The 72,089-nt window shown below is 44.8% G+C and overlaps 1 protein-coding gene across 1 annotated transcript; it reads left to right on the plus strand.

Annotated features, from left to right (window-relative positions):
- Positions 1-34,731: 34,731 nt before the first annotated feature.
- Positions 34,732-45,996, plus strand: LOC147853023 (uncharacterized). Its single transcript, XM_087333507.1, has 11 exons — positions 34,732-34,927; positions 43,050-43,137; positions 43,229-43,375; positions 43,450-43,581; positions 43,848-43,983; positions 44,161-44,199; positions 44,331-44,405; positions 44,497-44,556; positions 44,678-44,742; positions 45,417-45,507; positions 45,785-45,996. The coding sequence occupies exons 1-11, from the start codon at positions 34,765-34,767 to the stop codon at positions 45,839-45,841; spliced, it is 1,053 nt and encodes a 350-aa protein (XP_087189633.1). The 5' UTR covers positions 34,732-34,764; the 3' UTR covers positions 45,842-45,996.
- Positions 45,997-72,089: the final 26,093 nt, after the last annotated feature.

Genomic DNA, 72,089 nt, shown 5'->3' on the forward strand with positions numbered 1-72,089 from the left:
CATACCGGGCCTGCACCATCCGGCTCTCCGTAGCCGGGTACTCCTCATCCGGTTCATACCGGGCCTGCACCATCCGGCTCTCCGTAGCCGGGGTCCTCCTCATACGGTTTCGGCCTCGGCCGAGTTTGTTCATCGTCACTGATCTTCCCCCTTCCCATCCGGAGGGACCTGTCTCCCAACAAACTCCCCCTTCACTTCGGCATGGGGTGTCTTACCAGTCTGATCCTCTTCTGGCATGCGTCCAGCTTGTCGGGTGTCAGCACTTTGGTCATCATATCTGACCCGTTCTCGGCCGTGTGGATCTTCGTCAATGCGAACTCCTAGTCATCTACTCTTTCCCGGATCCAGTGATACCTCCGCTGGATATGCTTCGTCCGGGAATGGTAGGCCGCATTCTCAGCAAGGTGGATGGCACTTTGACTGTTGCAGTGGAGTCAGTATTCCTCTTGCCGGATACCGAGCTCTCCGATGAAGTCCTTCATCCATAATATTTCCTTGCCGGCTTCCACAGCCGCCATGTACTCCGCCTCTGTGGTTGACAATGCAACCGTCTTCTGCAACCTCGACTGTCATCACATACCCGGATGTAGACCGGCTGGTATCCACATCAGTCGACATGTCCGAATCGGTGAAACCGTCCAGTTGAGGTTTTCCGGAGCCGAATCGGAGACACATATTTGAAGTGCCCTTCAAATACCGGAGTATCCATTTGACCACGTTCCAGTGCTCCTTGCCGGGATTGCTCATAAACCGGCTCACCATTCCGACTGCGTATCCTATGTCCGGTCGGGTACACACCATTGCGTACATCAAGCTCCCGACTGCAGAGGCATATGGAATCTTCATCATATCTGCCTTCTCTGCTTTCGTCTTCGGGCTTTGCTTACCGGATAGCCTGCAGTTTGCCGGAAGTGTCGATCCGACCGGTTTCGCTTCTGACATGTTGAACCGGTGAAGCACCTTTGTCACATACTTCTCCTGTGACAACCATAATTGCTTCACTGACCGGTCCCGAATGATGTGCATCCCCAGCATCTGTCTTGCCGGACCCAAGTCTTTCATTGAGAAGGTCCGGTTGAGAGCCTTCTTCAGCATCCGTATTTTGACTTGGTCCCGTCCGACGATCAACATGTCATCCATGTACAGGAGGAGTATCAAGAAGTCGCCTCCTTCGAACTTCTTCACAAACACACAGTGATCGGCCTGCGTCTTGTGGTACCCTTGATCGGTCATGAAGGAGTCGAACTTCCGGTACCATTGCCGGGGAGCCTGCTTCAGTCCGTACAGGCTCTTCTTCAACCGGCATACTAGGTGCTCCTTCCCTTTCTCCACAAATCCTTCCGGTTGCTGCATGTAGATCTCCTCTTCGAGGTCGCCGTGAAGGAATGCCGTCTTCACGTCCAGCTGCTCTACCTCAAGGTCCATGCTTGCTGCTATACTCAGCACCGTCCGGATGGAGGTCATCTTTACTACCGGGGCAAATATCTCGTCGAAGTCCACGGCCTTCTTCTGCTGGAACCCCTTCACCACGATCCTGGCTTTGTATCTCGGGGGATTGCCGACATCTCCCGGTTTCAACTTGTACACCCACTTGTTTCGGAGTGCCCGCTTTCCTTTCGACAACTCCACCAATTCGTATGTATGGTTCTCATGCAGGGAATCCATCTCGTCCTGCATGGCACTCAACCATTTTCGGCTGTGGGTGTCTTCCTTCGCTTCTTCGAAGCTTTCCGGCTCCCCCTCATCGGTCAGCAGAACATGCTCTGCATCCGGAAATCTCTGGGGGGGCCTTCTCTCTCTGAGAGGATATCTCCGTCTCTGGGCTTCGGTGACCGGCTCTTCCATTTGCTCTTCATCCGAATCCGATTCGGGGTCTTGGCCGGTTCCGGTCTCAGCTTCCTCTACTTCTTCTTCTGCCGGTTCGGTATCCTCACCGTAACCGGCTGGTTCCTCGAGTGCTAACCGGTCTCTTGCCGGTTGGGTCTGCTCATCGTAGAGTCTATCCTTACCGGTCGACTCGGAGTTCATTATCTTCTTCTCCGACTCCCAGTCGGCGAGCGTCTTGTCCTCCATGAAGATAATATCTCGACTCCGGAATACCTTCTTGTCGACCGGGTCCCACACTCGGTAGCCGAACTCATCGTCACCGTAACCGAGGAATATGCATGGCCGGGTCTTTGGATCTAACTTTCCTCTCCGGTCCTTTGCTACATGCACGTACGCAAGACACCCGAACACCCTCAGATGCCGGTAGGACACTTCCTTACCGGTCCATACTCTCTGTGGCGTGTCTCCATCCAAGGGTACTGAGGGTGATCTATTTATCACGTATGTCGCAGTCGACAGTGCCTCAGCCCAGAACTTCTTGGGTAGTTTTGCATGCGCTAGCATACTCCGGACCCTCTCCATTATGGTCCGGTTCATCCGCTCGGCCAGTCTGTTTAGTTCCGACGTCTTCGGCACGGTAAATTCGAGCCGGATTCCCTTCGAGCGGCAGTACTCCTCGAACTGCCCCCGGTATTCTCCTCCGTTATCTGCTCGAACCGCCTTCAGCTTCCGGCCGGTTTCTCTTTCCACTCTCGCGTGGAGCTCTTTGAAGACGGATAACACCTGATCCTTCATCTTCAACGGTGTGGCCCACAGCTTCCGGCTGTGGTCATCTATGAACGTCACGAAGTACTGCGCTCCGGCATGTGACTTCGTGTCTACCTGACACACATCCGTATGCACCAACTCCAATGGTGCAATACGTCTCATCGATGGCCTTGGTCGGAAGGAGGTCCGGTTCTGCTTACCGGCCAGACAATCAGTGCACTTCTCTAAGTGCACGTTCTTCACTGGAATGAGGTTGTCGTTTGCAAGCCTCTTCATCCCCTTCTCACTCATGTGACACAGCCTCTTGTGCCACAGCTCATCGACAGTGTCGGATGCCACGTTCACTTCTTCCGGGCATAATCGGGCATTCATCAGGTACAACGTGTTTACCTTCCGGGCCCGAGCCACAATCAGGCTCCCTTTGCTGAACTTCATGACACCGTTCCGGATGCTACCCGTGTAACCTTCATCATCTAGCCGATCGGCTGATATCAGGTTCAGACGAACTTTCGGAACGTGTCAGACATCCTTCAGCAGCAACTTGCATCCGGTTGGTGTTGTCAGCCACACGTCTCCCATGCCGACCATTCGGCATGTACCTTCATTCCCCATCCGGACACAGCCGTGATCACCGGCTGAGTAGGATGAGAAGCATTTCCGGTCCGGGGTAAGGTGGAACGACGCTCCGGAGTCTACCACCCAGGTCATCTCGTCGCCGGCAAGGTTTACCTCACACTCCTCGGTGATGAGCATCAACTCTTCTTCACTTGCCGCGATTGCCGTCGTTGCCTTCCGGTTCGTCCCCTTCCGGTCTTTACCGTTCCGGTCCGGGGTCTGCTTCGAATCGGTACCGTCGGTTTCCTTGTCTTTACGGAAATGCCGACAGTTCTTTTGGAAGTGTCCCGGCTTGCCGCAATAGAAGCAAGTAGGCCTCTCCCTTGACTTTGACCGTGTCCCCGACTTCTCCCGGTTCTGGGGACTACGGTTTCTATGTCTTCCGCGTTCTGATTCGGTAAGAAGCGCTTTGGAGTCGGAGCTCGTATCTTTGTCTTTCCGACGCGCCTCCTCATCTAGCAAGCTCGACTTTACTCTTGCTAGAGATAACCGTTTTCCTTCTGGCCCGGCGTTGCCCAAAGTGACAACCAACGTCTCCCAGCTATCCGGGAGGGAGCCGAGCAGGAGTAACGCTAGTACCTCATCGGCAAGAGGTACTTCCAATGACGTTGCCTGGTGTATCAGCCCCTGGAAGGCATTCATATGCTCCGCCATGCTGGAGCCATCTTGGTACCGGAGTCTTACTAGCTTCCGGAATACCGACACCTGATTGACAACATTTTTGTTCTGGAACATTATGCAGATCTTCTCCCAGAGCTCATGAGCCTTGCTCTCTTCATTGAAGTTGTTGTATAGGCTCATGTCGATGAAGCACCGTATGTACGCCGTTGTCTTCATGTGCATCACCTCCCATATCGCGGCGTCGATTTTGTCTGGTCTCTTGTCCCCGAACTGAACCGGCAGCCAGAGGTCTTTAACAACGAGCATGTTCCTCATCTTCGACTTCCACACAGAATAGTTGGAGCCGGTGAGCTTGAACATGCTGCCAAACGATTCGTCCATTTTCTGTGTCGATTATGCTCTGATACCACTTGTCGGACCTTGGACGTTCCTTATGCGCAAGACTCGGCCACAACCGAGATTCTCTTCATACACAGAAAAACAGGTAATGAAACGCGACACAAAGAAGAGAAATGGTACACAGGAGGTTTACGTGGAAAACCCCAAACTAGGGGAAAAAACCACGGCAGCCCACAGGCTGCAAACTGTCACTATGTATGAATGTACAAAACAGTGAGTTCATGGAAGCAACGACCTCGGACTCACGATCTTCGCCACAGGCGACGGTTACAACAGAGGCAACGACCTCTTTCTCTCTCTCTCTCTGTACAACGTTACGTACTGTCTCTTCTTCTTGCACCAACAAGAAAAATAACAACAACCTCTATTAGTTTGCCCTAAGTCATATTTATACTAATATGACTTTTCGGCTATTTACAAATATAGCCACAATGGGCTCTCAGAAACATATTTACGAATATGTCTCTTCCTCCGGTTCATACCGGGTCTGCACCATCCGGCTCTCCGTAACCGGGTACTCCTCATCCGGTTCATACCGGGCCTGCACCATCCGGCTCTCCGTAGCCGGGTACTCCTCATCCGGTTCATGCCGGGTCTGCACCATCCGGCTCTCCGTAACCGGGTACTCCTCATCCGGTTCATACCGGGCCTGCACCATCCGGCTCTCCGTAGCCGGGGTCCTCCTCATACGGTTTCGGCCTCGGCCGAGTTTGTTCATCGTCACTGATCTTCCTCCTTCCCATTCGGAGGGACCTGTCTCCCAACATTGTTCATCCGCAAGGGCTGTGAAATCTTCTGCCAGCTCATCCCTTATGGCGGTGAAGTCCTCCAAGGTTAGCGTATAACAGTCGTTGCCCTCCTTTCACCGGTTTTTCACGTCGACCCTAAGCAATTGGAGTTCCGTCGTATTCTGCGCCCATTTCGCCTACCAACGCACCGAGCTGTCATCAATCAAGCTTTTGGTCTTAGTGAGCCATGACCGGAGGATGCACTAGATCCGTTCGGCTCCCATCTATGATTTATTTTCTGTGGCTTGTCGCTCTTCCTTCAATTGCTTGATGATCCGAACCGTGTCCGCCTCCTGCTCCCTATAATGCGACAATTGATTTTGATAGGTTGTTTGCAACCTCTGTAATACCATTGTCGCCCTTTCCTTGTCTTGATGGTTCTGTTTGTGGAGCTCCATCCGGTCATTCGCCGCTTCCTCCAATAGCCTGGAACTTTCCGCTCGTTCTTCGGCGAGTGCCGTTGTGGCCCTATCAACTTCTTGCTAGAGCTCGGCCATCCGTTCCTGTTGTTGCTTATGCTCCGTCTCCAGCTGCTTGTAGTCCCGATGCAGATGATCGAAATCATCGGTCTTCTGCTTCAGCCTTTGGTTGATCTGACGGCGCGCGCGGTCCTCCCGGTCCTTCTGTTGCTGGAGCTCTTCCTTCAGCCTCTCGATTTCCGTTTCCGCCATCCGTCGCTGCTTGTCTTTTTCCTGCAACAATTTCTCTTTTTCCTCCTTCAGCCGGTCGTAAGCATGATGTCGTTTACGCAGGTTTTCCTCTGCCCGGCGAAGGTTATCAGCAGTCTTTCTTAATTAATTCTTCTCCGGCTGTTACCCCGTACGAGTTGTACGGAGAGTCAAGTGTGATGAGCGAGGGTCGAATATTATCATGATGATGTTGTATATGTGTAGGGAACATAAATGTAATTGTGAGTTGATATGTATGTGAACACATGCACACGTGTGTGCATGTGGAGGGATACGATGAGGTGTGAGTGAGTGTCCAGTATGAATGCTCTATGGAGCTTACACCCCTTTGTAACTACCCCCTCTTGTACTATTTAACCCCTTATGGGGAATGAATGAAGAATGAACCATTTTCTCTCCTAATCTCTCTCTTGTCATCCCACTTTCTCTCTCTCTCTCCCCCTCAACGTTGAATCCCCTTGGGAGGGGGGTGGAGCCATTCTAGGCACCACCCCCCACCCCGCAATGCTTCTCTATACGATCTCTCATCATCATGCTCTTCATCATCCTCATCATGACCACCATGTCTATCTTTATTTATCATGATTATCATCCTTAACCCTAACCTTAAAACCTATAACACATTTTGGCGACCACTACGGCGACCCCCCTTTGGAAACGGAGTCAAAGAATGATACGCGGTGATGAAGGCCATAGCGAAGGCCATAGCGACATATTTGTGTGAGTACAGGAAATGACAATGCGATGAAAGAATTCATGAATGGAACGGTGTTTATGTAAGGTTGCGATTGGTGTCCATGTACGTGTTTCCGAATGCGGTTAGTGACAATGTGCGTGTTCGAAGCGTGGTGCAAGATGCACGGCTGGACAAACAGCGACGCAAAGAGAACCGGTGCAAGCACGACCGGTAAGAGAAGCCCACCAGGAGACTGCGGTGGAAAAGACGCAGTGTGTGGAGCGGAGGCCGGCAGGATGTGCTGAGAGTGCACGAGAGATGGTTCCAGACGAAGCAACGCAGAAAGAGTCGAAACCGGAATCGGAGCAAGAACCAGACTTGGTTCACATCGAATGGCCATAGAAGACGGAGAAGGAGATGCAAAAGCAGACCAGACATCGAGGACCAGAGACACCAGAAAGCCACGAGCAAACCCTAGGTCGAATACCGGACGAGACTAACAATGGCGACCATGGGGCAACATTGCCGGACAGAAGGCACACATGCACCGGACAGGGACGATAGGGAAGCCGGTATCACCGGATAGAAGCAGAAGAGCGGTCGACAGCACCAAGATAGATAGAGATGGAGGTGAAGCCGGAAAAGCTCCGACCGGAGAGCGACCGAAGAGCAGTTGGAGTGGCTGAATGGCGTCGGACCGAGCTACGACCGAAACAATGACAAAGAACAAACAGTCGCGGTGGGATATGCGTCCGAATAGAGGCGGCCAATCACAAAGCGATGGTGACAAACAGAGACTGACCGGAATGGGCCGGACAAATGAACAGAATGTCCGGGACCGAAGGGTCGTTGACATCAATACCAAAAGCGCTACGGAGATAGAGAAATAGACAGACGACCAGACACCGACAGAGACGGAAGAGCGACCTAAGAGCGGTCGTAGTGGCCGAACGGCGTCGGAATGGAGGTTGCTGGACAAAGAACCGCCAAACAACGGCCGGAATGGGACGACGATCGGACAACGGATGGCCGGACAACAACCAGTGGATGAATAGAGAGACAGAGACCTCGGAAGAGCCGACAACCACCACAGGCGCAGACCTAACAGGAGGCCGACGGGATGCGTCAAAACAAAGGAAGAAATACGAAGAAAATAAGAAGAAACAGAAATAGAGAAGCAAGAAAGCGATAGGCATAGAAGAAGATGGAGAAATAGAAAGAGGAAGAAGAAAACAGGAAACGACAGGGAGTAGAAGGATGGGAAGCAACGGACAATGGACATAGCAGTGGTGAATGAAGAAGAGAAAGAAGAAGATGATGCAGTCTGAGAAACAGAAAGAAGAGACAGAAAGAAGAGAGAGAAAGGCATACACGGAAGAATAAGGAAGAACGGGAAGAAAGAATGAGGAAGAAGAAAGCAGGCGAGAAAGAAAGAAAGAAGTAGTAACAGAAATGGAAAAGAAGAGGGAAAGAAGAGAAGGAAAGAAGAAAGATGAGGGTATATAAGAAAATTTTAAAAATCAAAGGGCACCTATGAAATTTTGAAATCTCATCCACCTAAAGAAATGGACGTGATCGACCATGACAACTCACAAAATCAACAAAGAATAACATACATGCACACAACATTTTTAAGGACCCGAAAGAGGATACCAAAGTTCGTAAGACGACAGAATGAGAATGTTCGTGTCGCGGAAAAGTCGCTGACCGATGGAGATGATCGAGTCAAGCGCTCCGATCGAGGGAGTCGATCGTTGAAAGGACCGATGGAAGTTCCGGTCGAAGAGATATCATCATCAAGGCATGTGGGATCGACGTGCAACGCACTTTCCCACGGGCGTGCCATATGTGTTACCCCGTACGAGTTGTACGGAGAGTCAAGTGTGATGAGCGAGGGTCGAATATTATCATGATGATGTTGTATATGTGTAGGGAACATAAATGTAATTGTGAGTTGATATGTATGTGAACACATGCACACGTGTGTGCATGTGGAGGGATACGATGAGGTGTGAGTGAGTGTCCAGTATGAATGCTCTATGGAGCTTACACCCCTTTGTAACTACCCCCTCTTGTACTATTTAACCCCTTATGGGGAATGAATGAAGAATGAACCATTTTCTCTCCTAATCTCTCTCTTGTCATCCCACTTTCTCTCTCTCTCTCCCCCTCAACGTTGAATCCCCTTGGGAGGGGGGTGGAGCCATTCTAGGCACCACCCCCCACCCCGCAATGCTTCTCTATACGATCTCTCATCATCATGCTCTTCATCATCCTCATCATGACCACCATGTCTATCTTTATTTATCATGATTATCATCCTTAACCCTAACCTTAAAACCTATAACACCGGCCGCCTTCTTCAAGTCGTATTCGCGGTTCCGTAATGCTTCTTGTGCGGCGAGCTCATCTCGTAATTCCTCAAGCTCTTGGGCTTGCGCCGCATATTTCTCTGGGATAGTTTGTGTCTCCGGGGTCTTATTCTTCTGTACATCAACCGGAATCACCGATGCTTGGATCTGCGTTGCGGTTAAGGCCATTTTGGCCATATCTCATGTGATCCGATCCAAGTCTTGTTCGAGGCACCGGATCCTTGATCGGCCGTCTCCAGTTCATCGGTTGTGACGAGCAACCGTTCCGTTTGCGCTCTTTCCTCCGCCTCTATGCATCCGACTACTCCGGCAATTTGGTCTCCTATCCACCGGAGCCATTGGCTGCCGGTGCACTGTTGTTGTGCTTGTACGGAGAGTTGGCTGATGGGTTCACTCCGGCAATTTGTGTCTCCGGGGTCTTATTCTTCTGTACATCAACCAGAGTCACCGGTGCTTGGATCTGCGTTGCGGTTAAGGCCATTTTGGCCATATCTCCTATGATCCGATCCAAGTCTTGTTCGAGGCACCGGATCCTTGATCGAGCCGTCTCCAGTTCATCGGTTGTGACGAGCAACCGTTCCGTTTGCGCTCTTTCCTCCGCCTCTATACATCCGACTACTCCGACAATTTGGTCTCCTATCCACCAGAGCCATTGGCTGCCGGTGCACTGTTGTTGCGCTTGCACGGAGAGTTGGCTGATGGGTTCACTCGCCGGTGGCTGGTCCCGCCTTTCTGCCTGTTGTGCCGGGACTTCTGTGACTGGTTCCATCCAAACCGGTTCCGGTGCCTCCCTTGGCGTGGGTTGCTCAGCGTGAGTTGCGGGCGTTCCATCCTTCTGTGGGTCCGAACGCTTCCCGGCTGATTCAACGGTGCTCTTCACCGGCCGCCGCTGGAGGTGCTCCGTGGGTTCTTCCTCCATTTCTTCCGCCTGTGTCCCGACATTCATTCTTGCCGCCAGGGTGTCCGTTTCCTGTTGCACCGGTCGCTGGAGTGGGCTCTTCAGGGGCCGTGTCAGTGTCTCCTCACTTGCATCCATCGGCCGCTTCCGGCTGGCGCGCTCCTTTGCCGCCTTCTCTGCGTCGGCAGTCTTACCCTTAGTGGCCTTGGAGGCCAACAATTGTTGCCGTTTCGAAGCAGGTTTCGGGGTGCCGTCCGTTGCTCTTCCCCGCTTCTTGGTTTGCATGGGCTCGACCGGTGGTGCCAACAGGGTGAGCCATTGTGTCACCGCATGCCATATTTTCCGGACTTCCTTGCCCTCCTTTCCTCTTACTATAACAATCGCCGTACACAACCCGTTGGCGATCAGCACCGGCCAATCTACCTTGACCCCTTTGTACGTTGCGATGATCAAGCCTACTCGGTTCTGAGGCATGACGGGGGGTCGAGGGTACACGTGGCCGAACTCATGGAGCACCCGGGCAATTTCGCAGAATAGCATATCTTCGCCGCCCTGTGTCCTGTAGCCCTTGCTGGCTAGAGAGTACTCACCGAAGTATTTGATGAGTTGCTTGGAGGTAGGATTGTCGATCGTGTAGATGCCTCCCTCCGGAAAGCCTATTAACGCACGGATCGCCTCCTCCGTGATCACCTTTGTGTTGATTTCTTTTATAATCTTTTCGGCCTCCTTATGTGGCGCCGCCTCCATGATCGTTAAGAAACCCTCCAGACCGTGCTGCCGTAACCATTTCTTGGCGGCTTCAGACAACGTTTGGCAGTCCATCTCTGCGTCGACGTCGGAGAGTGTTGGCGAGGTTTGATGGTGGGGAGAGTGTGAGAGAGAAAGTTCTGAGGGAGGGGGTTCTCTGTGTGCGAGCTCTCTATGATTGATCTTCACGCGTCGCTTTGTGTCTGTTCTCCTTGGTTCGCGATAGGAGAAGGTCTCGATGCGTGGGGGTTTTTCTCTTTGCATCTTGGCGCCTTTTTCGAGCCTCCGCATGTGTAGGTCGTGTACTATAATAGCATTGTGTGCCATGTGGCGGTGGTTTAATGTCCTATTCATAGCTCCTCGTACCTTTTCAACGTGCCTCTTTACTCCTCGTGTGCATGGCCGTTTCCACCACTCCTTTCCATGATTTATTTGATTCGCTCCTTTATTCTCTTTTTTTTCTTTTTCTTTTTTTAACTTACTTGTGTGGTTAGTTTTTCTCCGGTCGTGTCGGACCTTTGCCCGAAGCGTGCAACTGGCCGGCCTCTTGACGGTTTGCCGTCTTTAACCAAGGGCGTCCCAACAATAATGGGCACGCTCCTTGAGCCTGCAACTGGAGAACTACGGCTGAGATTTGGAATGTGTGGCCCCCGATGGTTACTTCCAAGTTCCGTATTAATCCTGTCGGTCGCACCGAGCTTGTGTCCGCCATTCGGAGCCAGAACGGACATGGCTCCCACTCTTGGATTCCAAGAGCATCGCACGTCCGGAGGCATATTACATTAACGCCAGAGCCTTCGTCTATTATTGTGTCGGGGAGTTCTTTCCCTTTCACAATGGCCGTAATTGCCGGATTGTTGGTGTCCACCACCGCCGGTCCCTCCTCCGGATTTGAGAAGAATGCCAGAGCCGGTGGTGTTCCGCCTGTCGTCATGCCGGACTTGAGTCCTTCTGTGAATCTTGGTGCTAGCTGCAAGAGTTGTCCTAACGGCAGCGTGATCTAGCATTCCTGCAATACCTGCCGGCGAGCTATTCGGTGTTCTCCTTCTGTTGCGCGAGTTCTGCTACGTTTCGCTCATTGGCCTTTTTCACCCATTCCGTTGCCTATTTCTGGATGGCATCTTGTGTCTCCCATTCCGTAGTCTTCCCCTTCGACCTTGTGGTGACCTGCTGGAGGTCTGCGACTTCGGCGACTACCATGTTTACTGCCGGTCGCTTATCATAGCTTTTTGCCGAACATTGATTACTATAATGTCCTTCTTGCCGGCAGTAATAGCAATATGCTTTCCGGATGTTGCTAGATTCAACATTGTTTCCTGTACCCGGTGGAGGACTTGTGGTAACCGCGGGGCTCTGGTCTGGTTGGTTGCTTGAGGCGCCTTTTTCCGGTTCACGTGGGTGGCTCCCGTTTTTGAAATGCCATTTTTTATTAAAGTTCTTTTTGTTGCGCTACCCTTGCTGGGGTTGGTTGTCATACTTCCCGTAATCTTCCCGTTGTTGGTGATACCCGAGGGAGTGATCCCGGTTGTGATGCTCGTACCGTCCATTGTAATCTCGGTACTTGTCGTATGTCTTGTACTGGTCATAGTTGTCTCGCCGATTGTTGTACCGGACATCTTGTGCCGGTCGATATCGCTCCTCTCGTTGCCAGCGTTCGTCTTCTTCGTCTCGGCTGCTACATGGCTCGATTTGCTGGACTGGTGGAGTTTGCCGATTCAATAAGTTATATTCGCACCGGTCCATCGTGTGGCTCGTAGATTGGCAGAGTAAGCAGTGCGTCCGCATGGTGCACTCCAGTGACGAGTGTCCGGAATTCAAGCAGGTCGTGCATTGGATTGCTTGCCGGAAACAGAGATCCTCATCGGTTGGTAATGCTCGTTGGAGGGCTCCCATTGTTAGCCAAGAGCTCATTTTCTCCATTTCTCTAACCCGGTCGATGACCTGGTCGATGGTGCTTGTGCGAAAGTCGATGACCGTGCATACCGTTCGTAGAGGTTCCTGGAGCGCGGCTAAAAATATAGCCCGCGTTTCCTCCTCCGGAGGTGTGCGGGTAAGCTGACTGTGCATCCGTTGAAACCGGATGACAAACTGTGGGATGCTCTCCACGGGGTCCTGCCGAATTGTATAAAATAAGCCCACCATTTCTCGTTGATCCACCTCCTTCTGGAAGAAGTGCAAGAATTTGTCTTTCAGGTCTGCAAAGGTGGTGATGGTGTTGCGATCTTGCGTTCGGTGCCATCTGGCGGCCGGTCCTTCTAATGTCACGCCGAATTCGGCTATCTTAGATTGTTCCTCTTTTGCCGCGGTTAACCGTTGTGACACATGGTTCGCTTCCCATGTTTGTTCAAACGCGTGAACATGAGCCTCCGCATCCGGGTCTTCCCGATACTTGGAGTACTGGAACAGCATGTCGTCGTCTGGTGTCGGTACGCGGGTTGGCGGTGACTGTGGTCTTTCCTGCTGTTCCCTCGGCGTCTGAGGTCTTTGCCGGTCTTCCTTTGGTGTTGCCGGCTCGACTTCCGGTGTTGGAGGTTTTTGCCGGTGCACTTCCGTCTCCGAAGGTTGCTCCACGACGAGTGCCGGAGGTTCCAGGTCTGCCAACTCTAGTTCTGGTGTCGGTAAGGTATTCGACTCCTCGTCCTCCGGTCCTCCGGTCCTCCTGGGGTGTCGTTACTGCTGCGATAGTTCGTATGCACGCTATAACCCCCTTCCGAATCCAATTCCAACGCTGAAAATGCTTCGGATTCGCCATCTCTTCCGGCCAAGGCCTGGAGAAGGGTTTCCGCTTCCCGGAGGCTGCTTAAGCTGCTTCCTTCGTCCGGGTAGGCGTTTTGTTGCAGACGGAGCGACTCCTTCGCCACTTTCCGGATCACTTTGGAAAATGATCGATCCGTTCGGATTTCTTCCGCTGCTTGCTGGAAAGCCTCTCGCCGCCGTCTCCGTTCAGCAAGTCTTCGTGCTCTCTCCATAACCGGGTCGTCTGTTGGCCTAGTCATCCATTCCTGTCGCTGTTCGCTGCGATTATGCAGGAATCGTGGTCGCCAAAAACTGTGTTATTGCTAGGGCCGGACAACAGCCTAACACAGGGTGTCCACTTAAGACACGTCACCAAAGGGTGGTACGGCATAATGACTTACGGCACAACGCTTAATTAGACCTTAATCGATTACTTAGCCATCCGTAATTAACACGCGTAAGATATAACAATGAATACAAAACGGTAACCAACACTGGAAGATTAAGACAATAAGCTTTATTAATTATCCGCTCCTGATTACATTGTAACCGGGCCTTTATATAGGTCTCCAGTGCGAAATACAAAACGGTGCCAACCAGCACCTTTACGGGATCGTTCCAGATCCGGATCGGCATACCGATTCCGGTCCGTCTGTCCACATCTTCTTATATAATAATATATATATTAAGACTACTAATTACAATAGTTCCTGAATAACTATTCCTTTCACACTCTAGTTTGGACTTCCTTAAGCCTTCTTGCCGGCCGGTAACAGACACTCTGATCCGACAACGTAGACGAATACACCTCTAGAGCCTTCGAGCAGTACCTGTCCGACAAAGGGATCCGACATCAAAAGATCGTTCCGTACACACCTATGCAGAACGGATCAACCAAACGATCCAGGAGAGGGTGTTGACAATGCTCTAGCAAGCCAGACTAAAGTTGGAGTTATGGGCCGAGGCATTGCAGATGGCAGTATACCTGATAAATTTGTCGTCATCAAGAGCAATAAGGCTCAAGGTGCCATAGGCATCATGGTTAGGAAAACAACTGACCTACGATAGGCTCCATATTTTTGGATGCGAAGCCTACGCATTCATCCCCAGGGAGAAAAGGACCAAATGGGCACCCCATACAACGAAATACATATTTCTCGGTTATGGAACCGATGGGGACTTCGGCTACCGGCTATGGGACCATGAGAACCGGAAACTAATCCGGAGCAGTGACATAGTCTTCAACGAAGACTCTATCTCCTCTCAGTAGAATCAATAGAAAATAGTTGGTAAAAAGGTATCCTTCGAAGACGATAGAGTTGTCGTAGAAGGACTCACCCACCGGGCCGACTCAGAGATTCAACAAACAGTTGAACTCGAACAAGACAACAATACACTTGTTGACTCTGAATCGACAACATGTCCAAGAGTCGAACTCGAAGACAAAGTCAAATGGACTAGAGTCGGAAATGACAGAGTCACAAGAGACAAAGTCCAACCAACCGAAACACCGGATATGACTCAAGGGATAAACAGAACCGAGTCAACCGATTACCCAAGGGAGAATGACACGACACCGTTGAACTCCCAACATGGGGGCGGGTCATCTAACCAGACTCCAGATACTACTAGTTGAACAAATGCCGATCGACCAATAAAGCCGATCGAAGGATCCAAACCACTCATTTCGGCACCCAGGAGATCTGGACGAGCTCGAAGGTTGACAGAGTTCTATCAACCAAGCCTCGACTATGTCAATTACACCGATGCAGGCGAACCAAGCACATATGAAGAAGCTATGGCCACACCGGACGCAAAAACATGGCTACAAGCCATGAAATTCAAAATGGACTTCATTCACAAGAATCAGACATGGGAGCTGGTCGAACTGCCAGTTGGAAGAAAGTTGCTACCTTGCAAATGGGTTTTTCGATACAAATATGTATCTGACTCAAAGAAACCCAAGTACAAAGCTCGGCTCGTCGCAAAAGGGTTCAAACAAGAACATGGGGTCGACTACAATGAGATATTCTCACTAGTAGTCAAGATGACCACCCTCAGACTCCTACTAGGAGTTGTGGCGACAGAAGACCTAGAGCTAGAGCAACTAGATGTAAAGATGACATTTCTACACGGAGATATGGAAGAAGACATTTTCATGTCTCAACTGGCAGGCTTCACGACGATGGGGGAGGAAAGTCACCTCGTATGTAGACTGAAGAAAAGCCTTTTTGGATTGAAACAAGAATCGAGGATGTGGTACCAAAATTTTGACTCCTACATCAGGCAGCTTGGATACCAATGATCAGACTTCGACCCGTGTATGTACATTCGGCAACTGGCCGACGAGTCTAGTATTTATCTGATCCTATATGTCGACAACATGTTGATTGCAGGAAGCAATCAAGCAGAGATTGGAAAGCTGAAGCGGAGCCTTCATAACAAGTTCGCGATGAAGGAACTCGAAGAAGCCCGTCACATATTGGGCATGAGGATCGAGCGAAATCGGATGACCAAGACTCTCCGACTCTCCTAATCCGACTATATCCAGAAGGTATTGAAGCGCTTCAACATGGAGAATGTGAAGCCATCACCAACATCGCTTCCAATGTTGATCCGACTATCAGATAGAGACTCTCCTTCAATGGATAAGGAGAGAGAGTTTAATGGAAAGATGCCCTACGCATCGGCCGTAGGAAGTATCATGTACGAAATGGTGGCGACCCGACCCGACCTAGCCTATGTCGTAGGGGTGGTCAGCCGGTACATGTCGAATCCAAGACGGAAGCATTGGGAGGCTGTCATGCACATCTTCAGGTACCTAAGATGGACCAAAGACACACAACTGACTTTCGGTTTGACAACCTCAGCCGAAGTTGAAGGCTACATTGACTCTGACTATGCTAAAAATACAGACAATCGGAAGTCAACATCTAGTTATATCTTCACCTATGGTGGTGGTGCTATATCATGGAGGTCGAAACTTCAAGATTGCACGACCTTGTCAACCACAGAGGCCGAGTACATAGCAACATCGGAGGCAACGAAGGAAGCGATCTAGTTGCACCGACTGTTTATTGATTTTTTAGCTATAGGCTGATTCGACTAACCAACGCCGACCATCTATTGCGACCCACAGAGCATAATACACATCATCAACAATATGGTCTATCACGAAAAGATAAAGCATATTGAGGTGCGGTATCATCACATCCGGGAGCTCATAACTGAGAAGAGGCTCGAAGTCCGAAAGATCAACATCAAGGTGAACATCACCGATAGCCTAACAAAGCCACTCCCAGATCAATGCTTCAGAGCACTAAGAACCTGAATGGCACTACGACAAGCGATCGAGCAGAAGAAAGTTGAATGAGGAGCAAAAGCTAGGAGTCGACCAAATCAATCATGATAATGAGCAAGGCTAGGCTCAACACAGACCTCATCTCTGACGACTCAGCTATATGCCGACCGACTTGTAACATAAATTTAGATTAGTTTTGTAATCTAGGTTTAAGGGGAAGATAACCCCAAACATTTGTAGATGCAAGAAAGCGTAGTTCTTTTACGAGGGAGTTTGTTGGCATAAAAGGCCGACTCCTCCCATTTTGTACCCTAGTGTGAACTCATCCAAAGAGTTAGGGCTTAGTATATAAGCAATAACCTAATGTTGTAAAGATGTTTTTCTTCTGATCATTCTTGTATAGTGTCTCTGAGAAAGAGAACGTAATAACAAAGCTTCCATTAAAGCTTAAACTGTGTACATCTTCTGTTTATTCTCTTGCCTTCCTTCTGTGTTGTTTGTTGAACATTACGACAGATCCTCACACATACGTTTCCACACATATTCTATCTTTCAACTAGACTATAGAATACTAAACTATTATTACAAATACATGCTCGTATCAAAATGAGTCATGACATTATCCTCCCCTTTACGGCCCTCTTTTCGAAAGTGTGGTGTAGGGGTGAACTGAAATTGGAGCACTGACGAGTGTGAGCAACCATGTGTTGCCCTCATCGGAGATTGGAACACCAATGCACGTGAGTGACCATATGCGGTCCTCACCGGAGACACGAACACCAACGGGCGTGAGCAACCATGTGCGGTCCTCACCGGAGACACGAACACCAACGGGCGTGAGCGTCCATGTGCGGTCCTCACCGGAGACACGAACAACAACGGACATGAGAGACCATGCGGTCCTCACCAGGAATTGGGACACGAACGGGGGTGAGCGACCGTGTGGTCCTCACTAGGAATTGGAACACGAACGAGAATGAGCGACCATGCGGTCTTCACCGAGAACTAGAACACGAACAAGTGTGAGTGACCATGTGTGGTCCTCATTGGGAACTGGAAGAACAACGAGTGCAAGACTGCAAGTGAAGCGGTCGACTCGACTTCTTCTATCATGAGAGGGTAAATAGTCGAGGTTGACCGAAAACACGGTACAAATAGTAGCGCTAGTGAGAAATCGACGCGATCCCCACCAGGAAAGTAGGCGGTTGTGATCCCCACCGAAACTAGAGGGTGAGCGATCGAAATCGATTCTTGTCAAAAGAAAGCAGAGTGAAACGTAGACCAAAATGAAAAATGGAGTGCAAGCGAGCAACGATTCGATCCCCACCAGGAAAGTGAGCGGTTGTAACCCCCACCGGAACTGGAAAGGTGAGCGATCAAAAGTTATCCTTGCCAAAGGAAAGTGGAGTGAAACTTGAACCAAAATGAAAATGGAGTGCAAATGAGCAATGGTTCGATCCCCACCAGGAAAGTGAGCGGTTGTAACCCCCACCGAAACTATGAAGGTGTTGAAAATGATGATGTCGAAAACAAGGCAATCAAGACGATGATGATGAGCAAGCTTCTTTAAAACCAAGGATGTTGATGATAGTAACTTTGGAAGCAACGACGATGATGATGGTAACTCTACAAGAAAGGGTGGATGACGAAGACGGGTGATGCTTCCAGTTGGAGGGGATTCGAATTGTCATGGTCACACCAACTGCGGATTGGGACGGAGAAGGGATGATGGGGCTACGAGCGTGGAACTTACGAAGGTAGGAATGACACAAGAGCATGAAGATAGAGATGAAGAAGGAGCAAAGATGGAATGAAACGAGAATACTGGATTGATGTGTCAATCACTGGTGTTGAATCCCTTGAAAGGGACCAATGAGGTTTCAAGTATTTATACAAGTTCCAAGATTGAATATCTCTGGAATATACTTGAGAAATATCTCTAGAATATACCATACACTATTTCTAGAATATTCTGATTCTGAAATATGCTATACGCTAGACTACAGAATACTAAACTATTATTTCAAATACATGCTCGTATCAAATGGAGTCGTTCCTCCCCTTAATGGCCACCTTTTCAAAAGCGTGGTGTAGGGGTGAACAAGAATTGGAGCACCGACGAGCGTGAGCAACCATGTGTTGCCCTCACCGGAGATACGAACACCAATGGGTGTGACCGACCATGTGCGGTCCTCACCGGAGACACGAACACCAAAGGACATGAGCGACCATACGGCCCTCACCGAGAACTAGAACACGAACGAGGGTGAGAGACAATGCGGCCCTCACCAAGAATTGGAACACGAACGAGAGTGAGTGATCATGCGGTCCTCACCGGGAATTAGAACACGAACAAGTGTGAGTGATCATGTGTGTTCCTCACTAGGAACTAGAAGAACGACGAGCGAAGGAGTGCAAGTGAAGCGGTCGACTTGACTTCTTCTATCATGAGAGGGTAAATAGTCGAGGTTGACCCAAAACACAGCACAAATAGTAGCGCTAGTGAGAAATCGATGCGATCCCCACCAGGAAAGTGAGCGGTTGTGATCCTCACCGAAACTAGAAGGTGAGCATATCGAAATCGATCCTCTTCAAAAGAAATCGGAGTGAAATGTAGATCAAAAGGAAAAATGGAGTGCAAGCGAGGAACGATTCAATCCCCACCAGGAAAGTGAGCGGTTGTAACCCCCCAGGGGAACTGGAAAGGTGAGCAATAAGAAATGATCCTCGCCAAAGGAAAGTGGAGTGAAACTTAAACTGAAATGAAAATGGAGTGCAAATGATCAATGGTTCGATCCCCACCAGGAAAGTGAGCGGTTGTAACACCCACCGGAATTGTGAAGTTGAGCGATCAAAATCAATCTGTTTGATGAAGACAACAAGAGGTGCTGAAAATGATGATGTCGAAAACATGGCAATAAAGACGATGATGATGAGGAAGTGTCTTTGAAACCAAGGATGTTGATGACAATAACTTTGGAAGCAACGACGATGATGATGGTAACTCTAGAAGCAAGGGTGATGACGAAGACGGGTGATGCTTCCAGTTGGAGGGGATTTGAACTATCACGGACACATGAACCGTGGATTGGGACAAAGCACGGATGATGGGTCTACGATCATGGAACTTACGAAGGTAGGAATGACACAAGAGCATGAAGACAATGATGAAGAAGGGGAAAAGATGGAATGAAACGAGAATACTAGATTGATGTGTCAATGACTGATGTTGAATCCCTTGAAAGGGAGGTTACAGGTATTTATACAAGTTCCGAGATTGAATATTTCTAGAATATACTTGAGAAATATCTCTAGAATATACCCGTCTAGGATATACCATACAATAGTTTTAGAATATACTAACTACTAGAATATTCTAATTCTGAAATGTGTTATACGCTAGACTATAGAATACTAAACTATTATTACAAATACATGCTCATATCAAAATGGTTGAGCATGACATTTTGTTGATGTGAGGTTGCAAGTTCAATCGTCACCAACTATGTATTTGATATCATTGTGGCGTGACAGCTTCCGGCGTCGCCTTGACTCCCCTTGCTTGGGGAGAGTCCAGAACTGTTGTCGGCCTTTCGATTATGCCTCGGGTTCTGCTCCTGTCGGCCACCTCCATTGAATGTCGACTTGCCTTGTCCACCACGACCACGGGACCGATCCACCTCTGAGTACAACATCTTGCTATCGGCGTGCATACTCCTCGATGCACCCGTGTGGTTCTCCTCTACAAGGAGCATCGACTGTAAGTCAAAAAATGACGGAGGCTTCTCTCATGTGCAAATATCCATCTGAATCGACCTGTATTTTTTAGCTAACTCACCGAGGTAGATTTGAACCATCTCATCTTCATCCACAGTAACACCGATGGACCCAAGTGCATCATAGATCTCCTTGATCTTTGTGGTGTAGTCAGTTACCGACATACCTCCTTGCTAGACGTTGTTGAGCTCCAGTCTAAGCAGTAACTTACAGGTTGTGGTGCTGGCGGCAAATACCCTCTTCAGGTTCCCCCAAGCATCCTTCGGCGACTTCACGTCTCTTATGTACCCAGGCATCTGGTCATGGACACACGAGGCAAGATAGTACAAGACTTGGCTTGCTGCTTGCTCCCAATTTGGGAAATCTTTGTGTGTCAGCTCTAGTGGTACTTCGTTTGCTCCTTCGACGTAGGTCCAGTATCTGTGCCCAAGCAGGTACTGGTGCATCTTGTAGGACCAAGATGCGTAGTTGCTCCTATCCAGCTTTTCTGTCGGAAGTGAGTGTCAAGATTCAAACTCTTGACACGACCATGTTATAATATAGTATCATGGGTTAACCAATATATCTAGTACACAGTTATGTATATAATTGGTCCTTATTGTTTTGCTAGCATCATGTGCATAGTTGCTCCCTTGTAGTATTTACACTTGGCACATGCATGCATACCTACATGCTCTATTGTAGATTCACATGCGTGCAACAAGTATGCATGCCATGTAGTATAAATAGAGGAGTTCACCTTGAAGGAATTCGAGGTGAACAACACCAATTATGGAGTCTTTCCGTTAATACTACTCATCCATTTGTCTATCTTCTTTCTTGTCTCTTGAGCTTATGATCTATCCGTGACAGTTTGTTCACCTTCCCATCCTCATAGCTCTCCCTCTCATAAGCCATAGCTATGTCCGACTCAACTAGTGAGTTAGGCCAAATAATGGTAGCCTTACGACAACTCCAGCTTGAAAATGAAGCTCTTCGAAATTCTTTACAAGAACTTCAAGTCGGTGCCTCCCTATCCTCACAACCCTCGAAGCCTAGTCTCCCACAACAACCTAGCCTAGAGCCCGATCTTCTACCAACATCTAGCCTAGCTTCGTCGCATTTTCTTGAGCCTAAGGTTAGCCTCCCAGAAAAATTTGATGGAACAAGGTCGCGTTTCCGAGGGTTCATCAACCAAGTTCAACTTATCATTCGGCTACAACCTCAACATTATGGAGATGGTCTTCGACAAATCCGCCTTGTGGGCACCCTTCTCTCCGGTCCAGCCAAAGCTTGGTTTGCACCATTGGTAGAAACCTCTTCACCTCTATTGGAGGACTTTCCCGCCTTCCTTGCCGAGTTAGAGGCCACATTTGGAGAGACGGACCGACGACGTACAACTCTTAACAAGTTTTATGCACTTGAACAAGGTTCGCGTGTGTGAAAGTGTTTTTAGAATCTAAGCCATTGAACATTAGGAGAATATAAAGTATAGATAATTCAACTTTTGAGGATAAGAACACGAACTAAGACCTTAGGGAAGAAGTCAAAAGTAAAAGTACAAGACCAAGAGAAAAGTAAAAAGAGAAAACGCAGACTATAAAAAACAGTAAAAATAGAATGGTCATAACTCCCTCGTTGTTTATCCAAATATCACGTTTAAATATGGATTAGAAAGCTTGTAAAAAGAGCTTTCTATAGCTTTTTAAATCGCTTAATTTGGATATCGGATGAGGGAGATATGACGATTAGAAGGTCGATGTGTCATAGCTAAAAATAGGGAGATAAAAAGCTTCTAAAAATAGCATGAACGTGGATAAGAAGAGGAAGGTTATAAAAGAAGAAGGGATAGTAGTGAGGTGGAGGGCGAAGAGTAAAGGAAAAGAGTGGATGAGGAGTGTTAGGAAGAAGTGTCTTAGAAGAGGAAGATCTTCGGTTTTAGTTCAATGTGGAGTTTGTCTCCTTTGTATTCTCTTGATGTTGGAATATCAGAACATTCTTATTTCTTGCTCGCTTTCTCTATCTTTTTTCTTAGTTTCTTGAGTTATACTCTCTAATCATAATTACCTAGAGCTATATAATATATTATGATTTTTAACTCCATCTAATCGGTTTGGTCAAGCCCTCATATAGTGTATAACTATCTATTATCTTATACACCCTATCAGCGTGCAGCTTCGGTCTATGCTTCAGAATTTCGACAACTAGCATGCGACGTCAATTGGGATGATCAAGCTTTAGTTGATCACTTTCAGCGCGGCCTTCGAAGCAATATCAAGCATCTTCTCTTAAACTTTCCGGAGCCCACCTCGTTATCCCAAGCGATTTCACAAGCAGTCCATTGTGACAATCGTCTATTCGAATTTCGCCAGGAAGAGCGTCGTACTTGGGTTCCACCTCCTTCACTTCCATGACACGCCCCGGTCATACAACCCCAACCATACCCCCCACCGACTGCGTCACACTCCCCTACTTTGGCAAATGCTTTACTTGATTCTAGGGCATCTTCTTGCTTCATCGACATCACGTTTGCCCAAGCACATGGCGTACCTGTCGTTGGCCTCTCAAAACCCATTCCCGTTGAAGCCATCGACGGTGTCGAATACATGTGTATAATGGACGTATTCACACTATCTCGTCTTTGGCCATTTATGTAATTAGCATAAAGGGTAGTTGCCCTAAGTCGGTCACTATATATAGTGACCTTGTAACCTCTTTGTGAGGTTGGATGTTGTATTGTTGCTTTATGAAATAAAGAGTCCTTTGTGCCTCTCTGTCTCTCTCTCTCTCTCTCTCTGTGCAACGACCTACAAACTGTCATACGCAGGTACTAAACAGCAATCGAATGCTTCTCGATCTTCCGCATTCACGACCTCGCTTCCAACATCTGGTATCAGAGCAGAGGTTCGGCCGTCATCACCGCCTGCACAGCATTCGGTTCTTCACTTCATCACGGCCTGCACAGTATTCGCGTCATTCGAAGAAAGAGAGAAGAAGAACAAAAACGAGGTTTGCACCTCATCGCGTTAGATCCTCTTGCTTGGAGTAAGCCATCAGGCTGTACTCTGTTCCTTGTGATCGTAACCGCTCGAGGTGAAATCCCCTTGTGCATCATTGACACGATCGTGCTCCATTCGGTTAAACGGCATCCGAAGAGGTCACCAAACGCTGCTCGTTGTAACCACTCGGTGCAGATCGGTCTCAAGACAACAACCCCAATTCGTGCTTCATCCGGCTGATCGACATTCGAGAGGATCAGTTGGATCTGTCTCTCTCGTCGCTGCAGCCACCCGAAGCAGAATCGGTCCAGATAATCGGTTTCAATAATCGGTATTCGGCACATATATCCGAAGCCGAACCGACTCGGGTTCGAATCCGACTAGAGCGATATCGGGTGAGCCAACCGGCTGCACTCCAACAAGGCTCGTAGTCAACTCCGAACCGAGCTTCGTCAACCGAAACCGAATTTGATGGCATCAACATCCGGCTCGTCAGAAATGAGTCTACGAAAGTTCGATGGATCGAACTTCAACTTCTGGAAGGAGCAAATGCAGGACTATCTCATAGTCAAGGGGCAAATCGATCCCATCGAAAATGAAGAACCTCCAGAAGGATACAAACCAATTGAGTGGCAGAAGCTGGACAGAATTGTCCGCGCCACGATTCGGATGCACCTATCGGAATCGGTATACTTTACGGTGCAATCGTGTACGACAGCATTCGAACTGTGGAAAACACTGTCGGACACTTACGAAAAGAAGGTCGCCGCAACGAAGATGTTTCTGATCCGGCGCCTCTACAACTTGCGGATGAAAGAATCCGATTCGGTTCAAGCACACCTCAATGAGTACGAAAGCATAAGCTCCCAAATCTCATCTCAGGGGACGGCAATCGAGGATGAACTCAGAGCAATGATACTCATGAGTAGCCTTCCCTCATCATGGGAAACTTTCGTCACAACCGTGTGCAACGCGTCAACCACGGCTGTTAAATACTCCGAAGTCACCAGCGCAATCCTGACCGAAGCAGCTCGGAGAAAGTCTTTCGCCAAAGACTCAACAGACGACGCTTACGTAGTACAAGGTTCGACAGACCGATCGAACATACGAGGAAGAGATTCCTCACGGCCGCCGAACAATCAGCGAAGACGGAGCCAGTCACGGGATAACCGAATCTGCAACTATTGCAAGAAACCCGGACACATCAAAGCCGACTGCCGCGCACTCAAGAACAAGAACAACAAGAAGAGTGGCCGGCATGAGGAGATCAATTACGTCAGCTTCTCAGCTGATGTACTACCGGACGACCCGAATATACTATCAATCGAAAATCCAGTCGGATCAGAAGTTCTACTCACGACTGAAGAATCGAGCACATGGCTCTTAGATTCGGGCGCGTCATTTCACGTGACTCCTCATCGATCCCAATTTCGGCAATATACGATCCGTCACTCCGACTCAGTTCGAGTCGGCAACTCACAACACTGTGACATCATCGGAATCGGCACAGTAGAGCTCAACCTTGCAGGTGGCTCTACACTTGTACTCCACAATGTCCGACATGTACCCGAGCTCTCAAGGCCACTGATCTCAGTCGGACAACTAGATGAAGACGGCATTCGTGCCGGTTTTTCTTCGGGAGGGTGGACACTCCACAGGGGGAACCTCCTGCTTGCTAGAGGACCCAAGATACACTCACTGTATCCGTTACATGTTACGCTCAGAGAGGGTAACCTGTTTTTGGTGGATATTCCTGTGTCATCACTATGGCACCGAAGACTGGGACACCTCAGCAAGGCCGGCATCACGCACCTATCTAGAGCCGGATACATCCCCAAACTCTCCTTCTCGGATCATCAATTTTGCGAGCATTGCCAGTATGGCAAACAAGCAGCCGCATCACACCCGACATCAGCACCAAGAGAAACGAGACCTCTCGATTTGGTCCACTCGGACGTCTGTGGCCCAATGCCGCATCAGTCTCTCGGCGGTGCCTCTTACTTCGTCACTTTTATTGACGATTCGACTCGAAAGGTGTGGGCTTATCCAATTCGCACCAAAGATCGGGTCTTCTCGATCTTCACCGATTGGCTCGCTATGGTAGAAAATCAAACCGACCGAAAGCTGAAATGCTTTCGGACAGACAATGGGGGAGAGTTTAAATCCGAAGAATTCGTCAAATTCTGCCGACAACGCGGCATCCGACGTGAATTTACGGCACCACACAGTCCGGAGCAAAACGGGATTGCCGAACGCATGAATCGGACAATCCAAGAACGGACAGTTTCCATGCTCCAACACTCCGGACTGTCGGATGGCTTCTGGGCAGAGGCTCTACTCACAGCAGTACACATAATCAATATGTCGCCAAGTAGACCTCTAGGACTTCAAATTCCTCAGGAACTATGGATCGGCAGTAAGCCGAATTACGACAAGCTGAGGATCTTCGGATGCGAGGCGTACGCCCTTATTCCGAAAGATGATCGCCGAAAACTTGCACCTCGGTCCAGGAAATGCATTTTCCTTGGATATGGATCCGACGGCGAAATGGGATACCGACTCTGGGACCCCGAACGCAGACAAATCGTTCGAAGTTCGGACGTTGTGTTCAACGAGTCGGCCATGAATCCATCAGTCGAAAAAACGATCGAAGTCCGAAGGGTAACATTTTCCGATGTGCCGACCCTTCAAGAAGGCCCCGCTCTCAACACACGGTCAGCTTCACGGGTAGCTGAACCTTACAGTACCGACTCGGACAACTCCGACTCGGCACAGCAGAACAATCCGCTTTCGGACCATCCGACCACGATACCCGATGCGACCAGTCCAATCATGCCTCGTCGATCCGAGAGACTGTCGCAACCTCCGGAGAGGTATTCTCCTGGAATTTTCTTCACCGACGCCGGCGAACCGACGTCTTACGAAGAAGCATCGACATCTGTCGATTCAGCCACCTGGCATCTGGCGATGGAGTCGGAAATGCACTCCATTCGGGCAAACAAGACTTGGGATCTGGTCGAATTACCTAGGAATCGACGTGCTCTTCCTTGCAAGTGGGTTTATCGACTAAAAGAGACGTCTGATTCGACCACCCCAAAGTACAAGGCCAGATTAGTTGCGAAGGGATTCCGACAAGAATATGGCGTCGACTTCGACGAGATTTTTTCACCAGTGGTGAAAATGACAACCCTTCGTTTCCTACTCGGCGTAGTGGCAGCCGACAACTTGGAGCTGATTCAGCTAGATGTCAAAACAGCCTTCCTCCATGGTGATCTTGACGAGGAAATTTATATGGAGCAGCCAAAAGGCTTCGTGGCAACTGGCCAAGAACATCTAGTCTGCCGACTCAGGAAGAGTCTATACGGCCTCAAACAGGCACCGCGACAATGGTACAAGAAGTTCGACGATTTCATCCAATCGATCGGCTTCTCAAAAAGCGATGAGGACCATTGTCTCTTTACCAACACAGCTCAAGATGGATCACCCATCTTCCTCATCATTTACGTGGACGACATGCTAATTTCTGGACGCCACGCGGGCGAACTTGCCGATCTCATTCGGCAACTGCGGTTGAAGTTTGCCATGAAGGACCTCGGTCCGGCACGACACATCCTTGGCATGAAGATTAGTCGGCATCGCGATAAACGACATCTTTTTCTGTCTCAGACCGACTATATCCGACGTGTCTTAGAACGCTTCAACATGCAATCAGCCAAATCTGCTTCAACCCCGCTCCCCATGGATCTTCGGCTCTCTCAGCGAGACTGCCCGACATCCGGTCCGGAGGGGGAAGATATGAAGTCGGTACCGTATGCACCGGCAGTCGGCTCCCTTATGTACCTGATGGTCGCGACACGGCCTGATATTTCTCACGCCGTAGGAGTCGTTAGCAGATTTATGCACAATCCTGGCCGATCGCATTGGAACGCAGTCAAGCATGTGTTCAGATATCTGGCTGGCACAAAAGACCACGGCATTCTTTTCGGTCCGAACCGAACCTCAGGCGTAGTCGGTTACACCGACTCGGACTTCGCCGGCTGTATAGACAGTCGGAAATCAACAACCGGATACTGCTTCAAATTCGGCAATGGAGCAATCTCGTGGAAGTCGAAACTTCAGGAGTGCACAGCGACCTCAACGACCGAAGCAGAATATGTAGCTGCGTCCGACGCAGCAAAAGAAGCTTTGTGGCTCGGTCGGCTGGCGCACACGTTTCGACAAGTCGACCATGACTCGGCTCCAGTTGTCTACAGCGACAGTCAAGGTGCGGTTGCCTTGTCGAAAAATCCGGTTCACCACAACGCCTCCAAACATATCGACGTTCGATATCACTTCGTTCGGGACTGCGTCATTTCAGGGAAAATCGGTCTAGAGAAAATATCCACAACCGACAATGTCGCAGATGGAATGACCAAGTGTCTTTCGGCAGACCGTTTTCGGTCTCTTCGGCATCAGATGGGCGTAACAACAAACCAGTCCGGTTAGAGCCGGACACAGAGCAGGATGGTTCCCGATAACCGACATCAGTTCCTTAATGATCGGCTTCAACTGTTCCGACCCGACCAGTTCGGTCTTCTGCCTTCGGACCCTGCCGACTCGAACAAAGCTGATATGTCCGAGAACCTAAGTCTATACCTGTAATCTTAGATAACCCATGTATACGCCCATTACGGGGGAGTGTCGAATACATGTGTATAATGGACGTATTCACACTATCTCGTCTTTGGCCATTTATGTAATTAGCATAAAGGGTAGTTGCCCTAAGTCGGTCACTATATATAGTGACCTTGTAACCTCTTTGTGAGGTTGGATGTTGTATTGTTGCTTTATGAAATAAAGAGTCCTTTGTGCCTCTCTGTCTCTCTCTCTCTCTCTCTCTGTGCAACGACCTACAAACTGTCATACGCAGGTACTAAACAGCAATCGAATGCTTCTCGATCTTCCGCATTCACGACCTCGCTTCCAACAGACGGGTGCGTCCTCTCGTCAGGTGCAATTACTCAAGCTACAATCCCATTAGGGATTTGTGTGGGCTCACACCAGGAGGAGCTCGCCTTTTACCTCATCGCATCTCCTTGACATCCGATCGTCTTAGGACTAACGTGGTTGGAGGGGCACAATCCAATAGTGGATTGGTGCAACCGCTCGATCACATTTAGCAAGCCAGGATGCTCGTGCAAAAGTATGAAGGTAAATTCAGTTTGCCATCCTTCGGAGAAGGTCGATTCCGATTTGACTACCCCATCATCGGTCCAGGATGGGTTTGTTTGTGGCGTTGTTTCTAACACACTCCATGTTATTCCCGACAAATACCAACACTTCTCCGACATATTTGAAAAGTGTAATGCTGATCGTTTGCCTGAACACCGGCTCTACGACTGTCCGATTGATCTTCAAGAAGGTGCGTGTCCACCCTTTGGTCCTCTATATGCGTTGTCTGCACCAGAATTGAAGGCCATTCATGTGTATCTCGATGAGAACCTCGAGAAAGGATTTATTCAACCTTCTAAGTCACCAGTCGGGGCCCTCATTTTATTTGTGAAGAAGAAGGACGGCTCTCTACGCTTATGCGTCGACTACCGAGGTCTCAACAAACTCACTGTGCCCAATCGCTATCCGCTACCTCTGATCCCCGAACTCCTTGATCGGCTCCGAGTTGCGCATGTCTTCTCCAAAATTGATCTGCGTGGAGCGTACAATCTAGTATGCATCAAGCCAGGGGATGAATGGAAAAACGCATTTCGAACACGGTATGGGCATTTCGAATACAAGGTAATGCATTTTGGTCTTACTAACACTCCAACAGTTTTTCAACATATGATGAACGATATATTCCGGGAATATCTTGATCATTTTGTTGTCATTTACCTCGATGATATTCTCATTTTCTCGCCAAACATGGAGGAGCACACTCGCCAAGTCCGATTAGTTCTTGCCAAACTTCGCGAGCATGGCCTTTATGCCAAAGGCAAGAAATGCGAGTTCGACCGTACCTCGATCGAATTTCTGGGCTACATCATCTCACCCACTGGCATCACCATGGATATGAAGAAGTTCTCTGTCATTCAGGCGTGGGCGACTCCAAGGCGACTTAAAGATGTGCAATCCTTCCTCGGCTTCGCGAATTTTTACCGTCGCTTCATCAAGGGGTTTTCCACCCTAGCCCAACCTCTTATCACTCTCACTTGTAAAGGAAATCCATTTTTATGGACCCCGGAGGCGCAAAATGCATTCGACTCACTCAAACACACATTCATCACTGCCCCAGTGCTGCTACATGCCAACCCCACAAAACCCTTCCAAGTCGAAACCGATGCCTCTGGCTTCGCCATTGGTGCCATCTTATCCCAGGCAGATGACACCAACCTAATGCACCCAGTGGCTTACTACTCCCGGAAATTCACGGCATCCGAAATCAATTATCCCATATACGACAAGGAGCTTGCTGCTATCATTGTTGCCTTTGAAGAATGGCGACCCTACTTGGCCGGCGCACAACATCGTGTCTAGGTAGTGACTGATCATAAAAATTTAGTTTATTTTTCCACCACTCGTACTTTGAATCGAAGGCAGGCCCGTTGGTCGACATTTCTCGCCGACTACGATTTTGAGATCGTATTTCGACCTGGTGACCAACATGGGAAGGCCGATGCACTTTCTCGCCAAGCTGACCTTGCACTCCGCCCTGGGGATGCTGCTTATGCTCAACAATCTAGACGTTTGTTGAAACCTGACCAATTGCATCTTTTTGCCACTTGTATGTTGCAGGATGATTCATTACTCCAACAGATCACTGATGCGTTCGCCAACGAGATTCGAGATAGTTTGCAAAACCCCTCCAAGGCAACCAAAAGGAAGGATCTTGACACCTTCACCATACAAGAGGGTTTTTTGTTCCAAGATCATCTCTTATACATCCCAGAGGGCCCATGTCGCACCCGGGTGTTGCGGGAATGCCACGATGACCCACTTGCAGGTCATTTCGGGGTCGCGAAAACCCTCGAGCTACTCTCTCGGGGGTATTGGTGGCCACAACCATGGAAGTTGGTCAAAGAATACATAAAGAGTTGTGAGGTTTGTGCTCGCTCCAAAGCCATTCATCATCGGCCATATGGCTTACTACAGCCGATTCCATGTCCTCGTTGTCCTTGGGCCTCTATCTCTATGGACCTGATAACTGACCTACCCTTGGTCAATAGCTATGACTCGGTGTTGGTCATTGTCGATCGGTTTACGAAGATGGCTCACTTCACTCCATGCTCCAAAACCATTTCCGGAGAAGGAAGGGTGCATCTACTACTCAACAATGTGGTACGCTTGCATGGACTCCCCGATGATGTCATCTCCGATCGCGGACCCCAGTTTGTCTCTCACTTCTGGCAGCGCCTACTACAAACTTTAGGCATCTCTATCAAGTTGTCATCCGCTTATCACCCCCAAACTGACGGGCAAACGGAGCGTGTCAACCAAATCCTTGAGCAGTATCTTCGGTGCTCTGTTAGTTACCAACAAGATGATTGGGTCAACTTACTTTCGCTCGCGGAATTCGCCTACAATAATTCTCTCCATGCATCGACCGGCGTCACTTCCTTCTTTGCCAACTATGGTTTACATCCTCGCTTCAACATTTCCCTTCCTACCACTTTCGTGAACCCTTCGGCGGTGGATCGTGCTCGCATTTTGGAAGAACTACATCATGATTTATCCTTGGAGCTTAGTCTTGCTAGTGAACGATACAAGCAGCAAGTTGATCGCCATCGATCTGCCACTCCACACTTTGTCGTTGGAGACATGGTCTGGTTGTTACGTCGACACATCTCTACTACTCGTCCATGTGCGAAACTTGATTACAAGAAGTTGGGACCATTCCGTATCATCGAGTGCTCCGTCGCCTTCCGGCTCGCCCTTCCATCCCACTTCCAAATTCATGATGTTTTTCATGTCTCCCTCCTCGAACCCCATTATGCTTCACAACTCCCAGGACCGCAGGCCCCTCCACCACCACCTGTGCAATTGACAACAGTTGAGGAATATGAGCTCGACCAAATCCTTGACTCGCGTTGGCACCGTCGACACTTGCAATACCTTGTCCTATGGAGGGGTTACCCCATGTCTGAGGCCACGTGGGAACCATCGGAAAATTTAAAAAATGCCCCAAAGGTTGTCCAAGATTTTCATCTCCGATATCCCCACAAACCAGCGGCCGATTTGGGAAGGCGGCGTCAGAGGGGGGATAATGTTAAGATTCGAACTCTTGACACGACCATGTTATAATATAGTATCATGGGTTAACCAATATATCTAGTACACAGTTATGTATATAATTGGTCCTTATTGTTTTGCTAGCATCATGTGCATAGTTGCTCCCTTGTAGTATTTACACTTGGCACATGCATGCATACCTACATGCTCTATTGTAGATTCACAGGTGTGCAACAAGTATGCATGCCATGTAGTATAAATAGAGGAGTTCACCTTGAAGGAATTCAAGGTGAACAACACCAGTTATGGAGTCTTTCCGTTAATACTACTCATTCATTTGTCTATCTTCTTTCTTGTCTCTTGAGCTTATGATCTATCCGTGACAGTGAGCTTCCCATTTCTCTGTCCGTGTTCCTATTGTTCGGAAGGAAACTCTTCATCTTTGTGTTGACTTTCGCTCACTTCTTTGTCGGCTGCAGAGGATTCTCAACCCTCGCGCTCTGCTACCATGTAAAAGAACACGTGCGGAAGCTTATGTGAAACATCGAGTAAACAGTCGGTTATCCAGAATGCAACACAGAGAATGGAGATAAACAATATGTGAGAGAGATAGAGATAGAGTAGATAACCAAAATTTCCATTAGCAAAAGACTCTCTATACATACAACATGCCCATTGAGCACTTTTTATACAAGCCCTAACAAGCGGGCTAACACAAGTACTATCAATACTTTAATGCTCATGAATGAGCCTGACACTAATAACCTATAATATTCCTATTTACTAAAATAGGAATATAGGCCCCTAACTGCCTACCCGATTTCATCCAACTCGGCATAGCCAATCGGTCTCCATCTGATCCGGCTCCTGGCTTCTTTAGCCGATCCGGTTCTCGGCTTCTTCAACCGATCCAACCCAAGTTGAGCTTGCTCACTCAACAATAAGTTCGACTCCACCATCTCTAGGGATAGATGCTTACCTTCCAGCCTGGTGTTGCCTAATGCGACAACAACGTTTCCCAGCAATCTGGAAAGGATCCTAGCAACAACAACGCCAATACCTCATTGGCAAGAGGCACGTCTCGAGAGGTGGTTTGATTTATCAGTCCTCAGAAGGAATTTAGGTGCCTCACCATGCTGGAGTCATCTTGATACCAGAATCTGAGACTCCGTTGACAACATTTTTGTTCTTGAACATTATGTCGATTTTCTTCTAGAGGACTTCCGCATCTGTCTCTTCATTGAAGTTGTTGTATAGACTAATGTCTATAAAACACCTTATGTATGTTGCTGCCTTTTGATGCATGACTTCCCAAGTCGTTGCATCGATCTTGTTAGGCTTGGTCTTGCCGTATTGCACCGACAACCATAAATCTTTACACACAAGGATATCCCGCATCTTCGACTTCCACACTTAATTGGAGCCAGTTAACTTGAACATTCCCCCAAAATGTTCATCCATCACACTGATACCAGTTTGTGTGGATACTATTGGCCACAACCGGTTGATACTCGTGTGTACCCGGGTGCAAAGATAAAAATAAATAAAAAGATAGAAAAATAGAAGACACTAAGAGAAAAGTATATTTACGTGGAAAAACCCTGAAGGGAAAAACCACGGGAGTCCTCAGACCCCGAACTATATCACTATATGAGTAAGGTATACAATAAGAAGCTCCAAGGCAACTAACTTGAGTTCTTCTTCGTTAGCTTGACGGTTACAAAGAGTCTCTCTCTCTCTCTCTCTCTCTCTCTCTCTCTCTCTCTCTCATTAGTTACAGAGGCAACAACCAACGATAACTTTACACAATGACACTTCTTCCATGCACAAAATGATCTGCCCTAGATGTATTTATACTAATACATCTTTTAGGGCTATTTACAATTATAGCTTGAATAGGCGCAACAAAACCTATTTACAAATCTGGCATTTTTCGGATGTCTCTCTAGATCCAAATCTGGTCTCGCTTCTTCATCTTGTTGGTTCCTCGAAATCTAGTCCGGTTCGTGCTCTCCTTCCCATCCGGAGGGACCTGGTTCCTAACAGGAGCCACAGTAACATTTCACAAGAACTTATTGGCAACTCCCCAAATAAGACCAAAACATGCACCAGAAGACGACAAAGAGGTGCTTATCGTGCTAAGAGGCGGTTGCCAATATGCGAGACTGAGAAGATTCAGATTTTGTATTGTGATGGCTTGACCTTGACTTTGAGAGACTCGAATGCTGATTGTTGCAAAAATTATGGTTGTAATTTTCCATCCTCCCCACAATAGCCATGATCTTGGACTTTTTGTTTTGATTTAGTGACTATTTAGGTTTTTGGTCTCTGAAATCAACATTGGATATGGATATGGATATGGTGTGATCTTTGAAACTTTTCGTGACACTGGAAATTTGTGTAAGTTGAAGCTTCTAATATCTTCAAAAAATGGTGACTACAATTTGTTGTGTCTATAATGGTGGTTATAATTTGTTATGTCTTTGAAATCTAAAAGTTTAGGTGATTACGGTTTTACAGAATATGTGTGATCTTTGAAGCATTTCCCGGTTGAATTTTGTGGCATTTTAAGTGTATGGTGGTTGCAATTTTGTTACATTGAACTTTTGTTGCTCTTGGCTGAAATTTTTATGGTGGCCCAAATTTTAATCATGGATAAAATCTGAGACGGAACGGTATTTGGAATAATCTTTGACTTTTTGCTTTACATTTAGCGATGGATTGCGCAAATTTTAATTTTCATGGTGGAGTTTTTATATATCTAAAACTCAGAGATTTTGATCTTTAAATAACTTTTTTGAACTCAAAAGCAAATTTTCAACCGGGTTACTCGAATTAACCAGGTGACTGTTGTTAGTCGAGTTACCCTCGACAGAGCCGGGTAACCCAAAAGAGCCGTTATCGAAGATAGTAGAAGGGGCAAATTCGGGTTATCAGTGATAGTAGAAGGGGGTTGAGTAGGGTTATTGAGCGACACAGGCTGGTCGGGGCGGGGTTATTGGCAAGTCGGACAACTTTTTGGATAAAGATCTGATGGTGCAGGTCGCACACTTTCTTGGAAACGACACAGCCTGCACAGTTCGTGGCCGGAGATTCCCTCGCCAAGAAGAGGCATCTATACATGATGTGGTAGCAAAAAAATAGTCACAAGAGGAGACTGTGACTCTAGAATAGGGCAGGGACCAAGGAGACTATGATGACCACACGCCCATATGTACGTACATACATAATACATACATACATACATACATACTGATACATTCATTCACATGGAAGCTTTTTTGCTTTAAACCACCCCCATAGAGACTCAGAGAGAAGCAGGCAGGGGGCCAGGACGGACGGACAGACAGACAGACAGACATTAACGGCCATGGAGCAGCTCTCTACCCTCAGCTTCCATCGCCCTCTCATCCTCCCAGCTCCGCTGAAGCAGCACCGCTTCTTCATCAGGGACAGACCCATCGCCTCCTCCTCCTCCTCCTCCTCCTCCTCCAAGTGCTTCTTTGCTAGCACCATCCGTGGTCGCATCAAAGGTTCGTCCACTCTGCTCTGTCTATCTATTTATCCTAGAAATGTGATTGTGCACCATATGATATCTCATACACAGCTTCTGTTCGAGCTCTGAAATTGTAATAACATAGCAATAAACCTATTAAGAAAAATGAGGAATGGGAACTACACGGTAATACGTCTAGTAGGAAAATCGAAGTTTGGAACCACGTGGTTGGAATGTACATAGAATTGCGACTAAATGGTAGTAAATCTAGCAAGGGAAAAGAAGATTGGAACTATGTGGTAGTAATGTAGTTAGAAAAAGGAAGGTTGGAGCTGCATAATAGTGATCTACTAAGAAAATGAACAAGACTATCAGAAGAGAAGTGTGAAATATACTGCATCATACAACCTACATTATACATCATATAACACGCAACATATAACATATGATCCAGGAGTGTTAGTAGTCATCCTAGAGTATTCAAACCGAGCTCTATGGACATTATCCGATCATGGTAGATCATTGAAAAATAGACACGTGGTAATCATCCAAATCTTTTGCACGTGTTTCTGAATCGTGGTTTGTTTACATCTCCTCTTCATCAAGTATCATGGAGGAGGATATTGAAAGCGAGGGATGATGGCCTGGATACAAAAACTTGCGTTAGGCATGTTGATGATGTAATGTGCTCTTAATGTAATATTTCCATCCTATACCCATGTTGCTCATTTGAATGCATGAGAAACCTGCCATTTGTTGGTTTTGAACAAGTGCCAACAACCATCATGTGAACAATAGGGAAAAATGGTGTATTCATTCTAGTAGGCAGATTAACTGTTTACACTAACTTCCTCTTGTACAAGAAAGAACTTTAGAAGATATTCTGAGGTTTAGTCATTGCTACTTCCTCTGCATTGTATATGTATCTGCTTGCTTAGGAGCACATGAGACCTATCACCTGCTCAAGCAATCACAATGTATTTTCGCAATATATTATGGCATCGGAGATTTGACATTCTGCACGTTACTTTGCACAAGTGATATGGTACTAAGAGTTTTAGAACTGATAGCAGTTAAATTAATTTGTGGATGCTCAATTAGAGAATGAGACAATGACAACATGTGGAAGTGCTAATGGGGCTCTTGGCATCGTGAGGCCATGACCACCAACAATGTTTGGGGCAAAGCTAGATGGGTTGAACTATACATTGTGGAAGTTCAAGATAACCACCAATTTACAATCCTATGAACACTTGGACGCCATCTTTGGGCTAGAGAGTGGACGTCACAAGGTAAAATGTCTTTGAGATCAGCCAGCAGTAGTAAGGGTGGTGAAAATGAACATCGAGCTTGTGCAGAAATATATCCATACCCACCTGAAAAATATGATGCCCAGGTCATCAGCTTAGGGTAGTTTTTGAGCAGGTGGGAATCATGGATCCAAAGTACCAAATGTTGATGGTACCAATATCTGCCAAAGATTTGTGAGCATGGAAAAGACGTTGTTGTGAGGATTTCCAGCAACGGCGAGAAAACTGGGTGGAACGGGCAAAGTCGGCGGTGTGCAACATGTGCACATGTACCTTTGGAAATGTAAATAGAAATAGAAGGGAAATTGCAAGTGTGCTAAAGTGCACGGGAGTTAATGAGGAATAAGTGTCATGTGTACATTAGTGCACTTGCATACATAGTGGGGATGTGGTAATGTACCTCATCAATCTCTCTGGAAATCAAGGCAAATATCTCTGAAAATGAGGAATATTTGACTGACTTTGTAACGTATCTCCCTCCTTGGGTTATAAAAGGAAGGGAGAGTCTCCTGTTTAAGGGTTCCCCATTTTTGGTTTGTTTTCCCGGTTTTTGTGTTCTCTCTGTCTGTTCGTTAGTCTGTTAGGGGTTTGGGGTTCCATTTTTGGTTTAGGGTTTAGTTCTGTTCGAGCTTGTTTGCTATGTGGAGTTTCCGATTTCTGCTCTGTCTTCTATGCAAGACCTCACTGTTAGAGACATGAACTAATGTAAGCATTAGATAAGGATAGAATATAGATAGATAGATTGAAAGGAGAGAGAGAAAGAAGGGTGCTGATCCACCCGACCACCCCCGAGCGAAGGGATCGAGATAGACTCGAACCTCGATCGACGTCCCATACCACCGGTGTGGCGTCGAGTCGTACTTGGTGCTAGCGCGCTCGCTACAAGAGTTGACCCACCACAAGACAGAGTCTCGACGTAGTCAACAAGATGATCAAATGAGGGTAGCTAGGCCTCTTATTTATAGCGATACCCAAGGTCCCCAGGCAAGTTCACACTTGGCCTAATGGGTTGTCTCAATCCCGAGGATTAAAAGTAATTCTCTCCTTCTTTACACTCTCGTTTAACCCTCACACTTATCCACGTGTATAGAATACTACGGTAAATTCTCACCACGGGATATTATATGGCCATGCCCGTAACATACTCCCCTTCTTTAAAACATTGCACTCTTGCAATGGAAAGTTAGGGAAGTTAGTTCTGGGAGTATTTTCGCGTTCCCATGTGGCATCTTTTATTGATTTATCCATCCATTTTGTTTTAAATTCTTGGATTTCTTTAGTACGTAATTTTTTTGTTTTAACATCGAGAATTCTTTCTGGTACATGTGGTTTAGAAAATAATTCTTCAGAAGTAACCAGAGTTTCAGTTGTAACTATATTGTCGCTAGAACCTAGAAGTTCTTTTAGACAACTCACATGAAAAACTGGATGAATTTCAACACCATCGGGAAGAGCGAAACGATAGGCTGATGACCCAATGCGTTTGAGGACTGTAAAAGGTCCACAAAACCATGGGGCTAACTTAGCGCACTTACCCTTAGACAATGTCTTAGAATTGTGAGGTACACGTAAAAATACCTTCTGTCCAGGGTTGAATACATGAGGTTGCCTATGATGATCAGCATAAAAACGCGCTCTATCTTGAGTTATTTTTATATTATCTCGTGCAATATGCAACATATCTTGTATATCCCGAAGAAAGTTTTGCGTACTTCGCAACTCATCATGATGTATATTAACATCAATTGGGGTTCGTGGCTGAAAACCATACATCAACATAAAAGGACTATATCCCGTCGATGTATGCTTGGAACTGTTATAAGCAAACTCCAAAATTGGGATATAACGTTCCCATTTTGTTGGTTTTGCACCAACGTATGCTCGAAGCATGTCCTCAATAATTTGATTTACTCGTTCTGTCTGTCCATCGGATTGAGGATGATCCGTGGAGCTCATGCTCAATGTAGTTTCTAACTTCTTGAAGACTTGCGTCTAGAAGTCACTAGTAAATTTTGGATCTCGATCACTCACGATATCCATCGATAACCCATAAAAACGAAATAACTCGTCAACGAATTGGTAAGCCAATTCAGGAGTTGTTACTGTGGTTTTAGTAGCAATAAATCTGGCCATTTTAGTTAGTCTATCAACCACAACCCAGATGGCATCATGACCTTTTTGGGTGCGAGGAAGGCTAACAATAAAATCCATGGATATACTTTCCCACTTATTATTGGGAATGTCCAAGGGATGTAAAAGTCCTGCGGCTTTGTTAACCTGACATCGGTGACATTTAGTCACATAACTATGTATGTCAGGGCGCATCTTAGGCCAATAGAATTGAGTGGAGATGAGAACGAGTGTACGATGTATTCCAGGGTGCCCTGCTGAGGGTGCATCATGACATTCAAAAAGAATTCTCTTTTTGATCTCAGGAAAATCTGGAACTCAAACCTTCCCATTACGGTAGAGTAGACCGTTAACCACAACCCAGATGGCATCATGACCTTTTTGGGTGCGAGGAAGGCTAACAATAAAATCCATGGATATACTTTCCCACTTATTATTGGGAATGTCCAAGGGATGTAAAAGTCCTGCGGCTTTGTTATCCTGACATCGGTGACATTTAGTCACATAACTATGTATGTCAGGGCGCATCTTAGGCCAATAGAATTGAGTGGAGATGAGAACGAGTGTACGATGTATTCCAGGGTGCCCTGCTGAGGGTGCATCATGACATTCAAAAAGAATTCTCTTTTTGATCTCAGGAAAATCTGGAACTCAAACCTTCCCATTACGGTAGAGCAGACCGTTAGCAATGTGGAAGTATTCCTTCGAGGATGTGGTGGTGGTCGGGTGGATTGGCACCCTTCTTTCTCTCTCTCCTTTCTATCTATCTATCTATATTCTATCCTTATCTAATGCTTACATTAGTTCATGTCTCTAACACCCACTCGGCGCGACGAGCCTGAGAGCTCCCCGACTGCCGGCTGGCGGCAGACAGTGGCTATAATTTGGTCAGTTCGGTCCAGCTCGGAGCCGGAGTTGTATTCTGCTCGTTCTGTACATAAATATACATATATAAGAAGTTGTGCGTAAACTGTGTCTTTGGTAGTGTCGGGTGTGTTCTCTCTTTTCCGGTTTCTGAGTAGAAGATGTGTGTGTGTGAATGTGCGTGCACGGTCTCTCTCTCCCTCTCTTTCTCGTTCGGTTGTTTCCAGTACGTATCCGGAAACACACCAGTCGGTGTCACAACAGGCGTAATAACCGGAACTGACGAAACTCTCTTTCATCCTCCGTTTCTCTCAGGTCCAAGACCCCGGTGGTCCTGCCCCGGATCCTACACATACATGCAGATTTTTGTGACAACTTGATGTTGATACTACTCTCCTTTCTATCTATCTATCTATATTCTATCCTTATCTAATGCTTACATTAGTTCATGTCTCTAACACCCACTCGGCGCGACGAGCCTGAGAGCTCCACGACTGCCGGCTTGGCGGCAGACAGTGGCTGTAATTTGGTCAGTTTGGTCCGGCTCGGAGCCGGAGTTGTATTCTGCTCGTTCTGTACATAAATATACATATATAAGAAGTTATGCGTAAACTGTGTCTCTGGTAGTGTCGGGTGTGTTCTCTCTTTTCCGGTTTCTGAGTAGAAGATGTGTGTGTGTGAATGTGCGTGCACGGTCTCTCTCCCCCTCTCTTTCTCGTTCGGTTGTTTCCAGTACGTATCCGGAAACACACCAGTTGGTGTCACAACAGGCGTAATAACCGGAACTGATGAAACTCTCTTTCATCCTCCGTTTCTCTTAGGTCCAAGACCTTGGTGGTCCTGCCCCGGATCCTACACGTACATGCAGATTTCCGTGACAACTTGATGTTGATACTATGTATGAGCAACAAATTCATTATTGATGGCGGTTAATGCTGGGAAATGATGAGAAGGCGAAATAATTTAACTCAAGAACAAAATGTCTTTGAGATCAGCTAGAAGAAGTTAGGGTGGTGATGCAAACTATATATTTGATTGAAGTTGCAAAAAAGGTGTAAAGTGGATGACTCCGTTAGAAATTTATTCAGCATGAAACCTTTTGCCATACATTTGTGGATATCCACATACCTCAGATTGTACAATCAAGGTCTTAAGAGAAAGGTATCCCCACCTACCAATCAAAGTAGGTAAAGCGCAAAATGATTCATAAATGAAAACTTGGCTGAGGACTGGGTGAACTTTGAACAACTCAATCTGGACCAGGATGAAATTCTGCTTCTTGAGGGGGAGGATTGATTCCAAGAGTCAAGATAAGAGTTTGCGGATTTCTAATCCAACAGTGGGTTTGTAGAGATCTAGGAGAATAGAGGAGTAGACATGTTGGAAGTGTTTTCATGATGCTTTCAATATATGGTGTGCATTGTGGTAAACCAATCCAAATTTACAGCTTGTGATGTGTATGTGGGAGTGGTAATTTGGGTAGGCTGGTGGTAATGAAGCATGTGTGCCCCAGATAACTAAAATCATGTATAAAAAGGGGCGGCTGTGAAATCAAGAGGATATCATTGCTTAAGGCAATCAAACCTATCAAGATGTCAAGCTATTCTATTATTGTAAGCCTCTATTATTTTAATTGCAGGCTATCTACAATATAATAGAGAATTCTATATTTTTTCTAATTAATGGTTTAATTCCTATCGAATCAGAGTGGTCTTGACAGCATCTTTAGTGTGTAATTGGGCAACATGCTTGATGGATGCCAACTCTACCTTTTTGAATGTCTATCTGGCAAAGCAGGTATTGTTGAGCAGCCATCATGTTTTGAGCTACCCAATTCAAAAAGCAAGTGTCAGCACTTGCCACTGATACACATATATCCACAAATGAACATGACAAGACGTAGCGGATCAGATTGTTAAGTCTGCACCTATGATGGAGATCCTTGAAGAGGTCAATTAACCGAGCTCTGTGGAAGAGCATGTTATTGTGTCTAAGCTGGTGTATAATGGACACCCAGACTTGAGATCTAGTCTATAGAACAAACAAGATCATAGGAACCTGGTTTGGCTGGGAAACTGAGTATAAGGTTGATGAATTTGTAGATAAATATAACGCAAGACCTATAGTGAAGGGAATGTGTAAAAGACGGAACCATTTGATTTGATTGCAAGACATGGGATGATTTGAGCCGTGTTGGCAGTGTGTACAGTGCGGAATGGACTAATATACTAGATGGGTGTCAAGTATGCTTTTCTAAATGGATATTTCAAGGAGTTATTCGTAAAGCACTGACTGGGTTTTGAGCTACCCAATTCAAAAGACAAGGATGGAAGTCTTATTCGGGCTAAAGCAAACATCAGCGCTCGGTATAAGAAAACTGACAATTCCTTACAATGAACAGATTTAGGATTTCTATGTCAAACATTAACTGAGTAGATATTGATCCTGGTGCCATATGTGGATGTCATGGACAACGTTGAAGTCACCCTGGATCAAGCAAAGGTTATGCTCTGTGTTCAAGATGACAGATGTGGGACTTTTGCCTATGGCTAAGGGGGTTGTATCTTAGGGATAGGGAAATATTTGTAGCTTAGACCACGTACATCTGCTTAATTCTGAAGTCAGATATATTGTACCTTTTGTCTCTAAAAGATCTCTAGCATGGGTGATCCAGAATGGAGAGGTCTATGCAGCGAGGGAAGCATCTGCGGTGGTGGGAGATAATGGCCGTTATTTGTCAATGAAAAGGGTGGTGAGATTGTGGTTCATGAGGCGGGGGCCTACGTGCACGACAAATTGTACTTGCCCAATCTACCCCTTTGCAATGTCATAGAGATGAGTTTGCGTGGCTGTGTTGTCCTTCAACAACTTCTCCTTGTGTCTATTGAGTTCTAGTAAGAAAAGTCCCGAACACCATTGGTCCGCATATTCCATTAAGTTGCATAATGGACCAACTCCTTGCTTAAAGAGGCAATCATTCTTTTTCTCTTATTTCACAAAAAACAGTACAATAACAAACATAGTGTTGTTCAGATTCCACTCCCTAGTGGCACAATTGGGAAATTCTTTCTTCTAGAAGTATTCGTGATATATGCCTACCTCAATCTCTAACTGATGTGACGAAATTCACAGCTGTCCTATCACATTGTGCGATGCATATCATAGATGTATGTCCTTATAAGAGGGTCTGATGATGAATCCATCCTCCAATGTGTGTAAAAAGTGTCTTATAGTGGGTCAACTTCCTATCAATAGATGTTGTGCAGCTGATCCATGTTATTTTGTTTTCCGATCTGATAATATTAGTTTGGATCACTCTGTCCTTTTTCACTGGTCATGTTTAGATGGGGACAATCCAAGCTATATTGGAGTTGGGGTAGTGCATTTATGTTTATGCCATGTGACTTGAACCACTGTTGGGTTTCAGCATACCAATAACGAATATCTCCATCTTCAGCAAGTTGTTTCGATAACAGAAGTGCCTTGAGTACCTTCGCGTAGGAAGCTCCCAAAGCTGTTGGATACTGATCAGTGATCGGAATAATGTCTCTCTAAATATTTCCAGTTATTTTCCTTGTTAAGACTTGGCCCCCAGGTTTCTGCTCCATAGAATAGCCACACTTTAGTTTGTGGTTCTTGGAGTGTTGCAGATCAGCACAATATCATCAGCTTAGAGAGGATAGATGGATTTTATTATCTTCCTTGGAGGTCAAATATGATCAATAGAACCAAGTGAAATATATTTACATAGTATGCGATTAGCTTATTGATTAGAGACTTGGAGTCTGTAGCTTGATTTTGAGAAAGAGAGGCGTGCTTAATAAGAGTTATTTTGGGAATTGAGGATCTTTGCAGCACCTCTGGATAGAGAACTTCATGCTGTATTTGAGCTAGCAAGTGATGCTGAATTACATGAACTATCAAATATTTTATATGGCAAAAGGTATTTATCATCATTAATCATACTTTCGCTTGTCGATTCACTAGCAACGGTGAAAGATATTTACCATCTTTATCTACTGAATATGTTGCAGCTTGTTAAGTCCAATATTGAAGTCAGTAACAAAAGGAGATGGGTCTCTCGAGGGGACTGACCATGAGGATGAACAAAGAGAGGATCTGATAGAACGCTTGGAAATGAGATTCTTATATTTGGCAGCAAATTCTAAAGAAACTTTACGGTTAGCTCTTGCATAAATCTTGTGGCTTCAGTAATTTATTTTGTGAATCATGCCAATATTCATCTTTATTATAGGGGCTGGAGGCCTTCGTATCGAAATGTACTATTATGTGTTCGTTTAAAACTCAATGTCTGTTGCTCAACAAAACTTTCAACTGAAGATTTGGAAGCTGAGATATTCTTACACCTATTACAGCAAAGTACAAGGTGATTATTTCAGTAGTTTAATGAAAAATCTTTGTATTTAGAACGATTATATAAATTTCGTGTATACAATGAATGATTCCTGTAAGTCTTAGATTGAGTCAAGCTAACTTTTTTCTTTCTCTCCTTCATTTCGATAGATGTTTCTGTTTTCTTTCTTGTGCAAAGAGATGTTCTATTTTGTAAATCTTTCATTTTCATATTGAGTTTTTGATTATTTTACATTTTGGTTCTATGGCAATGATTGATTATCAAACTTGTTCTTGTAGGGGATCACAGCAACCTACTTGGAACCATCAATTTCCTATTAATTCACCAAATGTAGATCATTTGACACAAAACTCCAGAATTTGGCCTTTTGTTCTCAAACTGGGAGGTGGGGAGATGTTAAAGATCCTTTTGAAGGTGGGTTATGCACCAAGGATTCATGTCTATGCCAACATTATTTTCTAATTAATATCATTTTTTATGTGTACTGTAAATAAATTCTCCTTTTCATTCTTCCGTTTTTGTATGGTGGGGCTTTCTATAATTGGTGGTCCATGTTATTTTTTAACAGTTCTCGTTCTTATTGATTTTTAGGGAGGAGGTGCTGTCACCATTTCTTTTCTCCAAAAGATGGTCAGAATATGCAAGTATTATTGTTTTCATCTACCCATGTCCCTTTTCTGCACAGCAATTATGTAATCAAAAGATAATTGTTTTTAACTGTCTGCAAAACATTTTGCTTTTTTATTGACTATGGCTTACAGGTGGCAAGAAGACTTTGTGCAAAAATTCTTGTTGAATCGACCCGGTACCAGTTGGCAAAAGAAGTCTTGAAGAAGGCACTATGTTCATTATAGACGTTTAGTTAGTCAACTTCATCTTCTAGTTTCTTTGACTATATTAACATCCAAGTTGTTTGGTGATGTCTAGGGTGGACAAGTTGCTGCCTTAAACTTGCAAACTCGGATCGCAGCACTTGGGGCAAGACAGGTAGTACTCAGTCATATATTCAATGATATATTATACATTTAGGTTCATATTGAATTATGATTCATTTTGTTCATATTATGAACATGTATGTATATCGCTGAGCATTTTAATTTTATCATAGGGGCTTCTTAGGGTTGCTTCATGCTATGCTACTGTGCGCACTACGTCATTGCTGCTTGGCCCATTGTAAGTGCTATAAATATCCAGAAAGTTATATTAGAAGTTCCTTTCTGTGATTTGTGAAGATTTTGTCTTTTGGTATGAGTTAGTGTAGTTTGCCATTCTCAAGGTTTTAAAAATCTATTTCGTTTTGGAAAATGCAAAAAGTCCTTTGTTATAAAAACAAGAAATCTAAAGCACATAATGCATAGTTCATTCTTAAACCATTTGATGAAACTATTAAACATTAGAATCTAGATGTTATCTTTTTACATGCATAATGTGGGAACATACTGCTGGTTGTTTACTATGGGAGTGTATTGTGTTTCAAAAATCAGATTATTGAAATCTTTTATTACCTTCAAAGATTCAAAGCATGGAAGATTGGATATATATATATATTTATGGATAAAATAATTGTGTTAGCTTCAAATATATCTGACAAAACATTTCCTGCTTTTGGATGAACGGGCATGTTCCTGGTTGCTACACCTTATTCATGTATTTATTTTTATTCAGCAAAGTTTTAAGTGAAAAGAAATACTTTTTTTTTCTAGGTTGAAGGTGAAGATAATTAAAGTTTTTGTTTTGACAAAGATGATGTAAATTCTCTGTGAAATTTGGAATGGATAAATTGTATTAGAACAAAAGGAACTATGTGACTTAAAACATGCCTTGTTTTGAGATATAATATTTTGCAGAGTGTGGGGAACTCTCCTTGCTGATGTTGTTATCAAGTCTGTGGGTACAGATTATGCTCGAATCATTCAAGCAATTTATGCATTTGCTCAGGTAAGCATACAAGCAAGGTTATGAATTATATAAATTAGAAAGTCCCAAGCTAGAGTTAAGGATTTTAAACGTTTTGCTTTAGAACTTGTGATTATAAAATTTAGACTGTATACTAAATCTTCCACGATAAAACAAGTTCTTGGTATACGAATAAAAAATATAATGTAAACTATTTCCTTCTGTTAAATCCTTTGATGAAAAGTAGTTAAGGATTTAAAAATAGTGTTATATGTCTTAAGGTTTTATATAAAGTCACTGATACAATGTTTGTTAATAGATACGCTTGCTTCGCACCTATGGATGGACATATACACAGCAAGCTCTCTCAAACTGACATTTATTCAACTTTCTAGTACTAGACACATTGGTTAATTTTAATTATTATCCATTGTATATTATTTTACCTGTTTTTTTAATTTATATGTCGATAGATTTAGGAAACCAGCCTTTGTATCTTCCTTAAGGCAATGATAATCTGTATATTCGTTCCACTAATGCTTTCTATCTCACTTCTAATTTGTTTTTCAATGGTTTTGACAAGAAATATAAACTCGAAGCGCAATTTGAATGTATGGATGTTAAACTAGTTAGACTAGCAAATTCATATAACTATCTTAGCCAATAAATACAGTAGGCAACAAAAAAGTCAAGTAATTTTTTCTCCTTTAAATAAGATGATTTTAGAAGTTGATACCTTTGAAAGGAAGTTTAGAAAAGAAAATAATGAAGACTCATATGTTCATGCATTTATAGATGACCAAACCAAATGATGAAACTTGGAAAGAATGCATATGAATGCTCAATCAACACATATATTGATTCTTAAGCGGATCTCTTCACAAGGATGCATGTATTCAATAATGATCTCATTTCTATTTGGATTATGGAGGATAAGAAAGAGCCTTGAAGCAGTGAAAGATGTGGAAGCAGCAATACATTTTGATCTATATGTAGAGTCATCAAAGCATTCATTTCTTGAATCTTGAAATTTAGTTCCATTTGGTTACATGTATGAGGAACCATATTCTGTAGACTCTTCTATACATTGGTTTTGCTAATATGTAACCTCCAATTGAGCTCCCCTTATTCAAGCAATTCATAAAATTTGCTATGGCTAATAACACTATAATTCCACTAGCCTCACAACTTTGGATGAGGAATACGTACTTTTCTTACATTTACTTTTCTATGCTATAGGTGCATCTATTTATCACAAAAATTATAAAGAATCTCAAGAACACAAGGGACACCAAGCTCAACAAATCATACCAAAAAGGGGATAGAGTAAACCCAACTAGAAAGCAATGTAGCTAATGGGCAACCTAGTATAAAAGGAATCCACTAACCTTGTAAGCTGTAAAAGCTACCTTTTGGTGACTGGTGACTTTTTTAGCTCTTCTCCAATCTTGGGTTTTCTCCCTTTCACTTAGTGATTTAGAGCTTTCACTTTAACCCCATAATATTCTATTAGAGCTAAGATTGATTAGGGTTACGAGCTAGTTAAGCTAAACTGTAATCTCTTTGCTCTTGTATTGTGCAAAACCACTTTAATAGTAAGAAGTATTGTATTTCATCCTTGTCTCTTGTTTGTATGTACATCTACTTCTATTACAAGAGAGCACAAACTGTGGGAGAGAGTAAGTATAAATACTAATCACTAAGGTTAAGTAAGCAAGTAGCTCAAGGGCGCCTGACAACCACCTTTGCTCGGTCCCCTATAAATAGGGTATACATTGATCTTGATCCTCGGCCCAATGATATTGAGAAGTGGCACAACTCTATCGATTCATAGATGTGTTCCAATGTGGTGCACATCGATCCTACACACCTATGTGGCACCATTTCTGGGGATACGACCGACTCTAGAAGCTATCGACGAGCTTCTCGTAAGCTCATGAAGCAAGCCTTACTAATATCGAACGATATCATGAAGGTGAAGCACATTTCTATTTTGTTGTGTTCATTAAGTTAAGTTTTTTAATCACCATTAGCATTTTCTGTTCAACTCTGTTCAACTTTGTTGTGTTCATTAAGTTAAGTTTTTTAATCACCATTGGCATTTTTAATCACCATTAGCACAAAAAAGAAAAGAAAAGGAAAAACATTTGCATCCTCAACTTTGTTCACATCATCGCTTCATTTGCGTCATCATGTCATTCGCATTGTCGCGAAGTTACGTGCATACGTGTGCTACTCGAGCAGGACCACGAGGATCTTAGACAAGGGAGGACACAAGGACTAGGAGGGTGCGAACATTAAGTAACTTGAAAGCTCTTGGGAGTCAAAAGCTCTTCAGACTCGAAGGTTTGTTAGAGTCGAAGGCTCATTAGACTCAAAGCCTTGTCAGAGTTGAAGGGTCCTCGAACTCAAAAACTTATCAAATTTGAAGGTTCCTCAGAGTCAGAGGGAGCGACGAGTTGAACAATGATTACAAAAGGTCTTTATTACACGCTCTAAGGTTGTAATTAAAATCCAAAAAATCCCTCACAATCGTCATGATGAAGGCTTCATGTAGATATTAAAACAAGGGGTTACACAAATATATATATATATATATATATATATATATATATATATATATATATATATATATATATATATATATATAATTAAATTTTTGTAAGCATTAGTGAGTTTATGAGGGTGTAAGTAACAATTGGAAATGGTTCGGTTCAGTTCAAGAGTGGTCAAACCGAACTGTTTAAAAATTTGGAAACCTGCACCGAACCAAACCAAACCACGAAAACGTTAAGTTGAACCCTTAGGTCAAAATCCAACCCGTTAAAACTGTGGTTTCGTGGTTCGATTTCGGTTTTCAACTTGGGTGAAAATTCAAAATTCAAAATTTTTCATTATTTAAAATTTTAAAGATTTTTCCTAAAATGTGAAAATTAGGCTTAAAAATGAAAAGGTTGTTTAAAAGAAAAATGATTATTATTTTAAAAAAAATTAAAAAACCATCAAACTGTTAAAACCAAACCAAACCGTTCACTCCCCAAACCGAAACCAAATTGTTTAAAAAAAATTGAATTTGAATCGAATCATTTAAACAATTAAGCCGCGGGTTCGTGGTTTGGTTCAATTCAAACCGAACCGTTGCCGATTGTTAGGTGTAAGTACAATGAGAACCTCTCTCAGCTCCGTTACATGGTGTGAACAAGTGATAGAATAAAGAAAAAAAAGGTAGGAATAAACGGTGAAGATAAGTTCACAAGTAGAACTTTAGGAGAACATCCTCAAGATTTGGTACAACAACTCAACGAATGAATGCGATGTTGCCTTTTGTCATTGTTGATCTCGCACACCCTCTTGATTCACAACCTTATCCTTCTCTTCGGAATTCGGTAGTATTTTTGTGTTTGTCATCCCCCGCCCCCCTGCCCGACCCAAACAATGAGCTCTCTTCACCCTTTTATAGGTTTTGGGTTACTCCCTCTTAAACAAAAAAAGTGGATGTTTTCTATATTTACATGCACCACGATTTTTTTTACTTGCATGCTTCACCTTTTCCTTTGGCGCCTGATGCTTGCAAAAGAGTAACCATAATGCCATTCATTTATCCAGTTGATCTCCTATAGTCCAAGTAGGACTCCCACTCACAATATGTCTTTCCTACCAGACCTCGATCTATCATCCAACTTTTTTTATGCCTAGTATAACTTGATTCGTCATATGCATTTCCCATACCACAACATTGTCCTCACTCCATTGGTATCCTCAAAGATATAAAAAAAGTTTACGTCCTCAAAAATAAGTAAATCATGTTCACATTGTCCTCTAAGTTTGTGTCCTCCTCTTCATTTGAGTCCCCCCTTTCATTCGCGTACTCACTTCCATTCGCATCCTAACCTCCATTTGCCTCAAAAAGAAAAAGAAAACTAACAGTTTGTGTTCTCCTCTACATTTGCGTCCTAAAAATAAAGAAGATTCGCGTCCTCCCTTGCATTAGCGCCCTCGCTTCATTAGTGTCCTCTACATTTGCCTCCTCGCCTCTGTTCACATCCTCACCTCCATTCATGTCCTCCAAAAAACTTAATACAAAAATGGTTGAAAATAACCAACACTCTTCGAATCTATTTAAATTCAACGCCACACCAACAATAGAGACAACCCAGGAAAACACAAATGTTGAGGCCAACACATCAATCTTGCTAAGTATTATAGAGGGTGGTTGATACAAGAGTAGTCCCAAACATGAATGTTAACAACACTTGGTCAACACACCCCACGAGGTCACTCCGTAGCAATGGGGTAACACAATGGATTGACATAGCTTGACCATCAATATTAAGAAACAACACAAGAACTCCGACCCATAGAGGAAGAAATAGTCATGGATAACACAACTAACAAAAGACGACCAAACACCATCAATTTTGCACAACATAAAGGCGATGCATTTTGAAAAAAAGACCACATATGTGAAGTTACAATGATGATTGACTCACACTCATAGACACCACCATACAAAACCAACAAGAGTGTCCCTCTTCTCAACAGGAACATGGATCAAAGTTGAACCCCCTTGATGTGAATAAGGTCAGAAACAACAAAAGAAAAATGATTGAAAAACAGAGACACAAGATTTTTTAAGTGGAAACCCTAAAACAGGAAAAACTACGAGACCTCTAGGATACCAGAACTTCACAAAAGTGGTCGCATTTGGGCTCAAGCTAAACAATCAAGTAGCCATATGGTTTTGCACCCTTGCCAAAGACCTCATGACCAATTTTGATTATGTCGAGTATTTCGTCATAAATGTTTCTCGGTGATGGAACGAATGGAACCTTATTGACCAATTGTTCTCGCTCAAACAAGAGGCATAAGAAACAGTTAAAGATTACATTCACCGCAACAAGAGTCTACATAGTAGGTGCAACATTGGTGACATAATGTTTGATGACAAACTCGTGAGTTGCTTCACCTATGGGCTTTTGAACGAACTCTACAAAACTTCGTAATCGCTCGGATGTACAGATCATTCATAAAAGCATATTCATTGGTGATGATATTTGAGGATTCTATGACAGGTCTCTAAGTGCCAACACAAGCACTGATGAAGAAACGTGAAAATCCTACCGAACACCCACAAAACCCAACACCAAGACCCTAGAGTGGAAAGATCCCAAGTATACACAATGAGCGAAAACATTCGTTGTCCAACATGTCAAGGATATTACTAGACATGAATGTAAACTCTTAGACGAGTTGTTCTCCCATTACTGTAAATAGTGCAAAGCTTTCGTGATGCATTCAGACAAACTTTGCTAACAAGCACTGGATGGGAGGTTTGGACAAGTACTTGTCGTACAACATCCTTAACCACTGCCAAGATCAACTTGTCCGACTCTACCCACCATCCTATCACAACAACCCCCGCTCCCTCGAATCTGAACGAGACTAACAAGATAAAGATGAAACACCACATGCTGGGTGGAGTACATCCCAATACAACTACAAGAGCCAAGATCAATGCAATGACTATGAGGCTGATGAGGAGGTCCTATCTCACTTCATAGATTATGAAGGTGATCAAATATTGGTCTATGGACTCTTACAAAGTGAACAAGGAGCCCCATGGGAATCGAGGCAGACCAAGACGACATGACCTCTAATACTTCAATTGCCAAGGGTCTCCTATGGCTAGTCATTGGCCAACGAAACACAAATACTACAACCATATGAGACATCACACATGATATAATTACAACGAAGTGTTGGTGATGAAGATCGTCTGTATGCGGAAACAAGAACAACACTAGAATTTGAAGAACAACAAGTTGATGACAGAAGTAAGCAAGATGATCAGATTATCAAATAGAAGGCAACTTGAAAAAGATCAAGATCCCAAGGCCCTCAACAACCTTCTCCTTGCCCTTACGGAATTTGTGTCCCTCTACTTGTCGGCTCCTCCTCATTGGCGTCAACGTCGGCTGCCTCCTTATCCATTCATGCTTATCTAGAATATTTACATGGGATGAAGTTTTTGTATAACCGGTGACAGAACTATGCGTTGTGCGATCTGCCCATAGTGCATATGGAAGCATCTGTGCCCAATTCTTCACCCTTCCGTCACATGCTTTTGCGAGTGCTTTTATGATTGGACTATGTTCTCATTCGATCTTCCCATTTGCTTCTGGATTGTATGCCGTGGTTAGTGTCAACCGAGCTCCATGTTTGGCAAAGAATTCCCTGGCCTTATCGGAGTTCAGTTCACCTCAATCCGCAATCACTTGTCCTACACACCCGTACTTGCAGAACACTTCTTCCAAGAGAAATTGGCATATCACATAACATGTTTTCCTCTGTAGCGCCCAACCTTCTACTTGGTTCGTCAGATCTTCCCGAGCTAATACCAAGTACTTCTTTTGTCCGATCCCGGTTGGCATGGCCACAATGTCGACCATCCATTTAAAGTTGATTGTCCATGAGAATGTCGAATGTAATTCTTCTGGATGTTGAACTCCAGAGTAGATTTGATATTTCTCAAAGCTTTCGGTGAACTCCGCTACATCCTTGTACATATTCTTCCATTGATATTTTTGCTTTATCTTTGCAAATGTTGCCCATGTTCCCCAATGTCCAACCCAATCAGATTTGTGAAATTTGGATATTACTTGTTTTTGTTGTTCCTTTGTGCCAATTACCTGGAGTGGTATACCATTCGGCCTTTTCGGCTCCCTCCAAATTAATCCATTGTTCAAGAAGAGCTTCCGAACTTGCCGTTTCTACCTTCGGATCTCGGCTCTCTTTTCTTTATTGTCCGATGATTCCTCGATTTCTTGTAGCACTTTCCCGATTAGTAAACTTTGTCCCTCGTATTCGTCTTCGCGGAACTCCTGAATTATGTTCACCCGGCATATGTGTGCCGAAGTAAAGTAATCTTCAGAAACTTCTTCATTATCCGATTCGACTATGTCATCTTCAAACTGGGCCCTTGATAACATATCCGCTACTGCGTTGTCTTTTCCCGAGATGTGTCGAACCTCCAGATTAAGTGACTTTACATATGCAATCCATCCTAGCATAGCCACATCCGGTACCATGCAACATCGCATCATCCTGAGTATTGGAAGACAATCCGTTTCAATCACTACTTCGGCTCCGATAAAATAATCTCGACATGACTCCCCATAGTTCTCTTTTAACTTTTGCATATCCATGTTGCCTTTCGTTGAAAACCTTTGGTCCGAATCGAATTGGGTATCGTGAACCATCTAAGTCGACTTGGTTGATGACCCACCCGATCCCGGTTGAACTTGTATCAACCGTTACTATGACGGTCGGTCATAGTTCGGCTTCATAAGTGCGTCTGACCTCCGTAGTGTTTTCTTGAGCTTCCTCATGGCTTTAGTATGTTCCGGTCTCCATTCGAACTTCTTACCCTTCCTCAACAAGTGATAGAGTGGTTCTGCAATGTGTGCATAGTGAGGAATCTATATGTGATAAAATGCACATGCACCAAGAAACCTTCGAACTTTGGATTGTGACTCATATATTTCTTTCATAGCTTGAATCACATTGATCTTGACTGTTGATGGTCTTCGGCCGTAGGGCCCACATAGATGTCCGACTACCAATATCTCTTCTTGTCCGAATGTCGATTTCTCTTCTAACTTCTGTAGCACTTTCTCACAATCACGAATATGGTCGACTACGAACTTTCGACATCCCTGATCATGTATATTCTCATCTTTTTCTTCCACTACATGTCCTTTCATCGGAATGTCATCTAGGAACGACATTGTTATCTCCAGAATGCAGTCCCGAAGCACCTTGTTCATTGCATTCATCATATGTGCAACCGAGTTCGTTGCCCCTTGTGGTAGCGTACACATCCAAACTAACCCTATCAGTGTCGCATTGTAGTGATATTCTAGGTATCCACGAGTCACTAGTTGGAATTGGTCATACCTAGAGTATAGCTCTCCGATGGAGTATATCGCACTCTTGGCAAAAACTTTTGCAAAATCATCCACTATCGGACCGACTCCGGAGTTCCGGATCGTGATCTTGTTCACCGGTTGCAAATCTTGAATAAACCGGAGTGTCCCATTCTTCTTTGGAACCGTAAACCATCAATTTGAGTACAAAGTGTTTGATGGCTCTAGAATCCCCATCGCCACCTTCTCCTTGAGCAAGTCAATGATTTTCGGAATATGCTCCAGTGGTGTCGGAATCAATTTCAAGTTCCACGACACATGTTCAATCGTGATGATCACCATCGGCTCCACTATCTTCAGATCAACGCACCCTATCTCTCTTGATATGAATGCAAATGCTTTTCCATGCTACTCCAACATCTCATGAAATCATTCTTCTTCATTTGGTAAGAGGAACCCATCTCCACCAATCCGAAGTTTCTTCCGGGTCTCATTCATGAAGGTACGTCCGATATCCACAAACCTTCAAAGTGTCGGATCTCTCGAGACTTCTTTCCTCTTTTGTTCACTATTAGAGGGTAATGGTCCTGCAAACGATTTCACCTTCTTTTCCATGGTCTTATATCTCGTACATTCCATTGCTTCTTCTTTGTGGAGCACATCTAGCCCTATTTCCGCAATGATCTTGTACATCTCGACCGATGCCACCGGAACTATCCGATCTCCTTGGCTATTCTCTTCCAAAAGTTCTTCAAGTCATTGTAGCATCCTTCTCTATAACAATCGGCTTAATGACTCAATTTGGTTCAGTTCAAGTTTGGGTTTTTTTTAATGGTTCGGTTCAGTTTCAACAGTAACGGTTGAATGGTTTTTTTTTTTTTTTTAATTCAAAAAAAAATGTACAAAAAAAATAAATTTGTTTTAAAATAATCTTTTCATTTTCATGCCTTATTCTCACATTTTGGGAAAATTTAAAAATTTAAAATAATGAAATTTTTAAATTTTTATATTTGACTTGAGTTGAAAATCGAAACTGAACCATGAAACCGCGGTTTAATGGCTTAACGGTTTGAAAAAAATTAATGGTTCCGTTTAAAGGTTTCGTGGTTCGATTCAAGTTTCAACATCTCTAAATAGTTCGGTTTAGACCCTCTCAAACCAAACCGTTGCCGATTGTTACTTTTGTAGAACACTTCTTCGACTACCCCCATGATTTCTTCGTCTTCTTTTATGATTGATGTAGACCGTAGCTGATCCTGCATCTTTGGGAATTCTTTCCTCATTACTCCATTCACAAGCATATACCTAGATGCCCCACCCGGACTGATCTGTACTTGCTTCACTCCAACAACTTTCTGCCAATGTGGGGTATGAGGGCTTCTCGGACTACCACTTCCCCACTCCGCAACAGTTCACTTTAAAAATCCATTTTTGTTTGGGATAAGAGCTCTCTCTTGTTCCTTTCATGATTCGATGGCACAATCAGAAATTGAATAGTTTTACCTCCACTTTGGCTCCAAATCCATGCAAAAGTTGCTCCGTTATCGAGCACTTTTGTTTCCATCCGTGTAGATGTGATAAAGGGTTGCCCGAGTATTACAGAATGTGAGACCTCATCTTGCACGAAGAAGTTTTGATCAATCTCTACATCTCCGATCTTCACCGTCACATTCGGATAAGCCGCAAATAAGTCTTTCGTTGCTTTAGTGGCTGCCTGAATCTTCCATCCATGACTGGTGTTAATAGGCCACTTTTCCTTTCGGTACAAATCCTTGGTCATTAGATTGATCTCCGATCCATGATAAATAAACACAACTACGGGCTCTTTGATGTTTCCAATCTGGACAACAGTCTCCGTAGTTGCATGTGCCCAGTGTAGCTTTGTGTAGTGGGAGTTCAGAATCTCATCCTCCATTTCCATATCGTTCATTAGAATGGTATTTGCATTCACCCTTGGAGCATTTGATTCTTCAGTAGCTTGCATCTTTCTTTTTAAAGATCCACAAGGAGATCGTGGAGTTCTTTCTTTGCTATTCCGAGCAATTCCCGGAGCGAAACTCCACCCGACGATCAATGATTCTCTCTTCAAACTCCTTCATTAGGTCTGTCTATCTATCATGGATGAACAATTGGGGGTAAAGAGATGGGGAAGTTGATGAGATAGGGAGATCGAGAAGTTGATGACAATGAGTAAAAATATCTATTCCATGACTAGTGTTGATCTCCTTGATGTTAACAAGGGAGAGAAACCCTTTTTATACATGTAGTGATGCATGATAAGCATGCTCATGCCAAGTCTTACATACTATAATATCAAGCATACTAATTCTTGCATGCCAAGTCCTACATACTCAATCTTACATACTGAGTCTTACATACTGGGTGTCAAGATTCGAACTCCTAACATAACCATGTTATAATTGAGTGTTATGTGTTAACCACACATCTAGCATATAATCATGTATATACTTCCTCATTGTAGGTTTTAGGTAGTATCATGTGCATAATTTCTCCCTTGTATTATTAACACTTGGCACATGCATGCATACCTACTACCTACATGCTCTATTGTATCACATGCGTGCAACAGGTATGCATGCCACTTAGTATAAATAGTTGAGTTCACCTTGAAGGAATTCAAGGTGAACAACGCCAGTCATGAACATATCAATCTAGTATTCTCATTTCGCCCAATCTTGTCTCCTTAATCTTCATCTCTATCTTTATGCTCTTGTGTCATTCCATCATTGCTCTGTTGTAGCCTCATCATCCGTGCTCCGTCTTAGTCTGTGCTTGGTGTGTCCGTGACAGTTTGAACACCAACGGGAGTGAGCGGCCTTGTGCGGCCCTCATCGGGAACTAGAATATGAACACGAATGGGAAAGAAACTAAAAAATAGAGACAATGATGAGGAGAAACTAAAAAATAGAGACAATGAAGCGATGTTGATGATGGTACGGTGACGATGGTAACTCTAGAAGCAAGGGCGATGACGGAGACGGGTGATGCTTCTAGTTGGAAGGTGAACAAATTGTCATGGACACACCAAGTGCGGACTAAGACGGAAGTGATGACGGAATGACACAAGAGCATAAAGATAGAGATGAAGATTAAGGAGAGAAGATGGGCAAAACGAGAATACTAGATTGATATGTCCATGACTGGCGTTGTTCACCTTGAATTCCTTCAAGGTGAACTCAATTATTTATACTAAGTGGCATGCATACCTGTTGCACGCATGTGATACAATAGAGCATGTAGGTAGTAGGTACGCATGCATGTGCCAAGTGTTAATAATACAAGGGAGAAATTATGCACATGATGCTACCTAAAACCTACAATGAGGAAGTATATACATGATTATATGCTAGATGTGTGGTTAACACATAACACTCGATTATAACATGGTTATGTTAGGAGTTCGAATCTTGACATTGGGTCTTACATACTAGGTCTTACATACCACTCTTTATACAAAGGTTTGAAGTCTAAAGTTTGTCTAGGAGAAATATATATACAAGGGCCTACAGTTCACATTCGAGTCGATGTTCATGACATTATCCTCCCCTTAAGTGCCGACTTCAAGAAGGTGCGGGTTTGTGAGGATATCGAAGAAGAAAATGATGAACCACTTCTGGGGCATTTAGTAAATTTCTACCGGGCTCCCATGTAGACTTAGAGATGGGATATCCTTTCCACAATACCAGATACTGGAGCTTTCGTCGGCTCTTGCGTGAGTCTAGAATGGTCTCGACTTCATACTCATCCCCGGCCACCAAAGCCATAGGGGGAGGTGGCTCGATGCTTCTTCCTGGAATTGAGGATGGATGATAGAGCTCAAGAAGTGATGCATGGAAGACATTGTGAATTCGGTAGTGTGACGGAAGAGCAAGACGGAAAGCCACAATGTTGAGTTTATCAATGATGCGGAATGGGCCCAACTTTTTGTAATCAAGTTTGTTGCATGGGCGAGTTGTCGGAATATGCCGACGTAATAGCCATACCATGTCACCGACTTTAAAATCAGGCGCAACCCATCGATGTTGATCAGCCTTCTCTTTGTGTTGTTCTTGAGCAATTGAGAGTTCTAGGGATAGGTCATGATGCACTTCTTTCATCAGATGAGCTCGTTCTTCAGCAAATGGATTCACAAAACCAACAGGGATAACTATACTAAAGCGTGGGTGGAACCCATAATTTGCGAAGAAGGGTGTTACACTAGTTGATGTGTGGAGAGTATTGTTGTAGGCGAACTCAGCCATTGGAAGAAATTTGATCCAATCATCTTGCGGATAACTTATCATACATCAAAGATATTGCTCTAGGATCTGATTTACTCATTCCGTTTGGCCATCTGTCTCAGGATGGAAGGCTATCGAAAATTTTGTGGAAGTTCCAAGAGTTTGGAAGAGGCGCTTCTAGAAATGAGACATAAATTGGGAACCACGATCAGAGATAATGTCATCCGGTAAACCATGAAGGCGCACAATATTTGTTAACAATAGATCTACTGTTTCCATCCCTGAAATTGCTTTATAACATGGAATAAAATGTGCCATCTTTGTGAATCTATCCACCACCACTAATATTGAATTGAATCCCTCAATGTCAAGAAGGTCGGTGATAAAATCCGTCAAGATGGAGGCCCATGGCCTACTTGGAATTGGCAAAGGTTGAAGTAGACCGTAGGGACGATGATGTATTGCTTTGGCGCAGGCACATGTATCACATGTTTTCACACATTGTTTAACAAGTTTCCAAGGTTGTGGCCACCAATAACTTCTAGAGATTAACTCCAAAGTTTTTGCAACACTAAAATTTCCAGCTAGGGTGTCATCATGGCATTCCTTCATGATACAGATACGACAAGGATCATCTGGGACATACATTAAGTTGTTCCGAAAAAGAAAATCATCTCAAAACATAAATTGTTCTTGACTATTCCGTACCTCCTTTATGGTTGATTTGTTGACTCGATTATCCTTAATTTCTTTTGCAAATTTGTTGGTGGTAATATTTGTGGCTATTGTATTGAGTAATGATTCATCTGCACCCATATAAGCTGCAAAGAGCTGAATCTGATGTGGCTGTCGGAGACAACGTGATTGTTGATTGTAGGTCTCATCTCCTAGTTGAATTTCGAATTCCGAACGCCGAGATAGGGCATCAACTTTACCATGTTGGGCACCGAGACGAAAAACAATTTGAAAGTCATAGTTAGCCAGGAAGGTCGACCATCACGCTTGCCTCCAATTCAAAATGCGAGTAGTGGTGAAGTAGACGAGGTTCTTGTGATCGGTCACCACTTGGACACGGTGTTGGGCGCCTACTAAGTAAGGACGCCATTCTTCAAAGGCTCCAATAATCACAGAGAGTTCTTTGTCATAAACTGGGTAGTTGATCTCGGGAGGTGTAAACTTCCGAGAATAAAAGGCAATAGGATGAAGAATCCCATTGTTATCTGATTGAGAGAGAATGACACCAATGGCGAAGTTAGAGGCATCAGCTTCGATCGTAAATGGTTTGGTCAGATCTGGGTGTAGAAGTACCAGAGCCGAGGTAAAAGCTTTTTTTAGTGTCTTGAATGCTACTTGGGTTATGGGAGTCCAACAAAAAGGGGAATCCTTCTGAGTGAGTGCTATAAGTGGTTGCGCCAATGTAGAGAATCCTTGAATGAATCGACGATAGAAGTCGGCAAAACCCAAAAATGATTGCACATTGTTGAGAGATCAAGCTCAACTTAGTTTAGTTAGTTAGTCAACACATGTAACTTAGTAGTTACCTAGATAGAATCTAGTTAATGTGTTGACCATAAAGCCTTCAATAGGATTTTGTACTCGAGTGGGATACATTGTAGATCCACCACTCCATGCTCATTTAATATAGGACTTACACGTTGTACCTATATTCTCCTAGCACATGTGCACCCTTGCACATGAAACCTATATATACCTCATTGAAGGTATTTTTGTATTTGATGATATTTACCTTTTAATATACTTTATCATCCCCCATCTTGTTTTTGTGCTCATAAATGTACTTCTCTCTCTCTTCCTCTCACGCACACATACACGCACATATCACTTAATCTTCTGCTATGTAATCACATAATTAGGTAATAATTATTCCTTAATTAATTACCTAATCCTTAACATGGTATCAGAGTGTGTGGTTTAGCATATACACTAAGCCCACCTGACACTCCGTGATTGTGTGTTCAAAATGCCGACGACAAATTCCGGCCATCCGCTACCGTAGTGCCGCTACGTAGCACAAGTACGTGATCGAAGAAAGAAGAGCCAACAAGGAAGACACAAAACAACATGAACACACAAATGGGTAGCTCACTCCCTAGAAAAAAGCTAGACCGGAGCAATTATTCATCTTCGGAGTACAAGATGACCCAATACCTCGTCGGCCAAGGGTATTGGAGCTACATCAACAGCGCACTTGAGAACAAGCCCGACAACACAAACGCCAACTACCCAATGTGGGAGCAAGGAGTGAATCGGGTAATGTATTGCTTGGCAACATGTGTCCACGACCATATGCTTAGCCACATTCGAGACACCAAGATGCCTAAAGAGGTGTGGGAGACCTTAAAGAAAATGTTCGCCGCCAACACGACCGCCCGCAAACTTCAAGTCCGGCAAGAGTTGAATAACATTCGGCAAAAAGACATGTCCGTGTCGGAGTACACCGCCAAATCAAGAGCATTTGTGACTCGCTTGGCTCCATCAACATAAACGTCGAGGAAGACGAGATGGTTAAAGTATGCTTGGGCAGCCTCGCACAACGATTTGATCTACTATGGATGGCAATCTTGGCGAGAGATAACCCTCCTTCGTTCTTTGACCTCCAATCGATGTTATTGGTCGAAGAAAACCATGTCCGAACCAAAAGCAAGGCACCGGAAGGACAAATGTTCTTCTCGAATTCGGACAGTGGTCGTGGATGAGGTCTTGACGGTAGAAGAGGAAGCCATCGAGGAACCTTCGAAAGAAGGGGGAGCTTCCAAGCTGAACAAGGTCGGCAAACAAGGCCTGCAACTTGCAATTATTGCGGCAAAATCGGCCAGTATGAGGCGGAGTGTCGGAAGAAAAGAAGCGAGTCGGCGTCGACAAGCTGACAACTCACAAAGTACGCCAACAACTCCAAATACGATGATTACAACAGACTATTCGTAATGAGGCATAGAGCGAACTCTATGACGGCCTCCAACTCTGCAAGCGCCTACAACTCGGAAGACGTGTGGTTCGTCAATTCTGGCGCCTCACATCACATGACATCTCACGACGAGTGGTTTCGTGATTTACGAACGTTGGATCGACCTGGCTTCATAGAGAGGGGAGATGACACCACGCACCCCATTCGGCACATCGGCAATGTCCCATTCGGGTAAGAAGGCGAGAAAACTTGCATAAAGAATGTCTTGCTCGTGCCCACAATAATGAAGAATTTGGTCTCGGTCTGCCAAATCGTGGAGCAAGGCATGCAAGTCCGCTTCAACAACGAAGGTTGTTTCATTGAGAAAGATGGTCGACTCATAGCGAAGGGGCGGAGAGACGACCGAATGTTCATCCTCTATTTGAACGAGGTGAAATTGGCAATGTACGCTAAAGGTCTAAAAAATGAGAAGAACATCGAGTTGTGGCACAAAAGAATCAGCCACATCAACCTCCAACGGCTCCGATCTATGCAAACAAAGGGAGTCGTCATCGGACTTCCGACATTCGAGTCGAAACGAGTCGACCGAGTATGCGAAGCGTGTCAACTCGGCAAACAACATTGATTCCCATTCCCGAAGGAGAGCTCTGCAAGCAAAGGCCTGCTCGATGTCATACACTCGGATGTATGGGGACTGGCTCAAACACCGACGATCGGCGGATGCCGATACTAACCAGTCGGCACATTCGATGCCTACGATCGGATGGAGGAAAGGAGTACTTCTCTGACGAGTTCACCTCCTACCTCCAAAGTGAAGGCATTCCGAGAGAATTCTCATGCCGACACACACCCCAACAAAATGGAGTCACCGAAAGGAAAAATCGGCAAATACTCGAGGTAGCACGCGCCATGATGCATGAGAAGCATATGCCGAATTTCTATTGGGCCAAAGTGGCATCCACGGCCGTCTATCTCATGAACCGGTGCACCACCAATGAAGTCCATGAGCTAATTCCATATGAGCTCCTCGTCGGAAGGAAGCCGATCCTGTCGCACCTCAAGGTGTTCGGAAGCATTGCGAATGTACGCATCCCGAACGAACAATGACAGAAGCCCGATGCGAAGTCGGAGGAATGTATCCTCATAGGATACTCGTCCGAGAAGAAGGCGTACAAGTGTTACAACCCTTCTACCCGAGCAGTTCGGGTAAGTCGAGACGTAGTCTTTGACGAGTCTGCATCGTGGTACGTACCAGAGGCAACTTCGACTCCGACTTCGGTCGACCCGGAATCCGCCGAACAAGAGGTAGAAGATGGAGATCGCTTCGAACACATGTTCGAAGAAAGTCCGATTACGACCGAGCTTAGTGGGCCACAAGAGCCCCCACGTGACCCAAGCATGTCGCGGCCAAGTACGAACTTGGACAAAGGCAAAGGTAAGATGCCTGAATACGAAGTCGATCACCCCAACGACAATGATTCGGATGGATCGGCTCCCTCACTAGATAGTGAGTTCGGTGTACCCATCATGCGTACACCCAGAGTAAAGAAGGTGCTCACATCGGCGAGCGAAAAATTTTGATGCTCTTCTAGAGAGAAGAATCCCGTCGCTCGGCTCGGCTACAATGAGTATATGGCCCATCATTACGCCTTTGCGATGAAGGTAGCGGCCGATCAAGAGCCCAAGAGCTCCACCGAAGAGGCTCGTAACCCACGATGGGTGGAAGTAGTCGACCTTCACCCACACGCTACAAGCCTTCGTCACCGGCTTGAGGGGGAGGATTCGAGATTGCCACGGCGAACAAAGCCGAAGGCTGGACGGAAGCCGCACAGAAGCCGACATCGAAAGTCAGACAATGCCGAAAACAACACCGGATGTCGGACGCCTCACACTTGAGCTCTAGGGGGCGTGTTGAGAGATCAAGCTCAACTTAGTTTAGTTAGTTCGTCAACACATGTAACTTAGTAGTTACCAAGATAGAATCTAGTTAATGTGTTGACCATAAAGCCTTAAATAGGATTTTGTACTCGAGTGGGATACATTGTAGATCCACCACTCCATGCTCATTTAATATAGGACTTACACATTGTACCTATATTCTCCTAGCACATGTGCACCCTTGCACATGAAACCTATATATACCTCATTGAAGGTATTTTTGTATTTGATGATAGTTAATGATATTTAGCTTTTAATATACTTTATCATCCCCCATCTTGTTTTTGTGCTAATAAGTGTACTTCCTCTCTCTTCCTCTCACGCACACATACACGCACATATAACTTAATCTTCCGCTACGTAATCACATAATTAGGTAATAATTATTCCTTAATTAATTACCTTGACCCTGGTGGGAACTTCCCACTGTTGAACCGTTTCGACTTTCTTCTCATCCATAGTGATACCATCAGATGAAATGACATCCCGAGGAATTCAACTGAGGTTCGATCAAACTCACACTTTTCGGGTTTCGCATAAAGTCCATGTTCCCGAAGTTTGGTCAAGATAAGTCGAACATGCTTGGTGTGCTATATGTAGTCCTGTGAGAAGATAAGTATGTCATCGAGATAGATGACCATAGATTGGTTTAGATATTCTCGGAAGATGTCATTCATCATATCCTAGAAATCGGCAGGAGCATTTGTGAGACCAAATGGCATTACCATGTATTCAAAATGCCCATACCTGGTTCAAAATGCCACTTTTCACTCATCGCCAGGCTTGATACGCACCAAGTTGTAGGCGCCTCTGAGATCGATTTTGGAGAATATACGCCCAACCCGAAGTTGGTCGAGGAGTTCGGGGATTAGAGATAGTGGATAGCGGTTTCGAACCATGACTCGATTGAGCCCACGATAGCCGGTACATAGGCGCAACGTTCCATCTTTCTTTTTGACAAATAGAATAGGAGAGCCAGCTGGAGATTTTGAGTGGCGAATAAATCACTTTGCAAGATTCTCTTCAATGTATATTTTGAGGGTCTTGAGTTCAGGTTCAGATAACCCATAGATAGGGCCAAATGGAGGACAAGCACCATCTTTCAAGTTAATTGGACAATCGTATGGGCGATGTTTGGGTAGGCGGTCAACATTTTTCTTCTCAAATACAACAGAGAAATCATTGTATTTTGATGGAAAAGAGCTAGTACATAGGGTAGTATCTGGAGTGGACATGACCGCCATGTCCTTAGAATTAGAAATGGATGCAATCAACATTGTATCGCTTACCCGAGCAAGAGTTGGAACTGTTTCCGAGGCCGACACGGGACTAACTATGGATGTTGTTTCTATTGGAGCAACCACTGACATGGTTCTCACAGAAGAGGAAATGGGAGCGACCGATAACCTGGTCCTCACTGGAGCAGAAATGGGAGTTGCCCCTGAAACATGGGTGCGAGCGACCGTTGACACGGTCCTTACTGGAGCAGAAACTTGAATCGGAGCAACCATTGATGTGGTTCTCACTGGAGCAGAAATGGGAGTTGTCCCCAAAACATGAGTGGGAGGAACCGTTGAGACGATCCTCAACGGAGTAGGCGGCCAAACAAATGGCGAAGCATTGGCTCGAAGAAGGGTGGACGTAATACCTTGTGAGTGAAAATTCGAGGTGAAATTGATGGAGCAAGATCGCCAATCCACGACTCAATTGTGAGTTTCGAGCCATGATAACCCCAAGATGATAGGATGTTGAGGTGATGTGATGAGGTTAAAAGTGATTTCTTCCTGGTGGGTTCCTATGTGGAGACCCAATGGAATTGTTGTATTTGTGATGGCACCAGAAGAGAGCGTTCAACTGTCGATCACTTCAACTAGAATCGGGACGGTTAATTTGTTGCTTGGAATGTTGTGTTTCCGGGCAAACATGATGTCATTAAAGCACGACGTAGCCCCAGAATCCAACAAAGCTTTTGTCTTTAGAGTGGTAGAGCCAAACTGAAGAGTGATCGGAATCGTGAAACTTGTTGTCGAGGAAGTTGGTTGATTGGGCCCTTGACATAATTTTCAACTCTTGTGGTCCAAATGCACAACCCCTACTACAACTGGACATTGGAGTTTTCCTGTTGGCCGAAAATGTCAACCCCATCCACACGATGTGGTGTTTGACGGGGTCCCTTTTTTGGGCAAGAGTGGATCAAATGGTCAGGGCCGCCACAATAGAGACATAAATTGTTGGCCTGTCGATGTTGTCGTTGCGCATTAGTCAATGGTCGATAGCGAATTCAATCGATCTCCATTGGCGAGCTAGAATCTGTGGCGGGAGTTGAAGATGAAGTGGAGGATGACATGGGAGGCGGTGTCGTCAACCATGGTAGGTGACTTCGCGTAGAGGCTAGCCAAGGTGGATGGATCCGGTGAGGACGTTCCTCTTGCTGGAACTCAAAGAGACGGTTATCACAGCGCACAACTTGGGAAATAGCATCATTTAAAGATGTGGGCTCAAGAAAATTAAGTAAAAGATTTTTTATCTCACCTCGTAATCCTCGACGGAATTGATCGAGGAGGGCTTGTCCGTCCCACTCGACATCGCATTCGAGATGACAAAATTTAGATGCATAGATTAATGTTGCACGATCGCCTTGTTGTAACGCATATAGTTTGTTGAGTGCAGCTCGTCGTTTGTCAGTTTCCCCAAAAGTTGCCTCAAATTCGGTAAGAAATGCTTGGAAGTCATTCAAGAGAGGTGAAGAGGTCTCCACTAGAGGGGCAAACCAAGCTTGTGCTTGTCCTGTCAGCAACGTGCCGATGAGCCCAACTTGTCGAAATTCATCAGAATAGCGTTGGGGTTGATGACGAATAATAAGGCCGATTTGGTTGATGAAACCTCTTAGCCGTGACCTTGTTCCATTGAATTTTTCTAGCAAGCTGACATTGGGTTCTATAGCATAAGGGTCAACAATCGGGTGAGGTATAGCCGGTGTGGCTGCTTGAAGTTCTTGAACAGAGTTTCGCAAGTTCGCATTTTCATGTTGGAGTTGTTGCACGACCGCCAAAATTTGCTCAAGATTACTAGATAATTCTGACATGATAGTGTATTGAGAAAGAAGGAAAGAAGGAAAGAAGGAGATCAATCTGTCACGGATGAACAATTGGGGGTAAAGAGATGGGGAAGTTGATGAGATAGGGAGATCGAGAAGTTGATGACAATGAGTAAAAATATCTATTCCATGATTGGTGTTGATCTCCTTGATGTTAACAAGGGAGATCAACCCTTTTTATACATGTAGTGATGCATGATAAGCATGCACATGCCAAGTCTTACATACTATAATATCAAGCATACTAATTCTTACATGCCAACTCTTACATACTCAATCTTACATATTGGGTCTTACATACTGAGTTTTACATACTAGGTCTTACACGCCACTCTTTATACAAAGTTTTGAAGTCTAAATTTTGTCTAGGAGAAATATATATACAAGGTCCTAAGGTTCACATCCGAGTTGATGTTAATGACACTATTGTTCAATGTCCGAGGCGAGTTTGAATGTCGGAATCGGTTTCCGTTTTCCTTTTCCTTCGGAATTCCAGCTCTCCGATGTCTTCAATGGTCTGGACGCATCATCCATGCGCCGTCGTTTCTCATCCACATACACATCATGTAACTGACGTAGAGCATATACGCTATTCTTATCTACAGGGCACTCCCATCCCGTAACTTCTCGGATGCCTTCCGCGGTGCTTCAGACCTCATCAGAGTCAGTTTTCTCGGAGATTTCTAGCACTTCCGGCTAGAAAGATGACTTCTCTCTAGATGTTTCACCCACACATATTCCTGCGGTTGTCGCATAATTTCTTTTTGCCGCAATCTCCTTCTCTAGGACCTTCTTCATGCCGCCTTTTCGGAGGTTCGGTTGAAGTGGCTTCCGAGAGTCCATTGAATGGATCCAATTTCCCTCGTAGTAGATGAGATCCTGTCGTAAAGCGTCCTTGTGCTCATCACAATCTTTCCGATCATGTTCGGTGTTTTCCCACCATATGAATCGACAGTTCATATACTTGGAACTTGTGGGACAGTCTTCCGACTTCTTCACCATCAGGATTTTCAGATTCTCACTCCTTCAGTAACTACTCCACCATGCTGGCATCAATTTCCTTCTCGGTCGTAGTCTCCCGAGCCCATGGTTGATGGTCTTCCAATCCGACTCTTGATCTTGGAATTGGTTCTGAACCCTTTTTTCTTCATTAACAAGCCATTGCCCCCTCTTTATGTATCGCGTGAGGATTTCCTACATATTCTCCCCTGTATTGGTGAGGCCACTCTCAGTAGTCGTATCCTCTAGAAGCACTCTAAGACCTTTCTGGTCCCAGACGTCCACGGCTCGTAAGAACATGATCACTTTGTCTGGTGCAAGGATAGCTTGATATCTCATAGACAGCCTCCCAAATCGACTTCAAATGCTGAAAAGACATCGAGGACCTTCAGCCCCTTGTCCAGTGTTTCCACCCAATCTTCAAATCCTCTCTGTGTTGCCTTGGAGGAGTCCTCGATAGCGAACGTAGTCTTCAACGCTTCTACAAATGACGCCCACGTCGGATTTTGTTGTCGTATCCCGTGGATAGTCCCTTGCAGCCCATCCGTAGCCACCCGATTGAAGGATGTAACTTGCAATCATTCCGATATTCCGCACCGTAGCATCTCCGCCTTGTAGTCCCACAAATAACGTGACACATCCTTCCCGTTGAATTGCCCGTTTCATTGCACGAGCTGTTCTACTGCCGCCACAATCTCGGACATCGTGCGTTGTTCTTGTAACATCCACTCAAACATCATCATCATGTTGTTAGGATCTTGTTGATTCTCCATCTCCTTGTTGCTCGTTTTCATGTCGGGTTCACCAAATGTATCGTGCCTTTCGGCGCCGGATTGTTGCGTGAGTCAGGTGGGAACCGCTAGGGTTTTGGACTAGGAGGAGAAAGAATTTGAAATGAGTCTAATTATGAATAGATTGCAAGAAAGAGAGATAGGAAACTCATGAATTCGACAAGTATACTATATTAATCAATACTTAGAAAAGAATATGAATTTTGATTGAAAGAGAGTAATAGATAGAAAACTTTGTGAATCCCACGAGTATAATATATTAATCAACCCTTGTGAAGAAAAATTAACAACAACCCCTCACAATTTGCCCCTCACAATTTTTATATAGTGATGGGAGAGACTAAGTATATCTTACGACATGCAAACATGATGCTTTTTCTGTAACTCGAGTGTTCATGCACACTAGATGTCTTAGTTTTTTCTATCATACTTTTTTTTTTCTTTTTAACTCAAGTGTTCATGCACACTAGATGTACATGAATAACTTTCTTTATCATGATTTTTCTTTTAACTCGAGTTATTATGCATGAATAACTTTTCTTTCATGTTTATCTAGAATATCTACGTGGGATTAACTTTTGTATAACAAGAATCTATAATTATAACACTCATAATGTGTTAGTACAATGGTAACGATTGGAATTGTTAATATGGAGGTACAAGGTTCAAATCTTGTCGTATGCATGTAACATAATTATTTTAGTATTCTCTCTTATTTCTTTATACTTAGTCAATCGGGTACTCTACACATATTTTACGTAGTGGACAAGGCACACTACGACAACGTACTGCAATTCCATGTCACCATTGAGAACATGCTCGCACACAAAGTGGTAATGCACTTCGATGTGCTTTGTCCGAGCATGGAATATGGGGTTCTTTTCAAATTGGATATTGTTGGGGTTGACGCCGTAGACCACCGTTGGATCAAACACCTCCACCTACAGATCCTTTAGTAGCTGCTTTAGCCAAATGTCTTCGCATGTAGCGATAATCGCTCCTCTATACTCGTTCTCAGTGCTCGAGAGTGCCACTGTCAGCTGCCTCTTGCTGTGCCAAGTGATTGCCGCACTCCCGAAGGAGAATGCATATCCCGATGTTGATCTGCGATCACCTACACTTCTGGCCCAATCAACATCAGTGTATCCGACCAAATCTTTGAGTACACCTGTCTGATATAGCATCCCACGATCCTTCGTGGCGCTGACATATCACAATATTCTTTGCGCGCACTGAAGGTGATAAGATGTCGATTGCGACATGACTTGACTAATCAAGCCAAATGGATAATTGAGGTATGATCGGGTGATTGTCAGATAGATGAGGCTTCCAACAATTTTCCGGAAACGTGTTGCGTCGCAAGACGGCCCTAATCCGTGGCAAAGTTTTATATTTTTGTCCAGAGGAGTCGAGATGGATTTGCAATTCTTCATACCGAACTTGAAGAGCATATTCAACATGTAATGCATTTGGCTGATCAATATGCCTTCCGAGGTGCAGACCAATTCGATCCCAAGGAAATAGTGAAGGTCCCCCAAGTCCTTCATTTCGAATGATGTCGCCAACTTAGACTTGACGCAACCGATTTCCTCCAGGTCGGCGTTGGTGATGAACAATTCATCCAAATCTAGCAAAATGCTACCCGGCCCATTCCGACCTTGTTGGATGAATAAGATGAGTTCGACTTTGACGTAGCAAACCCCATCGTACGCAAACACTGTGTAATTTTGGCATTCCAAGCTTGGGGGACTTGCTTTATTTCGTAAAGGGACCAATCGGCAAACTGCCAATTTGCTCAACTTGGACTGAAATTTGGGGGGCTATACCATGTACACTTGTTCCTCAATCTCACCTTGCAGAAATGTGTTCTTTACATCCATCTGATGTAGATGCCACCCCTTTGTCACGACTACGACCAACAACACATGGACGGTCGTCATCTTCACGACCAACGCGAACATTTCATCGTAGTCGATCCCGTGTTGCTGCCCATAGCCCATGGCCACCAGTCGGACCTTATACTTGTTAACTAAGTCGTCCGCATTGTACTTTACCTTGTACACCCATTTGCATCCGATCAGCTTGACTCCCTTTGGGTGGTCAACCAGGTCCCACCTCTCATTTTGGACCAATGCACGCAACTCTTCCTCCATTGGCCGCTCTCGATTTGGCGTCTTGTGCCGCCGCCACGTAGCTCTTCGACTCACATATGTCTGCCACTTTAGTCATGTATGCATAGTGAAGCTCCATGTACTCATTGTAGCCATAATGAACTATGGGGGTTTTCTAGCGAGTTGATCGGCGCAACCTTTCATTGGCCGTCTTCAAGGCCCTTCTGGCTAAATCTGTCCTTAGCTCGTGAGGACCTCCATCTCTCATGGATCCATCGGATTCACTCCAATCCAATGTGCTTGCTTCTATGCCATACTCCGTCATCTTTTTCTTTCCCTTCTCCTTGCGTGTTAGCCATCTCTTTGGCTTCATATGGTGGTATTGCACGGTCGAGTCTTCGTCGCTCACTCAATTAGTCGTTCTGGCTCAACTCCTAATTCGGCCCGCTTAGCTGGAATGAGATCAGACCTTGTTCAAGAGTGTCGAATTCTTCCTCCATCATCATCTCGTCCTTATTGACAAGTCATCTTTACAATTCAGCTCGGAGGCCCGGGGGGTTGGATAGATCAAAGGTTGGTACCACAAAGCCCTTCATTGAACACGACATCACAGCTAACTTGAACCTATTTCGTTCAGGGGTTATAGAACTTATAACCCTTTTGATCGTCCAATTGCACATATGCTATGCTACCGAACACTTTGCCTCCAGCTGTAGATTTCCGATTCTGAAGGTAGACAATCGATCTAACGGCTTCAGCCTAGTAGAACTTGGGATGCTCTTCTCTTCTAGCATTGCCCTGGCCACTTCCTCAATGATCCGGTTCTTCCTTTCACCAAACTCCCTCATTTTACACATAACTTGCGAACTGGTCGTAAACGTAGTCTTTTCCGCCATCGGTTTGAATGCACTTGATCTTCCATTCCGTCTCCCATTCCACCAGGTTTTTTACCTTTAGGAAGCAAGAGAAGAATTCTTCTCGATCAAGCACGTCCAGGTATGCCGAATGAAATCATCAATGAAAGTCATGAAATATCAACTCCCTCCGATGCTCACATTTTGTGTTGATCCCCACACATCCAAATGGATTAAATCGAGCTTCATACGGCTTTGATAACGTTCGTTGGGGAATGGAAGCCAATGTTGCTTCCCTAACTAGCAGGCTTAGCAAACTTGGCCCTTTTAGCCACTACATTTCAGCAAGCAGAAAACGATGTTCTTTGTCTGCATTTCTTGTAGCCATGGGAAGTTGACGTGGCCGATCCACTTGTGCCAGAAGTCGATGTTTGACTCGACCTTTTGACCTTTGGAAAACATAGGGGTACCGACGTCGTTCACCTTCTCTATGCCCTTGCACTATAATTCGGCCTTCCTCCTCGATGAGCACCCGAGAGCTAAACCGAACTTGCATCCCTTGGTCGAAGATCTGTCCGACCAACACCAAGTTCTTGGTGATCGTCAAGACGTGCTGGACATTCCTCAACATTCATCTCTAATCAACATGGTTTAGAGGGACATATCTAATGTGCTCAATGGGGATGAGAGGTCTTGTCGCCAGTTTCGACGACTCCCAACTGTTTTGGCTTCTCCAGTGTTGAGAACCATTCCTTATGGTTCGTCTTGTGGTTTGATGTGCCAAACTCAACATACCACACCTCCTTCAGTTTTGAGGTGCTCAACACCATTGAATTGGCCTTGTGCTTCATCATAAAGGTTGGGCCCATTCTAGCTTGCCCTAAGCCTTCGGTGTAGTGCGTTCTCTACCACCTTTCTCCATCGGCACGACAGCTCTGTCCGAATCCAATTTCTCTTTCTAGCACTCGCCCTCCTTGTGACCCTTAGTCTATGTCAGGAACAGTACTAAAATAGAGAGAGATTTAGTACTAGAGAAGGAAAGTACTATGAAGATTAGTACTAAGAGGAAGGGAGTGTGTAAGAGAGAGAGAGAGAGATTATATTATCGTCGTCTGGGGGGGGAGAGAGAGAGAGAATGTATTATATTAAGAGTAAGTACAAGAATAGGTAGGAGGCTTAAGACTGGCGTTGAACCAAATTGGTTCGAAATAATGCCTTGTGCCTCTTTTTATAGTGTTGTCAGGAGGACTCCTGAAGTTTCTAGAATGTTCCAGAGAAATCTGGAATATACATCAATTTTCTATTGTGAAATAATAAATGAAAACAATATTCTTTGTATTACAATGTATAGCTTAATGGTTGGGCTTCAACCCATGTGACACTAGGTCATGAATTTAAATCCTTTTAATGCCATACCATGCTATATCATGATATCCCCCTCTTTAAACGACAATTGTTACGATTCGTCTTTGATTGAGGACTTGGTTTGTTCGGATGTTGACAATGGAAGTCTTCAAGAAGAGCTCGAGCATTCGCCAAATTCGTCACTAGTTCCCGAGTACGCTCGCTTGGACTATTTCCGAACCCATTTACCAAGTAATAGAGCTTGTAGCGAACAATCTTGGAGTCGAGGATGGTAGCAATCTCGAACTCAGGTCCATCTTCAAGTTTGATCGGGGGTGGAGATGGTGTAATATGATCTGGGATAGCGCTGTCTAGATAGGGTTCTAGGAGAGAACTAT

Source organism: Azolla caroliniana, unplaced genomic scaffold, assembly GCF_043228905.1.
Source record: "Azolla caroliniana isolate FFs.n. ecotype wild unplaced genomic scaffold, voAzoCaro1.0.p SCAF_17, whole genome shotgun sequence".
NCBI classification, from domain to species: domain Eukaryota; kingdom Viridiplantae; phylum Streptophyta; class Polypodiopsida; order Salviniales; family Salviniaceae; genus Azolla; species Azolla caroliniana.

Coding starts and splice junctions, on each gene's coding strand:
- LOC147853023 (XM_087333507.1), top strand. CDS start 34,765: ATGGAGCAGCTCTCTACCCTCAGCTTCCATCGCCCTCTCATCCTCCCA. Junction 43,984..44,160: donor TGTTAAAGATCCTTTTGAAG/GTGGGTTATGCA, acceptor ATTGATTTTTAG/GGAGGAGGTGCTGTCACCAT. Junction 44,557..44,677: donor CAGCACTTGGGGCAAGACAG/GTAGTACTCAGT, acceptor ATTTTATCATAG/GGGCTTCTTAGGGTTGCTTC.